General features: G+C 48.7%; 1 protein-coding gene across 1 annotated transcript; it reads right to left on the bottom strand.

The window, feature by feature from the left end:
* Positions 1 to 11,835: 11,835 nt before the first annotated feature.
* On the bottom strand, positions 11,836 to 52,993 carry LOC127225683 (ankyrin repeat and SAM domain-containing protein 6-like). Its single transcript, XM_051189196.1, is given in 19 exon segments — positions 11,836 to 11,957; positions 15,728 to 15,825; positions 20,573 to 20,664; positions 20,666 to 20,695; positions 22,556 to 22,623; positions 24,095 to 24,278; positions 27,702 to 27,812; positions 27,814 to 27,890; positions 30,210 to 30,363; positions 32,252 to 32,302; positions 32,304 to 32,456; positions 35,321 to 35,370; positions 36,098 to 36,296; positions 36,450 to 36,598; positions 39,567 to 39,673; positions 41,490 to 41,694; positions 42,667 to 42,711; positions 45,687 to 46,189; positions 52,599 to 52,993. Coding segments are annotated over 19 exon segments (2,658 nt in total). The 5' UTR covers positions 52,931 to 52,993; the 3' UTR covers positions 11,836 to 11,907.
* Positions 52,994 to 71,134: the final 18,141 nt, after the last annotated feature.

Here is a 71,134-nt window from a genome sequence, read left to right as displayed (position 1 = left end):
TCCAAGGATGTGCCACCACTCCTGGCTTCCTGAGCTTTCCATACACAGGAAGCTCCACTTGAAAATATAGTCCCCTGCTTCCCATGCACTCTAACCTGACCCAATTGGCAGGGCCTGGAATTCAATTCCCTTTTCTGTGAAGCCCTCCTTTGGTTGTCCTAACAAGATGTCACTCTTGCTTTCTGCATCCCTCCTTTCAGGGCACTGAGCATGGTCTACCAATGCTCTGGCTGTGAGATTCAGGGAATGCTCATCCCAGGTGCCTAGATGCTGTCTCCTGGTCAGTCCCAGGCTGTGCCATGGTAGGTAGGCCTCCAGGGGAGATCTACCATGTCTGAGTAATGCTTAGACCCCTCTGCTTCTCGCCTTGTTTCTGTGATGACTTAGAACCACTGAGTCCCAGTCACTACCCCCTGGGCTTCCATGCACAGTCTTACCTAACTTCTTTCCAGCCTTCTTTGGTGGAGTGCCTATTTTACTGATCTGCTGACATCACGAACCATGGCTTAGAGCCACTACCACTCTGTTTGCTTAGGACAGGCTGGGATCAGCTGGGCTGCTCTTCTGAAGGCTCCTCTCTGATCACTCACAGCTATACTCTGTTAGCAGGCCAGGGGAGACTGGACTCTGCTTGGGAGGTGTGGACAGTCAGGACTTCTGGTGGTCTCTATGCATGGACTCTTTGGCATCTTCTCTAGCAAGATAGGGTTAATGTGGCAGCCCTGGCATCAAGAGGGAAACAGAAAAAGCCTTGCTGCCTGCATTGTATTTTGTTGGAAAGTGAATCACAGATTTTATTAGTTAATTTTCTTGTTGCTAGCACAAAATAGCCTGCTTAATCAGATCAGAGAGTTTATTTTGGTCCATGGCTTGAAAGGATTCAGTCCATGATGGCAGTGAGGGCATGGCAGCCAGAATGTTGTAAGGCAGCTGTTACACTGTGTCTGTAATCAGGAAGTAGAGAATGAATGCAAGTGCTTAGCTGGATTCCTGCTTTCCCCATGTGGATGGCAGACTACACATTCAGAGAGTGGATCTCCTTGCAGTTAAACTCTCTTGCAAACACCCTCATAGACATGCCCAGAGCTGTGTCTCCTAGGTGATTTCAAATCCAGTTCATTGTCAATGCAGATTAATCATCACAAAGACCCAGACAGATTCACAGGAGAGCTTCAAACAAAAGGTGTCAATTCAGAGACGGACATTTCAGCTTTCCTGTCCTATGACCAAATACCTGACAACAGCAACTTTTTGTGTGGGGGGGGGCGGGAGGGGGAAGGGTTTCAAGACAAGGTTCCAGCCTGGCTGTCTGGAACTTTCTGTGGACCAGGCTGACTTCCAAACTCACAGAGATCTATCTGCCTCTGCCTTCTGAGTGTTAGGATTAGCCTGGTCATCTTTTACCACTGCAGCCTGGCCCCTGGTTCCTGGCCATCACTGCCCGGCCCCCTGTCATCCTTTGGAGGGTGTCCTGCACGTTTAACTCTCCATAGCAGGGGGCTTCCGGGGGTGGTTGGAGGAGGTGTTCAGTACCGTTTCTCTGCAAACTCCTTTGCTCTGTCCTTTATTTTTTTCCTCTTAAGTTACTGACTCTTCTCCCACCCTCCAACATGGCTACTCCCCTAAAGAACTTCATGCACATCCATCTCTGAGCTGGGGTATAGCTCACTTGAGAGGGGCTGGCATGAGTCCAGAACCTCATAAAAATGCTGTGATGGAACACACCTGTGGTCTCAGTATTTGAGAGGTGGGAGCTAGAGGCTCAGAAGGTGAAGGTCATTCTCAGCAGATTCAAGGCCAGCCTCTGGTACATAAGGCTCTTCTTAAAAAAAAATAATAATCATATTAGGGGCTGGAGATGGCTCATCAGGTAAGAGCACTCTTCCAGAGGACCTGGGTTCAATTCCCAGCACCTACAGAACAGGTCACACCTGTCTGTAACTCCACTCAGGGAGTCAACATCCTCACATAGATATATATAAGGGCAAGATACCAATGCCCATAAAATAAAAAATAAATAAATCAATTATAATAAAATGTTTTAAAAGTCCCTGTGCTGCCTCTAGTTTCTATGAACACAAGCATCTTTGTACTTGTGTCCTTAGGAACATACAGGGGCTCCCCTGAGTGTATTGTGGCCAGGATTGGAGCTGCTAGGCCCAAGGTATTAATCAGTCTAGCAGAAACAGTGTTTACCACAGAGGGCTGAATATAGAACACTGGGGACTGGAGGCATAGAAGGCCAAGGCTCTTCTTGAGGAAGGCAAGCCTATCCCCAGGCATCAGCAAGAGCAGACAGTGACTACTGTCCCCTCCTGGGGAGCAGAATGGACAAGAGGTCAGTTGAGAAAGCTGGGTTGATGGCTGATTTGTTGCCCAGAGTGGACTTTGGAGGTGACACCCTGATGCCCATAGAGGAGAGTCTGTTGCTCCTGTGTTCTGGTAGCTTCTCCTGTCCTACTCTTACTTCTCTTGTAGGATGGCAGTCCCAGCTGCACTCTTAAGAAAGCTCCTGGCCTTGGGCTGGAGAGGCGGCTCAGAGGTTAAGAGCACTGGATGCTGGAGTTCAATTCCCAGCAACCACATGGTGGCTCACAACCATCTGTAATGAGATCTGTACTCTCTTCTGGCAGAACACTGTATGCATAATAAATAAATTTTAAAAGAGAAAGGAAGGAAGGAAGTAAAGAAGGAAGGAAGCCAGCAGCTCTGGCCCCCCAAAAGAACTCAGTGCAGTATGTAGTATTGGTGACTTTTCCCTGCAGGAAACCTGCTGAGGCCACTGGAGCCTGGAGCCTGAGACCTTTGGGAACCAGTCCTTTGTGACACAGAGTAGAGGAGAAGAATCAAGAAACCCCTGAAAAAAAGTTTCAGCCAGCACCACAGGCGGGTCCATGGCTAAAATATGCCATCCATGTGGCTGGGAATGTAGCTCAGGCTGCCAAGTGCTTGCTGAGCGACCTACACAGAGCCCCGTGTTCAATCCCCAGCATAGCACAAGTCAGTTACAGTGGCACACAACTGTAATCCTAGCACTCGGAAGGTGAATTAAAAACACTAAGAGCTTAAAGCAGGCCTGGTGAGATGGCTTAGCTGGTAAAGTGCTCGAAACAGGCGGACCTGAACATAATCCCAAGAGTTCATATAAATGTTCCAGCTATGATAGTGTGTGCTTGGAATCCAGTGCTGAGGAGGAGGGATGTGATGATCCTTGTTAAGCACCCCGATTGACTCCTGACCTTTACACACATCTGTGTGTGTGTGCATGTATACACACACACACACAGTGGGTCACATAAGACACCCCCCCAAAACCAAAACAAACAAACGTAAACATCAGGCCTGCTGCTTTGCAGCTGTTACAAAAATCACATCTGCTTTCATTGAGCCTCCGTCTGCCTGCCTGTCCATCTTTCTGTATGAAACTGCCTTCCTGGGTGGTGAATTCTGCATCGTACGTTCACCCCCTCTCCCAAATTGGTCAGGATGTGGACAGTGCAGTCCACTCTGTGTCCTTCTTTTTCCATCTTTAATGTTCATGCCCCAGTCTGTCATTATCCCTATCCCTTTTCTCAGGCTCTTGTGATGTTTTTGGCACCTTGTCAAGGAGTCTGAGATGGCTGGCATATACCTGTAATCCCAGAATTTAGGGAGCTGGGGGCGCTGAGGCAGGAGGATTGCAGTTTGACTGGAAGGCTGGGCTATAGTATGAGAATCTTATCTCAACAAACAAACAAAAAACCAAAACAGGAGTCATCCCCCACTTGGCGGGTCTTTGTCCCCTCAGTGCCCTGGACTGTGTTCTTAAGCCACAGGGAACTGTGGGAAGGGAGTAGGAACTTGTCCTTCCAGGCTTCCTGCTCAGCCCTGTGTTGACCTCTTCCTGGGAGGTGGATGCTCTCTGCCTGTTTCCAGGCTGAGGGCTTTTCACTGAAACTTAGTTTTCTGCAGCATCAATTTCTCAGAGAACATACCAAACATTGCCATCACCAGTGACACTACAGCTGGAAATAGCAATGCTGAATAGGAGGAAAGACACGCATTATGTGTGGAGCACAGCTGGCTTCCAAAGCAGGTCCTTCCAGGGAATGCTAAAAAAAAAGTGAAGAAAGCCGAAGGTGGGCATACCCTGTCTCAAGGGAATGTGCACACCTCAAGTTCATTTTCAGTCCTGCAAGTCTGTTAAAGGTTCAGAATGTGACCCACTTCATAGCTGTAGAGGCGGTGAAATGGGGGTCAGACACAAGCCAGTGTGACAGAAAGCCCAGCGGCATCTGCACACAGCACCCCATCTGCTTAAGGCCATGTGCCCTAAGCTGCAGGCGCTCAGATGAAAGTGCAGGGAAGACCCCAGTCTTTAATGATTGTTTCATTTCCTATTGTAGCCCAGGCTGGCTGTGAACTTGTGGTCCTCCTGCCTCAGCTTTCCAATTGCCAGGGTTATAGGCATGCTCCACCATGCCCAGCGGAAGGAGACTTTTGTTCTGAGACAGAGTAAAGCTTATATAATCCAGATGGCCTCCAAATGGTGATCCTCACTGCCTCCTCTCCCGGGGAGCTAGGTTTGCCTCCTGAGGGCACCACCATGTTAGGCCTTTACAGGTTGCTAAGCACCTACTGCGTGGCATGTACGAGGGGACACGTTTCCACTTATTCCACCCTGCCCCCATCATCATTCTGCGCTTTATGGAGGCAGCTATTGAGACTTAGAGGTTCAAAAACGATATAATGTCACTATCAGGTAGGATGGGCCGTCCTTTCTCCTGGGGTTGAGCTGAATTATGGAGCCACATTTGATTTGGGGGCTTGAGGCCTCTCATTGGCCTTCTTTGTGTTCTCTCAGGCTGCTCCCCACCCTCCCCACCACTTTCTTGCCCTGGGAACCAGATGAGCAGCAGTGGCACATGGTACTTCCCAGGTTTCTCCTCCCCCATGGCTTAGACAGTGCTCAGAGCTCTGGCAGCCCCAGGGATCCCCCCCATCTGGCTGCTAGAAGCTTGCAGTCCTCAGAGAATAGTTCTATAGCTGCAAACAGGTGCAGAGGGCTGGAAAGACCTGTGGTTTCAGGGCATGACTTCCCACGACAAAGGGAGGAAGCTGTCACTATAGAAGGTGCCTTCCCTGCGCCCGGGGAATGAAGCTGCCTATGGCCCTGTGGATAAGGTAATCGGGCACTGCCTGGGTGTCAGAGAAAGTAGAGGAAACAAGCAAGGGCTCAGCCATCACCACCACTTGTGACAGGTTAGTGTAAAGGGGGCCCAGAATGGCAAGGGCATGATGAGTCTCTTTCTTGCTGCTCTTTAGTTGAGAGAGGGTATAACGGTGATTTTCCTCTAAAAACTCACTCCCCAGGAAACTTTTTAGAGCCTGGTCAGCAAGGGACTAAAGAGTCTAGGCCTGATGCCTTTAAACTCTGGTTGGTGTCACGATAAACACGGCATCGAGGCGGTTCTAGGAGCAACAGGTTCTCAAGTCAGAACACTTCAGACTGGAAGGTGCCTGGGACACTCCTCAGCACTGGCTTAAGATGTGGAAAGCAGGCTCAGAGAGGGCAAGCAAGGCTGCACAGCACAGCCAGCCACCCTGAGTCCACACTCCCCATGTGTTCTCTGGCGTATGCAGTTCCTGGAGAGTCCCTGTGATAAAAAGTCATCATCCCTACGAGCGCTCAGCCTGAGGATCTCATACAAAGAGGATGTTGCTGCCCTAGGTATGTTGAAAGCTTTAAGGACACAGCCCTGTTGTTTGAAAACTGCACCCCAGTTCATTTTAGTGTGTGACCCATGTGCTGAATTTCCCCTTGCTGGATCCCTGGGAGAGGTAGACTCGCCAGGAAACACTCTGCCTCGAGCCTGTGGGAGCCAGAGCAGTCCCAAGCCTAGTGTGTTTCCCAGGGGTAAGCTGCAAGGCTAGGGCAATAGCAAGGCGGGTTGCTGAGGGAAAAGTCACAGTGAATGCAATGAAAATGTGCCTCTGTCGTGCCATTGGCCTGCTGTGACCTTGGGCGGGGTGCCACCCCGTGTTTCCTCGGCATTGTTCCAGCTTGGGGCTAGCTAGCTGAGACCCTCGTTTCCCCACGGCTGCTGCCCCGGCACTGTTGTTCCCCCTCAGGTTTGCAAAGCCTGCGAAAGGGTTGGAGTTCAGACTGAGGCTTTCTCCCATTTCAGCTCAGGGTTACTGGTGACTTAGTCTCCGCATGTGACAGCGGGTGAATGAGAATCTCCTGAGGGGCTCTGTCTAGATCTGACCACGGACAGCAAGTGAACAACAAGCCATCTCCCTGCTCGCTCTGGGCTGACATGGCAGCCAAGGATGCTGTTAATTTTGCTGTTTACAGAAAGAAGTCCGGTATAAGCGGAGTGCATTTTTGGTGTTTAAAGCCAGATGGTATTTCCTGCCTTGATCAGCCTCAGAGCTCTGGTTCCCCATGGCAACCCTGAAGTTCCACCTACTGCAACTTCCTCATTCTCCAGCTTCTTCCTCTTCCACCATAGTGTTGGGGGCCCAGGAGAATGAAGCCATTAACGACTGTGTTGCCTTGCACTTCACAGCTGACACCACACTCCAGCGTTTATGACCTCACTTCTCACTGCAGCCTTGCCACGGAGCAAGCATCTGCTATCTCTGCTTTGTTCAGGGGAAACCCAGGCTCCAAAGATGTTTGACCTCTTCCACTTGCCCTCATTGAAGTCAGTAGGACTCCAACCAGGGCCTTGGGTGGGATAGACAGACCTAGCAACCCTCCACTGTGCTTACAATTCCTCAGTTCCTAAGCGGCCAATTTTATTTGTAAGTTGGGCTAAAATCAAGGTGTGGCATCTTTACCAAGTTAACTTCTCTGAACCTCGCTTGATCTGCAAAATGGTATTAATATGCCTCTGAAAGGGTGGGGGAGATCGCATATGTAAACATGGTATATGGTAACTGGATTTGAAGGAGACCTAAGATTGACCATAATTACCCAGTGGTGGATCATTCTGCTTGTGGAACCTGATTTGTGAAAGTCTGAGAGGTGTCCAACTTGACACTGCAGCATGATACTGTCATCTACAGACATGTTGGGTACACAGCTATGTGATACATGCAGATTCAGGCTGCAGGTTGGACATGCCTGTAACAGCATACGTGTATATTTTCATAAGAACAGTGCACAACTTCTTAAGATGCAATGGACATGCGCCTCCCTGACATTCTTGTAAGGATTTCACTTGTGAATGACCTGGGAGTAGACCCTACTTTATGTGGCAGGACTGTAGCTAAGCACTGTGCAAGTGTTCATTGTACAGAGAGGCATGGCCATATTTGTAGAAAACTCCAGAAGCGTCGGGACTCTAGGAGTGTGGGCAGAAGCTGGTGTGGAATATTCCTCCAGGTATAAGATTGTAAGAAGGGCCCCTGAGGCTGCTGCCTAGGTTCTGCACACCCCGGGACCCCATTGGGGCTTTGGCAGCAATTGTGCCTGGCCTTGGGACACTCAGTAGAGGATGGAGAGATGTCAACAGGCTATATCTTTCATGGCAAAAACATACTCACTGATAATGACAGGCCAAATCTTTTGAAACAAAATTTACTTTTTAAAAAGTCATCCTTTCTCGGGAATGCCAAAGGACACATTTAAGCTCATGACAGAAGGGGGCTGGAGTGGAACTGACAGTCAGCACCTGGTGCCGCTCTTTCTGCCAGTTTTCTTTGCTCTGTATTCTGTATGACTGTGGTTTGCAAACTGAATTATGTGCATTAGGTTAATTGCTATCCAATTAACAATTATTTTCTATTCATTCTTGCAATCAGTCTGGCTGGTACATCCCATAACCAGCTCTTTTGCCTGTCCCCAGCTCTGTGGTGGTCAATGTGGTGATGCCAAGTGGCTGATGAGTAGTTCATGGTGGCTTGGCCCCCACATGACAGAAAAAATTGACCAGGAGCTCCGGTGCCAGGGAGTGCTTTCCTTGTGATGAGTCCTCAGACTGCCAGTTAAGCTCCACCCCTGCCTCTTGAGCCCCAGGATTGTCATTATTCTAGAAGATGACAAGCAAGGCAAGGACTTGGCTTGGCTCCCGGGGGCTTCCCCTAGTTGCCTCTCTGACGATGCTCAGGCCTCAGCAGATGAGCCTGCATCCCAGCTCCCACAATCCCTAAGGACACAGTAAAAGTCAGCTTGTCCAATAGCTTCATTCACAGAGCCCCCCACCTCTGGGCCCTTACCACTGGTTCCCTATGCTGCATGATGTAGCGCCCCTTATTCTATGTGGGTTCTATGAGGCAGACTCTACCAGTGCAGAATGGCTGTTTGGTTTAGCTTTATGTCAACTTGATAAAACTATAGTCACTCGAGAAGAGGTAATCTCAATTGAAAATGCCTCCAGAAGATTGGGTTGTAAGCAGACAAGCCTATATGGCATTTTCTTAGTGACTGATGATGTCATCCCTGGGCCGGTGGTCCTTGGTACTCTAAGAAAGCAGGCTGAATAAGTCTTGAGGAGGAAGCCAGTAAGCAGCACCCCTCCATGGCCTCTGCATCAGCTCCTGCCTCCAGGTTCCTGCTCTGACTTCCTTCAGTGATTGACTACGCCCAGGAAGTGTAAGTTTCTTTGGTCGTGGTGTTTCATCACAACAATAGTGACCCTAATTAAGGCACTGGCCTCCAGCCTTTGAACGGACACTTGCAGACAGGGAAGTGGCACCGGGTGGCAAGGAGAGAAACAGAGGGGACTGAAAGGTATGTGAGGGACTATGGAGTCCCCAGGCTGGGTCTCAGCCGCTGAACAATGGCTGAGAATATCCAGAAGGTGTTGACCATGCCTGTGACTAGCTCTGAGGCCCCACCTTCATCTGCTCTACTGGACGAGCAGCAAGTGAATTGGCTGGAGAACTGGAGAAATGAGAGGGTGTAAGAAGCATGGTGACTCTGCCCCAGGGGGGCACTCCCACCTCAGGAAGGGGTCCCACTAGCCCAGTTCCGAAGCATTTGCTGTGCAGGGCTTTGGGGACACTGGGTTGGGAGTCTCAGTATACCTAGGCCCCTCTGAAAAACCGGCTGTGTATAAGGGGAGATAATACGTAGATCTGGTACAGACCCCCTCACAGAGGACAGAGCAGTGGACAAGACTGACTTGAAGGTGGGGTGGGAGGCCACTGGACAACAGGACCATGAGCGTCTCTTTCCATCTACTGCTACTAAGGCGGGAAGCAAAACTCAGCACTGTGACCAGAGGTCTAGAACACAGCAGCAGTCCCCCTGCTGCTCCCATGGCCTCTAGGGACCCTCCCTGTCAGCAATCACACTCCCCGCCCACTCCAGCCTTACCACCACCACCACCACCACCACCACCATGCTTCCTACCTCTCTGGATCTGCCACTGCAGAGACTCTGTGGTCTTCCATCCCGTTCCAGTCTCTGGTTTCTCCTGGTCAACACATTAGTTAATTGAGTGGCATTCCTTTCCACAGAAGGACCACATTCATACACTGACACACACCTGGTGTGATGGTGACTGTAGACGTGACAGCATCTACAGTAACCTGGGGGAGGGACTGCTTAGATTAGGGTGGCCCTCGGAAGACCCCACAATGAATGTGGGCACCACTGTTCCATAAGCTTGGTCTTGGAGCATGGAAAGGAGAGCTGGAGCACACGTCCTGGTTCTACTGACTAGTTGTGACCGCCTCCCTCAAGCTCCGGTCTGGCTTCCAGGACTGCCCTGCCAAGATGGCCTGTAACATGAAACAGTGAGCCAGATGAACCCTTTCCACCTCAATATGCGTTTGTCAGCAGCAACAAAAGGAACCGAGACACTAGGCACCTCCACCTCTCACCTGTTATGATAGTGAGGTCTCGTTTGAACACGAGTTCCAATCCTTTTAGAAATAGGCGGAGGAAGGCAACTTCTGGGTTAGATATACATTGCATTTATACTTCCGGGTTCTGGGCTTGATTCCCAGCCTTGCAAACCTAGAGGCAAACACTCTACCAGTGACTTTCATCCCAGCCTGGTAGGTGGACACTGTTTAACTTAACTGAAGGCTCTCTCCTGATTCCCTAGTTTTTCATGGTTATGGGGTGGGGGGGTGGGGTATAAGGCCTCAAAAGGGCCTCAGGAGTGATTTTTGAGATTTGGATTTCAGAAAGAAAACTGAAGCTATCATCACTTCCCAAAGCAGGGGGCACTTATCAGTGTCAAGACTAGTATAACTGGAGACTTGGTGTCAGGTTAGCTTGCTAATGGGCACCTATTCCTGTCACCTCCACACCCTACTGACATTGGGAATCATCTGCCAGCCCATCCTCTAGTAGTTGGAATCCCCCTCTTAGCTGAGCTCGCAGGGAACTTCTGTGCCTACCTGGGGGGTGCTCCTTCCCCTGAGTGTCCTTTCTCTATGGGAGTTGCCCTGTCCACAGGGCTCCGCAGTCCCCCCACATACCTAGACTCCACCTTCTGTTTGCCTATGCTCCAGGTGGCTGAGGCACCAGGACCAAGGCTGAGTGAGGCACAATTCTTTATAGAAACAAGGAGAACCTCCAAGCTTATTTATAGCATTTTGCACTCCCTCCCCACTGTAAAACTACAAGAAGGAATGACTAAGTGTCATTTGTTTGGTTGCTGGCTAGGTTACTCATTGCTGACAGGCAGCCAGACTTCAGGAAGATGGACTCTGAGGTGAGACCTGCATTCAAACCAGTGTCCCTCGTTAGCTGGGTTTGACCTTCATAAAGCTGGTTACTGTCAGTGTGTCACAGTCACCAAACAGGCAGGAATGAAAGGTTCCAGCTGCCTCAAAAGGGTTACTGTGGAGATGGGGTAAGGCGGTACACAAACACCCTGCAGTACACTCCAGCTGCACAGGCGGGTACCCCAGCAGCAGGCTATGCCCCGAAGAACAGGAGACAGGAGACACATCCCCATTTTTAATATATGCTGCTGGGCAAGCAAAATCTTCCCAAGAATCAAGTCTATGTGGAAATAACGTGAGTCTGGTGTGAAGAAAATGGAAACCAACTGCAGGGCTGAACCAAAATGGAACTGTCATCTCCGACCATTGGCTGCAACCTCTCTAGTGTGGCTTGGAACAAAGTCACAGCCTAGCCCAGCCACCAGGGTATCCCAATGAAGATGGCTGGGGCTGTGTCTACTGGTCTTGTGGGCGGCAGCGGGGTAGGGGGAGGCTTCTGTAGGAAACAGGGCCCTGCTCTAAGGTGGTGGCTCCACTCCAGTGGGCAGGTAGCTGGAGACAGTAAAGTGGATTTGGTGCTCTCCTGTACGGCTCTTCACCCACAGCGCCCTCCTGCACCTTCAGCTCACTGTCCATTTGTGCTCTCAGTGCTGCGACCATGGTGTGTCCAAGTCTGTTCCCGCAGAGCAGTGCCCTGAGAGCAGGGGGAGCCTGGCCACTCTTCTGGACGTGACTGGAAAGCAAGTGTGAAACTCCCAAGGGTCTTGGCACTCCTTCCCTGGCAGCCTGCAGAATTGGCACCAGCTTCACTAGGGACAGCACTGGGCTGCCTCACGTGTTGAATAGGACCCACTGGTGACTTGCCACAGTGGATGCTTCACCGCACCTTCTGCAGGGTTTCACCAGTATGTAACATCTTTCCTGGACGGGTCCCAGGCCTTGAAGGCAGCACCTACTTGGATGTAGAGGTTAGGGTTTATATCTGTAGCCATGCGACCTCCATCTTTGCCTGCGCTTTTTCAGGTCTGTCCAAAGCATCAGCAGAGAGGGAGCTTCCCCAGGCCCCTGCATGCTGCATCAGCTCTGATGGTTTGGCTTGTCAGCTGTCTTCCTGTCTACTTGCTGTGAGTCACAGTGAAGAAATAACCCAGGGGCAGACCCAATGCAAGGACAACGACTCTGTTCATCCCTCAATGCCTCAGGGCTCCGGTGCCAGCAGAACCATCAAAACTGCAGTTACCTCTTGCAAGACACTGCTTCTTCTGGCCTTACCCATCCGGCCATGGCTTATGTCATTGTTGTAGATGGACAGAAGAAACAGGGAGGAGGAGGGAAGAAATACATTTAAAAGATGCAACCATCTTCAAGATTCCTACCATCTACACAGCTCCAGGGCAAGGGGGCTGTCTGGCCTCCATCTGATTTTGGCACCTTGGGACAGCTGTTCTCTGGTAACACCAAAAGGAAAATTGAGGCTTGGGAGATGAAGCAGCATTACTCAGTGGACGGTAGCTAAACTAGAGCTGGGTCCACTCTACATGCAGTATCTTTCTAGAGCTTCCACTCACTTCAAAAGGAGGAAGTGAGGTGATAAGTGACATGGTGGACATATTCCATGGACATAACCCAGGCAGGGTACCTGCTGCCACTTTCCCCATCCCCCCACCCCCGACTGTGCCATGTCCACACCTGCCCTAAGGATCAGCTCCTGGCCTCTGAGGCCACCCAGACGGAACCTGGATCTCACTGATGACCGAGCCCTTGGCTCACCACACACTTATCATACATCCTGCCCTGGCTCCCACTGTCTGGCATGTCAAGGGCCACAGTGTCTTTCTGTGGTCTCAGAAAGAAGTGGGTCTGGTGTGGGGCAGATGATCTGTAAATGCCCCAAGAATGAAAGGATAAGAAAGGAAACTTTGTCCTTACAAATTCTGCTGGCCTTCTTGGAATGGTGTAGGTTGGAAAGAGGTAACCAGAACATTCCAGCAGGATGCTGGACAGCAATGCCTCCCACTTTGCAGTGGACAAAAAGCCTACTGACCAGGGTTCCTGCCAGCTGAGTCAGGGAACTTCCTTAACCTGATGCCCTACTGATAAGCAGGCCACTTCTGCAGGGCTAGGGAGAACACAGGTTATCCCCAAGAACTCCAGCCTCTCAGACTGAGTGTCCCTTGTAGCTTGCGGCTGTCACTGTTCCAGAGGAAGCAGGGCTTTCTTAGTGGTGTTCAAGAGACCCTGGTCTCTCCAAGAACACCTTATAAAAGCCACCATGAGAAATGGCACAAGCTCTTTGTTCCCATGAAGCAACCCTGCACAATAAAGAAACTGAGATGCCTCACTGCAAGGACTATATTCCATCTTGGCTTTGACTATTGTTTGCCAAACCTTCCTGATACAGAACCTGACCCAACTTTCACAAACCCTCCTGTCAAAACCTAACATCTCATGGGACTAGTGTTCCAAGGGGGCACATTCTGGGAATTACTGGAAGTCATAGAGCAAGGGACACACTTCTTGTGGAGGTCTAGGAACAACCATGAGCAGAGAAGTGTCCCCAGAAGAGATGGTGATGGCCCAGAAAGGATGCCGGAAGTCTTGCCAATCAACACACTGCCTGGGAGAAAAGGGTTCAGAACCATTCAAGTGTCATCCAGAGCCTGACTCGCATCAATCCTGTGGTCCAGCCCTCAGATGAGCTCCCAGACGCCTGTTCTACAGAAGCCAGCTCTAGCATAGCACCTGTCTCACAGGTGTCCTACCTGAGAGCCATGCCAATCATGTAAGTATGCAAGATGGGGCAGCACACGTGTAGCCTCAGACTCTAATGCTGGGGGTCTGAACCTCAGCCAAGGGTAACCTCTGAGGACACTGGTCATCTGCAACAGCAAGGAGACTGCTGCATCTAACAGCAGTGGTGGACAGGACAGGCAAGGCCTGCACACAGAGGCCACCTGCTCTGACTTACACTTAGCTCTGCTACGTCAGGGTGGAGTAACTGGAGGGCTGCTTTCTGCCTCCTGGCTCTACTTCCTCATGTACAGTGCGACGTTAATCAGTGTGGAGGACAAATGGCCATGCCAAGGAGCATGGGCACATTAACAGGAACTTAGCAAGCATGCCCCCTTAGGGCAGTAGTTCTCCAACCCGTGGTCCCAACTCTTTTGCCAAACCTCTGTCTCCTAAAATATTTACATTATGATTCATAACAGTAGCAAAATTACAGTTGTGAAGTAACAACATTATTAATTTTATGGTGGTGGTCACAACATGAGGGTCTATATTAAATGGTCACAGCATTAGGAAGGCTGAGAACCACCCCCTTAAAGAATAGTTTACAGGAACCTCATACAGTTTCAGTAAGCAGGGGATAGGAGGGGTAAGAGACTCACGGGACCTGCTGAGCCATTAGAAAACACAAGACTCTGACCAGTGTGGTGGCCAGATGGAGGGATAGTCAGGATGGAGGGACAGATAAGAGATGGCCCAGCACAGCTCATAGGAAAGATCTGACTTCCAAGGAATCCGCTGTCTGCTGGGCGCCTCCTGAGGGCTCAAACACCTCTCTTACCCTGGCCAGCCTGTGCGGCTGCCCCAACCCCTGGCCCCAAGTCCACAGTACGGAGCTGACTCTTTCTTGCTGTTGCGGAGGCTGAGACTACCTGCTCACAGGTTTTCCTGCCCATCACGATTCTCCAGACAAGCTCCAGCTTCCCTTTAGTGCCAAGCACCCAGCATAAAAATAGAGTGGGTCTGAAAGCCAGGCTCTCCCTTAATAGGATGCAGAAGAGAACACACAGGTCCAACTAACTCGAGGGGCACAGCATTAACAAGGTAGAGAAGAAACCCCAAAGTTTCCATTTGACAGACTTCTGAGGTCCAAAACCCTTTCTTTTCTCTTTTGGTTTTTCGAAACAGGACTTCTCTGTATAGCCCTGGCTGTTCCGAAACTTGTTCTGTAGATCAGGCTGGCCTTGAACTCTTGGAGATCTGTTTTCTCTGTCCCCCAAGTGCTGGGATTAAACCCCCAAGTCCCTATCACAACGCAGTACCTCAGTCTCCAGCTGTGTGCCAGTGCAGAGAGCTGTGTCTGACTCTGGACGGCTTCATGGAGCCCAGAGCACCATTTTCCTAGCTCTCTACTCTGCAGGTAGGGAAGGCAAAGGTCACAAAGGAGGAGGGGGGCCACACAGTGGGTTGAGAGCCTTTGCAACAGAGGAAAGCACTCTGTATGCTGACACTTGCTGCTTGTGTGCAGAGCTACTGTGGTGACATACAAGAACTGTGTGTATGAAAGGACACCAAGAAAGGCCTCGACTGGATGACCGGGGCCACCAACGAGAGAAGTCGTTCTATAACATATGGCCTCATGTATCCAAGGCTGGCCACTAATTCATTACATAGCCAATGAATACTTCCAACTTCTGATCCTCCTGCCTTACCTCCCTGACTGTTAAGATTACAGGCATGCGTCACTACATTATTTATGTGGAGCTGGGGATTGAACCTGGGCCTTTTGCATGCTAAACAAGCACTCTAACCAACTAAGCCTCATTCCCACTACAGCTGGAAGTTTTACAGCAAGAGTTAATAGGCAGGGCTTACCAAAACATTCACATCCCTATCTGTGGTTAGTGTTCCTTAAACTACTGCAGGAACTACATTTCCCAGCCTGCTTTGCAACCAGGTAGAGTCAGTCATGTGATGACATTTAGGAAGAAGCTGTGTCTGTCACTTCCATTGTGTCTTTCTGTCTACCAGAAACAAAGACGAAAAGTCCTGGGGATAGTACATCACCAGCAGTAAATAGGGGGCCCCTGAGTCACTGTGTGAACCCCGCTACCAACCAGGAGCATGCAAATGGAATGTTGAGAGACTCAGTCTCTACACACAGGCATCCTGGACAGTAACACCAGGGCTGTTCTCGTGGAGAGGACAGTGAATGGGCCAAGACATAAAGTGGCAGTTTGGGGCAGCATCATGACCCTGGCTGTGTGAAAGGGTGTTGATGCTCAGGGCATTCACACTGATGGTCACAACAAAGAGGCTCACGTACAGGGACTGTTGCCAGGGGCCCTGGTGTTGCTGGCACTGCTCTCAAAGGAAGAGTGGAAGTTGTGAATGGTTTCCTGTAGAATCTGCCTCTCACGCCCCCTGTGGACAGAACAGAAACACACAGGTCCTGTTAGATCTGTGGTTGTGGCTCAGCGCACTTGAAAACCCCGAGTGTTCTAGAGGGAAACAACTACCTAATTGCCAGAGTATCAAGTTCAGGAAAACCAGACTGAGCCAGAAGTTCCCAGTGCCCACAATGGCAGCTGCTGAAGGGAGACCCCAGGGTACAGGGGTCTTGTCTTAGCTGAGGTATGTCTGGGGGCCCTACCTGGCTCCTGGGGAGGGCTCCTCATATGCCCAACCTCAGGAATGCAATGGGATCCCTACAATAAAGTCCTTAGTCCCCAAGTTTGATGTGGGGAAAGGCAGAGGTGGCTGTTTCCCCAATCTAGGAGAGGCCCCTGCCCCAATGCTCAGGTGAGAAGCAGCAATAGACACACACGGGTTAAACATGGACTACAATCCAATAGCCCGGTTCTCCCATTTGCCTCTCTACCTCTCTGGGCCTCAGTTTCCTCATCAGTAAGTGGGTCAAGGACAGTAGCTCAGAGATAGGTTGCATCATGAGACTGCATGGCAGCAGGGAGGTCCTGACCAGGGGATATCACTGTCTGTTAGACCGTATGTTCTAAATTATGAATGGACATGGTCAAATGTAAAGCAAGTTACAAGTGCATTATCAGCTGGGCATGGTAGCTCACACCTTTAATCCCAGCACTTTCGAGACAGAGGCAGGAGGATCTCTGTAAGTCAAGGGCAACCTGGTCTACAGAGCAAGTTCCAGTATAGCCAGGGTTACATAGTAAGTCCCTGTCTAAAAAGGGGGGAGGGGCATTATCTTCAACAGATTGTTCTCTGTGAAAGTGCCCATAGATAAGGCCAGATTTCAAAGATTCTTTGCCTTCATTTCATGAACTCCCACCATCCACAAGTGTCCTTTTCCCGATCCTAGGGTGGGGACCTCCTGTGCTGACAGGATAATAAGAACTGCCCTTTATGTCAACCTCACAGATGACCTTAAAAACCGTTAGTATTAACAGGGGTGTATGGGAACCAAGCTGAGGGCTGCAGAGTATGGGCCAAGCACCAGATGTGAGCAAAGGAACCAGAAGCAAGGCTACCCGTGACAAGTGGTGGCATCCAGAGCAGGCCTCGTTCCCTGAGCAGTATCTGTAAAATGGGATAATGCAACCTGCCAAGGTGGCAGGGGACATGTGATTTTATTTTAAGCATCGTTTTAGCCTCAACTCCTTAAGCAATAGGTCAGGGACATCCAGGCCCAGAGTTCTGTCTCCTCACCTCAAGAAAACACCAGACAGCCAAACCATCATCACAGGATGGCAGTGACACACATTCCCAGAAAGAAAGCAAATGACTGGTACATGTAGGTAATGGCTCTGATTCCTCTAGTAGCTCAAGAAATGCAAATTAAAACCAAGTGCAAGTTTGGGCCTCCAAACACATGATGACTAGATACCAAACCAAAGGGACCATCGAGACGGTTCAGTGTGTTAACACACTTTCCCCCTAAGACCAAGTTCAATCCACAGGACCCACAAGGTGGAAGCTGAAATTGATTCCTACAAGTTGTCTGTGACCTCCACATGTACTCTGTAACATTAATAGACACAGAAGCATGCACACACACACACATACACACACACACACACACACACACACACACACCTTTAAAAAAAAAAAAAGCAAACCAGTAGTGCTCAATGCTGACATGGCTTCCAAGGAACTGGAACTTATAACCACAGCTAGTAGGGTGTCCATGGTCCTTTCTGGAAAGAAATTCTGGATGACATGCATGTACTGTGCGTCTGGCTCTTAGAGTTGTAGATATTTATCTTGAGGACACTGGGAAGCCTTCATACAGAGAGACCTATCTGCTGCATCCACAAGTGGGCAGCCATATAAACAAGCATGGATTTTAAAAAACAATTTTAGTAAATCTATGTATATTTATATCAGTAAGAATTCTGCAGAACATAGGGATGTATTTTCCTATCATCCTAGCACTCAGCAGGCTGAGGTTGGAGGACCCTAAGTTCAAGGCAAACTTGGATTTTATAGCAAGGCTCCATCTTAAAAAACAAAAAACAAAATTCCCAAGAGCATTCTCAGCATCCTGGGTAACTGTGGTGGGTATCCTTTTGACTGAGCTGGGTGTCAAAAGAAAAGCCTGATTGTCAAAATAAGTTCACACTCAGCCTCAGTGTGGAGCTGGGCCCTCCAAATAGAGACAGGCAGGGCCTGGCCTGAGCAGCCAGGTCCAGCACTGCAGGCCGGGATCTGAGAATTGCATCCGGCTCCAGGAGTCATGCTCCAGCTGCTATGTCTTGCTCAGAACAAGGGCGAGAACGGGAGTGCAGTAAAGACCACATTTTCATGTTAAATTTCTCCCATTATGCCTTCTTCTAGGACACTGTGGCACTGCCCCTTCCCAGTGGACTGTGCCTGTGCCATTTATCCCTGGGGCAACAGGGTCTTCCTCAGGCAGTGACTCGGGTGGGCTGCTGCCTTCCTCAGAACAGAACACAGGGCCTGTGCTAACCAGGGAGCAGGAAGCTGTCAACATTGGAGAAAACAGAAGGTTCCGTTCTGCAGTTTTGAGAAAGGCCTGTGGGGTGCTGGTTGCTATCCCATCATCAACTGTTGAGACAGTCACCTTTCTTGAGGTCGGCACACCTTTCTATTTGTCTCCCTAAGCCAAGGAGCCCATGGCTACACAGGGTAGGGGAGACCACAGGGGCATTAGCCACCTGCCATCTCAATGCCACCTCCTCAAGTGCACATTCCCTGCCTGTCCTCCCCATCCATGTTCAGAACCTTCTCTGGTTCTCTCCCTGAACTTGTCACTGACTTTCCTGTTATCCTCTTTGGCTAGGAGGAAGGTAGAAACCCCAACCTCTGCCAACACTTTGCCCCTTTTCAAGATCCTGCTCTCCTTCACGTGGGTCACCCCATCACCCCCAGCCTCTGCCTATGTCCTCTGCCCCCGCCATGAGTGTTCCCTACACATATGTTCCCCTTGGCCTAGTCCATTTCTGCCTTCAACCGCCTTATCCAGTGCCTCCCATCAGGTCTGCTCCCCATTTCCACTTCCCCAGGAAGGTCTCTCCAGACCCTGCCTGCCCAGATCACACTCTACATAAAGGACAGGGCATCTCGTGCCCACCCTCCTCCGTGTGCGCCTGTTCTTTAGTGACACTGCTGAGACATGGTCACACCAAGTTCAAGCCAGTCTCTGCCTCTTACTGTATGACCCTGCACACATTCCTCCTGCAGTGTGTGTGTGTGAGTGTATGTGAGTGTGTGTATGTGACTGTGTGTGCATGAGACGAGTTTCTCAGCATAGTGCTGGTCTTAGTGGCACATGTTGTCATGGTACCCAGGACAACACATTTTTTTTACTATGAGCAAGTCAGTGCTTCAAAGCCTTCAATGAGGGTTTGGCTACCATTAGGGACTAGCCAAGGGCTTCTGTTCCCTAGCTGACACCCTTCCTAACCATGGACACATGCCTCCAGCCTGCCTCTACCTCCTCAGTCTCCACATTTGAGAGGGTAACAGGAGTCTCGCTGGTGTCGAGGAAATCAGGGTCTGCTGCCTGCCTCTGAGCTGGACTCTATCACCTACCCATTGCCCAAGTGGGACACTTTCAGGGACACCAACAGGAAAGACGCGGACAATGCCAGCCATGCAGTGCCTGCGTGGTGCTCACTTATAAAGGGTCACCTGACACAAGCAACAACAGGCATTGGCCCAGGCCTAGTTATACAGCAGAGAGGAAGAGGGGGAGGCTAGAAGTCTTGAGTTCAGATCCTGCCTCAGATGCCCAGCACAGAGGCCACATGTAGTCCAGTCTGGGAGTCTCTACTCCCTTGCCAGACAGCTGTGCAGACTCTGGCCTCTATGAGGGCTGACTAGGTCGTGTTTGCTGATGGCTTGCAGATGATAAAGGTGGCATGAACATTTCTTTGCTGTGGGCACTGCTCATCCACTCACTGCTGTAGAGCACACTCCCCAGGGCAGAGAAGGAACTAGAAGTCTGGCCACGCTCCTGCCTCACCTCACAGTGCAGCACAGCCTGGGAAAAGCCAAACCATCAAGAAAAAGGCAGAGTCCACATTACCCTGACATACTGCTACTTCTCCACAAGTCGGAGGCCGTGAAGCAAGGAGCAAGAGAAACAGCAGATAAGCAAGCATCGTAGCTGCTGAGCCAGCACTTGATGAGAAAGAGGCAGAGGGTGGAGGCAACAGCCCGACAGCAGGCAGGGTTAGTCTCCACACGGTGTGTGCCTGGAGTGTGCACTGCTGACATTCACTTGTGAAGTGATGAGACGGGACATTAGGCATTAACGTGGGACATAGTACCGATAGTATGTGACAGCCTTGGGTGCCAGGGCTCTGCTAGGAACCTTAGCTCATGCAACAGCCCTAGTTCCCATGCTATGGACAGGACAGGGCAGAGAGGCCCAGAGAAGCAATGCCTTGCCCTGAGATTCCACCCACAAGTAGTCTGATCCCAGGGTTCTCATCCCACAGTGCTGTCAAAGGCAATACCCACCCCTTGAGATTGAAACCACCCAAGGAAGTCTGTATGTAAGCTGGAGGGGCTGCAAAGGGAAAAGGGTGCATGGGGAGGCAGTTTCTCAGTCATGAGGAGTGTGCAAGCAGGCCACCTCTGTCACCTGCCAGAGGAGACCCAGAGGGGCCATCATGAAGATCTTGGTGGTCTTCAGCGTTTGAACAAGGTGAGGACGAAGCTAAAACACAGTACCTTGCCTGCATTCAGCTCAGAGATGGCGGCCAGAATCTGCTGCCGAGAGCCATCCGTCTTAATACCCAGCTCCTGCAGGTCGCCGTCCGGTAAGTGTGAGGAAGGCTTCCATGTCCACCTGGGAAGAGAAGGGTCTGCCATTGTCTGTGGGACACTCTCCCCCACTACACGTGTGTCACAGGAGGGACCGTTATGAGAACCTGTTATGATGCACTCCTTCTAAGTCTGGCCTGATACTTAAAGATGGCTCACTGTTCACAGCCCTAGCCCTCGGCTTTCCAACAGAGGCATTGTGGGAAGATTGAGAACGAACAGAGGGACATCTTGGGGACAGGGATCTGAAGGACTCAATGTCCTGCCACTAGGAAGGGAATCCCCGCGTGACTGCGCATGGCAGTACTGGACCCTGCACAGCAAACAGGCTGCATGGGAATACTCACCGCATTCCCTCCCACAGGACAAGAGGCGTGCACACTGGGGAAAGGCAGAGTGAGGGATAAGCAGGGGCAGAGAGGAGAGAAAGGCCACAGGGAACTAAGGCAGAGGCACCAGCAGAGGTATGTGCAACTGTGCTCTTCTGTGCAGGTGACATGCTGCCAGCCCTCCCTGCCAGCCTGCCTGGGTGTTAAGAAATGGTCCTGCTCTAGGAGAAATACTGATAGGCCTCTGCCCCAGGAGAGACGTACAAAGTGAGCCTGGTAAAGACATCCCACCACCCCCGCATGCGGGACAGCAGCAGTCGGGAACCCAGGTCCCACACCCAACAAACCCAGTCCTGTGCGCCCCATCCTGCCCACAGGGTGTGGGTGTGACGGTTGGAGCTCCGGGAGATGCACAACTTTGGGGATGAGGGTTACACACCTCATGACACAGAAGCGAGGTACACTCTGAGACATTCTATGGCTACGTCAATGAAGAGCAGGCAGCAGCCAAGGGTTGGGAAGCAGTTCTTGGAAAAGAGGAAAGCTCTGTGGAAGTTTCAAAGGTCAAGGAGACAGACAGGACGTGACAGGAAGAAAATGGAGGAAGAGGGCGGCACACATCTGTCTCTAGAGCTTTTGTCGAATCGCAAGCTTGGTGGGGATCATGAGTGACAGCACTCAAGACACTTGTCACGTGCCAAGCTGTCAGCAGACTCTAAACCAGTGATCACAGCCCAGGGCTGGCGGCCTCAGGGCTTTTATTGGGCTAATACAGTGAATTGTATTAAAATTGTATTGATGTACAACCCACCTACTCTACAATTCACCAAATACAGCTGTGTTTAAAGTATGTATCTGAATGAGCACACTTGATGTCAGGGCATCCCTTCTGGAGAAAGGCTCTCTAGTATCCCAGGCTGACCTTGAACGTTGTGCATGCCTCCACTTCCTGGGTGCTGGGGTTGTCTGCACAACCACACCTGGTAGGTGCAGTGCTGGGAATTGAAGGCAGGACTTCAGGCATGCTAGGTAAACAGTCTACACCTGAACTGCATCCCAGCTGTGGGTCATTTTCATCCCCTATGAGGAAAGCCTATGCCCAATGGCAGTCACTCTGAATTCAGCCTCAGCGTCTCTAGCACCCCTAGCTCACAGGCTCTGTCTCTCTCAACCCTACCCCCAGTCCTCTGTTTTCCAGGATGACTAGGGACTTGTAGTAACCCTCCTGCCTCAGTGATGTGAGCACTGGGATGGCAGGAACGAGCCACCATGCCCAGTTGAAATGTGGTTTTTGAGTGCTTGTAGGTGACCCTGACACTGTTCCTAGACACTTTTCAAACTCAAATTCACACAGAGCTTGTGTGAAGCCCATATAACAAAACTGCTTTCAATACAGAGAAGTGCTCAGTACAGACTTCCATCACAGAGGAGAACTCAGACCCTGTGCCACTCAGGTCCCATGCCATTGAGAAGGACTTAGACTCAATGGGCCCAAGTAGATACATATAAAGCCTTTGTTTTAATGGTCTTAGCTTAGCTGACACCCAGGAACTTACCTCTTGCTCCTCGAAGATGGGCTGGTACTTCTCAAGTGACAACTTCTTGAGGATTCCAGTCAGCTCATCTTTATGAGAAAGAGATGAGGATTAAACACACACACACACACCACCACCAACAACAACAACAACAACAACAACAAACCACAGCATTTTGGAATTGGGTAACACACAGCAGGAGTGGGTCTCACACTTCTCTACGATATTAGTAAGATCCCCTAGCACAGTCCTAGCATAGACAGATACCACCTTGGCTGTATCCCTGGTCACTGAGGGTAGGTGTACTCAGCCACACTGTCCCTCACAGCAGGCTCTCAGCATTCTAGAAAGCCAAGATCAGTCTGTGAAGACCAGAATGGCCTCTGTTGATAGTCTCAGAGCTACAAGAAGCAGACTTGGGTAGTTCCAGTTACTGGGAACAAACCCTACCTGTGCAAGAGCACACACTCAATGCCATGGCTAAGGCCAGAAGTCAGCTGGTCTGAGAATGGCACCAGAGCAGTCAGGCACTGCAGACAGATGGGAGGAGGGGCACTCACATGCATGGAGCCCATGGGCCCCACAATGCACTGGTAGCAAAGCCAGAAGGACTTAGATTTGGGAACAAAGGTGGACATCAGACCAGGTGGGACAAGGGGAGGACACAGAGCAGTGTCTGGGACTAGAAGAAATGCAAGGGCATGCTCAAGAAGGCCTTGTTAGACTAGACACCTGATGAAGAACACATAGGCTGACAGCCAAGGCAGGAAGGAAGGAGAGAGCAGGGTGGATGGATGACATGGAACAAGATGTTGTTTGACAGAGGGTGGCCAAGGCAGGTATTCCTTGAGACATTTGACAATAAATAAAGTACAAGCTATGCAGATATCTGAGGACAGAGCATTAGGCAGCATCCAGGGTATGTGAACAGCACGTGCAAAGGTCCTGAGGTACTAAATAAGTTCAAAGGAGATGGTAGAAAGCAGGCTCCTTCTTCATTCACTTAGCAGTGACTATCAGTGTGGCTACGGCATGCTGAGAATCATGTGTGGGGCAGTCTGTGACCTGGACCCTGGGTTTTGCTTGGCCCCACTGAGAGCAGGACTCCTTCAGCTGGCTGGCAAAGTCAGCACAAATACGAAAGAAGCTTGAAGCTGCTTGGTAGCACCAAGGTCTGCCGAGATGACGAGAAAGCATCCCCAAAGCCCCTGGGTCCACACTCACCTGAAGCTTGCTCCAAATATCTCCATCATATGAGTCGATTAATGTGTTTTCCTTAAGGTTGTTTGAATAGAGCCCACGCCATCACTAGGAAGTGTAGATGCTAATGTAAATTCTGACTTGTGCAACTCATGGGGAGACGGAGCAATTGGGTTCGGAAGGGCCTTCTACAGGCATCTATGCATATCAGCAAAACAGCCTATGCTCAAATCCCACTTCATTGCACTTACCACCAGGGAGGGGAAGAGATGTGAGACCTTGGCTGCTACCACATGGTCCTGTGCTGCCAGGTCACCATGGTGGAGGAACAGGTATGGATTGGGACCTCTGGAGACTCACCCTCATCTGTGATGGTGCCACTGCTGGAGCCCCCACTGCTCTTAGACTGTCGATGGGATGATGAGGAAGACACTGAGGATTCTGCAGCATGGCCTTTGGGAGAGGGGGAGGGCGTGAGGGTAGGGGATGTGCTTTTAGAGGTAGCAGAAGTTCCAGATGGAGGCCGTTTGCTGGGGTCCAGTTTCTGTACAGGGCATAAACAAAAATTGAAGCCATCACCTAGTGGGTGGAGAGGATGAGAATGGATGCTGTATCTTGGAACACAGTGGTACCTACTCAACAGCACATCTAGCTGGGACTGGGATGCCTGTAACTGAGACTCAGAGATGCAGACTGGCATGAGGGTCAGGAAGGCTGAACTTGGGTGCCACTCTGTTGCTACCAGAAGGGGTGGGGTTTGTACCTAAACAACACTGAGCCTTCCATCTCCTCACAGAGTTAGCTTCTGAGATTTACCAGTGTTCCATAGTTTTCAACCTACAGATTCAACACATTTTACTAAATTTAAACACATTTCATTTTCATATAAACTTATGCAAATGATATTTATAAAATGTCAAATTAAAAATTCTAATTGTTGGGGTTAGAGAGATGGCTCAGTGGTTAAGAGCACTTGTTGCTCTTGCAGAGGACCCAGGTTCAGTTCCCAGCACCCACATGGCAGCTCAGACCTATTGGTAACACCAATTCTGGGGTGCACAACATCCTCTTCTGACTTCTGTGGGGACCTGTGAACACACATGGTACAGATACACAAATGCACACAAAAAGCTCATACCCACAATATAAAGCCAAACTTTAAAAATATTCTACTTGTTTACTATTAGTATTAAAAAATGCAACTGACCTCATATATTGGCCTTGTGTTCTCTGAGCTGCAGCCCAGCCCCTGGACTCCTACTCTGAGCTTGCCAAACTGGTTTATTAGCCCTGAGCATCTGCACAGAGTCCTTATAGTTTTCTAACCGACAGGTATACCAAAGGCAGAAGGAGTTTGGTTTCTTCCTTTCCACTCTATCACCTTTTAAACTTCCCTCACAGCACAGGTTGTAAGCGGTAAGCACCCACAGTATGATAGCATCCTAGCTCCCCATCAGGGAGAGCTTGGTCTTTACTGGCAACTGTGATGCCACTATACTCATTTTACACCAGGATGCAGGAAATCCCTTTGATAGCTGCTTTGTGTTTTAGCTTCTCTACACCACATGCATGCTAGAGCTAGAAGAGGACATGATCTCCTTGGACTGGAGTTGCAGATGGCTGAGTCACCTTGTGGTGCTGAGACTCAAATCTGGGACCTCTGAAAGAGCAGCCATCTCTCCAGCCCTGGATTCTGAGTGCTGTTAAATGCTTTTCTGCATCCTTTCTTCCTTCTGTTATCTGCTGTGTCACAGTCACGGACTTTCTAATGCTGAACCCAACTTGCATAACGAACCCCAATTAGCTGGAAGGGTTTCCTTTTGTCCACCACTGGACTTGGCTGTGTGGAAGATTTCAGAATTTATGAGGACTACTGATGCTACATTTTTCCTTACAGTGTTACCCATATTCACCTTGTCCCAATCTCAGGGGACAGAGAGACACTACATCATAATAGAGGGGTTATTAAGACACAATAATCACCAAGCATGGTGGTGCCCATCTTTAATCTCAGCACTGGGGAGGCAGAGGCAGGAGGAACTCTGAGTTTGGGGCCAGCCTGGTCCACAAAGTGAGTTCCTGCCTCAAAACAAAAATAAAACAAAACCAAAAAATAAAACAGTCCCAAATGTGTGTAGAACTTTAAAGTAAGTGAGGCAGAAAATGACAGACCTGAAAAGAGAAATAACTCACCCCTTGCTATACAATTACAGATGTTACCACTCCTCTGGGAACTGATGGAGCTGGGGAATCAAGATATAGAGCACATGGACCACACTACCAGCCAGCAGCACCAGTGACCCTGGGAAGAGTCGCCCTTCCCAGCAGCAAGAGAACACACATTTTTCTTAAGTGGCTATTGGGACTCTCACCAAAACTGATCACACTCCAGGGCATGAAACAGACCTTGACACACTTACAGCAGGGGACAGAACTACAGTGGAGACAAGCTATGCATCGGTAATAGGAGATTCCTAGAAAACCCTCAAATGACAGAAAAACAAAACAAAACCCCCAAACCTTCTAATGCTGGGACAGGAATGAAGTCCAGATTCAGTTGTGACTGGTCACCAATGCCCCAAGCACGAACCTTAGCTTTATGGTGGAGGGGGCAGCTGACACCTCCTACAGAGACACAGAGGTGGCCTCCCTGTCCCCACTCACCCTTTCAGCCTTCCCAGTGAATCAGGTTTCCATGATCAGTGAATATGCCAGAAACCAGCCCCACACATAGCTCACCATAGCAGTGAGCGTCCTGCTTTAAAACAAAGGACAAAATCCAGATCCAGAGCCTCCAGTTTTGAAGACTTATTTCTATTCTTCCTAAGGGAGCCGTTGAAAAGCACATCCTCACTTCACTTACCACTAGAGCCCGCAACAGAGAGACCATTTCTGTGTCCTTTTACTGGGGCAGTGGTTTCTAAGAGACCCTGGCGGGAACATACTGTCAGGACACAGAAACAGATTTCCCAGACCCCACCCTGAGAGTCAAGGGCAGTAGGGTAGGGTGGGGGAGTCTACTACACCATGCGTCAGGGCCTTGGAACTGGATCCTTCTGATGACTGTCCTGGAGTGCAATTCTTGACAGCTAATTTCTTTTCATCAGAGTATATGTATGTTGTATGTTGTTATAGTTGACAGATATGGCCAAGTGAGATAATAGTTAATAACTTACAGGCCTATTTCGAACACCAATGACAGAAAGCTAAATGATATTTAACATGGTTAATAAACCATCAGAATAGAAGAGAATGTTTTAGACAACAAAGGAGAAAACTATTTCAAAAGCCCTCAGCTAGTAGACTTATTTTAATGAGTAGCTGTGAGTAACCAAGTAGAAAATGTGAAAAGACAAATACACTAATTATATAACTTTTTGTATCTGATAAAGAAAATGCATCAAAATATCAGGAGGAACTTTTTTTTTTGTCTACAGCTGAACTCTAAAATAAGCTTAATTATACTGTCCTTTGCATAGATAATTCTGAACATAACAGAAATAAGTTCTTAACTAAATTATAAAAGGAATTTGAATTTAAGGTTTTGCTGTGGAAGAGCTGGGATAACAGAAAGTTGTGGAGCCAGTAACAGCTGGGCAGAAACATTCTATTTCCTACACTTCTGCTAAGAGGCAAACCTAAGAGCTGGCAGTGTAGCTCAGTGAGCCGAGGTTCTGTCAAGCAGCCTGCCCTAGCCCTGTTAGCCCTCTGCTCTCAACAGAGAACAGTGTGTGCAAGGGGGGGGACTCAATGGACACATGCAAGTGGGTCCCTTTCAGCATCCCCCACAACCCCCCCCCCGCCCCACTGATAAAGAGGAGGGTGAACACGGGCCTGCAGGGGGCAGATGCAGACCTCTGCAGGAAGCTCAGGAGTGGCTACAACTGTGTTGCTCCCCCAATGCCACACCCTGGTTCCACATATGAGTCATGGGAGAACAATCTACAGGCACCCAGAGAACAAGTACCTTGTTGCTGGAAGAGTCACCTCCACTGCCCACGAGGGAGGCTGGACGCTCAGTGGGGCTGGAGCCGGGCGCTGGCCCCACAGGACTGGAGCCCTGGCTGGAGGCGCTGGCTGGGCTTCTGCTCAGACAATCCAGCTGCTTTTTTCCTCTGAGCAGCGATCTGGGACAAGACACTGTCTACACTGCCACCTAAGGAGACAGAGACAGGAGTGAGCACTGTGGCAAGAGTCCTGTCTCAAGAATTCCACACGAGGGGTCAAGGGGCTGAGGGGGCTAAGTGTTACGGTGAGGGGGGGGTAAGGGCCAGCTTGCCTTTCCTTCTCCCAGGGCCAGCATGTATGAATCCCTAACCCCATAGAACTCCAAGGGCCCTGCTTCTAATGCATTCTAATTGTTATGTTCTCTCCAGCTTCTCTGAATGTACCATAGCCTGGAGAGGAGCTGGGACAGACACACGGACACACGTGCACGTGGACACTTCCTTCCTGGGGCTGTTCCCAGGAAGCCACTGGCAACAGTGTTCATGGAGTAATAATGTTGGTTATTCCCTGCCAGGTGGAGCTGGAAGACAGAGTGTACTGACTAGCTGGGTCTAGTGGCATGGGCCTGGAACCTAAGCTACTGGGGAGGCTTGAGGCAGGGGACTGCAATTCAAGGCCTGCCTGAGCAACTTAGTGATGGCCAACCCATAGTAAAAAGTGAAGGCAGAGTAAGGGATGTAAAAAATGGTAGAGAGCGAACTACACTAACCTTTTAAAAAGGCAAACTGATGACTCTGCCATGGAGCTTAGGCTACAGAGATCACTGAACAGGCCTCAAAGGATCACCTGGGAGCCAGCAAGATGACTCACTGGTTAGAGGCACCTGGCAAGCCTACACACCTGAGGGGAAATCCCCAGGACCCACACACAGGGTGGAAGGAGGGAACCGATTCCTATAAACTGTCCTCTGGCTTCCACTCTCATGTTGTGGCACCCCCCCCCCCACACACACACATACATACCCCACACCCCTCACACACACACACACACACACATACCCCACACCCTCACACACACACACACACACACATACCCCACACCCCTCACACACACACCCACACACACATACCCCACACCCCTCACACACACACACACACACACACACAGCCCACTCCCCCCCACATACCCACACCCCCATACACACCCCCACACACACCACACCCCCACACCCACACCCCACCACACATACATACCCCACCCCCCAACACACACACACCCACACACACATACACCCCACACCCCTCACACACACACACAGCCCACGCCCCCCACACCAACCCCCACACCCCTACCCCCATACCCCCCATACACACCCCCACCCCCAATACACACACCCCACACACACACACATACACCCCGCACCCCCACACCCCCCCACACACAAAGTCACATCACAAAATATGTTTTTCTGATTTCAGGGGGCATTGTCTGCGTGAGCAATAACATAGGACAGAGCTCGCTAGGAAGTGGCCACACCAAGCAATCTCCATGCATGGTGGACAGGACAGAAGAGTAGCAGCAGACATGTGCATGGCCACCCAAACACTGGTGGCAGGGCAGACACCCCCACTCCCACCCCCCACCCTCAGGGTTCTGCAGCAGCCACCTGGGTTCAGAGGTCACAGGAATATGACCTGAGCTGAGTCACTGAGGCCCGGCTCCTTCGCTTGTAGCATGCAGAAGACAACATAAAGGAATTGTTCAGGGACCATTTAAATGGCTCAGCATCGTGCCTGGCACAGTGTTCAACAAATCATTCTGACTATAAATATCCATAATGTGCACAAAATAAAACCCTGCAAAGTTACAGCAAAATGCTGGTGATGAGTGAGCCCCTGTGGGTGAGCTTGTGCTCCCTACCTTTCCCCCACTTTTGTCTTTTGGCTCATCTGGACTTCGAGTTTTTTTTTTTTTTTCTGCCAGATGTGTGCATGCCTTATGCAGTGGCATGCCACAGGTGTGTCCCTGTGGAAGATCTGGCTTTGGCGAGCCCTCAGGATCTTCGGGAGGACTTGGAAGCATGCTGTGGCGTAGAACTGCGGGGTCCCTGTCTTGACATTTCCTTGCTTCCAGAGTGCCGGGTAAGTCTGGACATGTCTCTTCCCCACTCAGAGCTTTGGTACCCTTGCCCATTCAATGGATGGCAGAACAGAAGTTCCCCCGGGCTTAGCCTTCAAGAAATTTGTGCGCCATGAAAACCCTTGGCGTTCTTCTCCATTTTGTATAACATTTTACAAGAAATAACAAAAACATTATGGACCTCACTTCTCCTTCTCATTTGGCTCCATCTTGGGAAAATGGAGTGAAAACAACCCTGGAGTGTTTCTTCACTGAGAATTCTCTAGCCACACCAAGGAGTAGGCTGGTGTGAAACCACTTCTGGTACTGAGTGTAGATGGAGCTCAGGGCCAGTTGATACCCTGGCCCGGGACCATCCCATCTTCTTGAGGAGCCTGTGGCTACTCACCTGAGCGGTTATGCAGCTCCCCACCCAGCCTGCTCATGCCCCCAACGCCACTGGCACCTCCTGAGGAATGAGGTGAGTGGTTGAAGCTCCCAGAGCTGGCAGGGGAGGCTGGGCTTCGTGAGATGCTGGGGAATTTCACTGGCCTGCCAGCAGTCTGCAAATGCAAGGTGGAATCACTTAGGACTGCGTCTTCCTTCCTGCCCACACACAGCACAGCAGCACAGGCTGCCCAACGGGGTCCCTCCCCCAAGGGAAAGAGCTTGCTTCCACCTGCTAACAACCCATTAACTCAGGATGAGCACAGCAGGCCACAGAGGATCAACAGTGGGTATAAGCATACCCTAACCATCCACTGTTGATCAATGGCCTCCTGGCCACTCAGACCTGCAATTCTTTCCATGGCCTGCCCTCAGTCCTGGCCTGGGCATGCGGGAATCAGTCAGAAGGAACAAAGGCTTCAGTGGTCTGGATGGTGACCCCCCAGAAGGCAGGCAATTGTCCTCTTCTCTAGAACCCATGAATATTAACTGTCAGGTGCCACCACCTCAGAGGTACCATCAAAGGCAGGCCAACAGGGACATGAGGCTGGAGAGGGGGGCTCCAAGATTAGGAGTACCGGCTGCTCTTTCAGGGAACCCACACGTTTGGTTCCTAGCACCCACATGGCGGCTCACAAACAGTCTAGCTCTCTTCTGGCCTCTGCAAACACTACACATGCAGGTAAAACACTCATTCATAAACATAAAATAGAACTAAAAGAAATCAGAATAGAGCAGAACAGAACAGGTCACCTAGATGCTCCCCCAAGTATACTCTCAGGCCTCCTTGTGATACAGGGAATTCTGACAGAAGCCGCCGGCAGGGGCAGAGACTGAAGAGATACAACCACAAGCCGGAAGAGTCCATGGAAGTGTCATGTCACTGAGGCACCCCCCACCCCACCCCTTACACCATGGGCCTCAGCAGGGCACAGCTATACCCACACATGCACATGCTACACTGGAAGAAAGCATGCAGCCTAGGGTAACAAGGGCAGTGAGGCATCACATTTACCCCTCCCCCTGCTGTGTGCTGTGTGCTCCTGGAGGCCTCCCTGGCTGCCCACCCAGCTCCCAGAACACATGCTCGTGTTTCACGGAGAAAGAGGTCAATGAATACTGAGGGGATGAAGCATCAGTGCTTACATCCAGGCCCCTGGAGTTAGTGATATTTTCCAGAAAAGGAAGCCATGGGAAGAGATCGTAGGGGATGTTCTGATTGACAGTTGTACCCCACTCCTCACACCCAACATACCAGCATCCCTGTCTCCACTAGGACCTCAGACTGCCCCGCCCTGGGACAGTCTTGTCACGCAGACACACTGGAAGTCCCAGGTGTGTATAGTCATTCAGTCACCAAAGCATCGGGCCTATCCTAAGTCCTCACCTACAATTTACCCACTTAGTGTAACCACAGTGTAGACAGTCCACACACCCAAAGACTACCTGGCCCCATGGTGGGCAGCTCACAAACAGACCAAGGGTTCCAGTTACAGACAACTGTGGCCAAAGGGGCAGAAGTCTCCTCCCACAAAATCACCAGGAGTGCACACAGTGTCCCCTAGCATGTGCTCTTGGTCACAGCCTGAGCTACATTAGAGTCCATTAGAAGCCACGAACTGATTTTTGACCCGCCCCCCACCAGGCCAGTGATAGTCACTTCCATGGCTGGGGCCTGTGTTCCTCACCAGGCAAGCTGGAGTGGATCCTCAAACTGTGCTGACAAGGGAGGAGCCAGGGTCCCAGAGAGGATAGAAGTTCCCTTCCTGTCCTCCTCACCACCACCCCCACCCCCATCCCCACCCCCACCCCCCCACCCCCGCCTCCCACAACACTTTAACTTTCCACATGCTCAGCTCTTTGGTGGGATTTACTTAGACTAAGGGACATGGCTCACTTCAAAGAACAAAGCAGCTATGATATGACCTAGTGCCTGAGGTCCCTCTGCTGCCTCACATCCGGATCTCTGTGAACAGTGTCACAGCCAGCAATGAGACGACTTACGGTGTCAGTGCTCACACAGCCCACAGGGTGGGCCCTGCTTGCTCTTGGGGGGCAGCACAGTCTTTGCGGGGTCTGCTTTCCTATTGTGACAGGTGCGAGACCTGTCAGAGCTCCACAGCTCAAAGCTGGACGGGGGCAGGAAGGGTGGGATGACGGCCTTCAGCTTGTCACTGGGGAGCCTCTGGAAGGGAGCTCCATTCCGTAGCTGAAACAGACAAGCGGGATTAGATGGGCCCAGGGAGCTTCCACACAGTTTTCGAGTATGTAGATGACGGCGTTGCTACTCACTTCTCCACAGGAAACAGGAGCCCAGATAGCTCTACAGGCTCTCCTCACAGTAACCCAGTGCACTGTGGCAAGGTGAGGGCATGGGCAGGGGACAGAGAACCAGAGAGATGAAGAGATGCTAGAGTAGGGGTCTGGGGGACCACTCTGCAGTGGCAGAGAACTGAGCCCAATGGACAGGGCAGGGAAGCTGGGGCAAAGAACGTTCTAGACACAAGATGGGAAGGATGTAGGCAAGACTACAGCCCAGGGGTACAGGAGGAGGGTGCAGAGCTACAAAGCCAGCATGTGCCATGCTGGGCTGAAGGTATAAGGCGCAGAAGCTGAGGGCTCCAAGCCCAGCCACTCCCTCCACTCCCGCCACACCCTACCCATGCTTCCATCACTGACAGGTTTTCAACCCCAACTCCGTTTTACACAGTGAATCCGCTGGGGTTGGTATAAAACCCAACAGCCCTGACTGCTGGATGTCTGCAGCAACATTCCCATCTCCACATTCATGGTAATTAAGGAAAGACTGAACAAAGTGCCAGATGGTCCTCCGTGGGGACAGACAACCCACGGCTAACTCTGCCTGGGGGTGGGCGGGGCGGCAGGCAGGCATCTTTGCACCAATGGCTGCAAATATCCACCCTGGGGCCAACAGTCATGGACCAGCACACACCACGGGCCACCAAGTGGGCACGCTGGTGCCCTCTGCTGCACACAAGCAGCAGGACAGAAGAGTGCCAGCATCCCCCAACAGCCAGGTTTCCCTCATGGGCTAAGCAGTTTCTCTGCCAGTCAATGAATGGGTGTCACCCTCTCTGGAATGGACAAGCTTCCTCTACCCGAGGGCAGCCAACCCACCACAGCCGGGCACTTCCACTCCTTGGGTAAAGTTGCTGCAACCCTTCTGGAAGCCAGTGACTTTCACATTCTTTGCCTGAGGAATAATTAGGAAGGAGATGGGAGAATACGGATGTTCAGCAGAGCTGTTAAGATTAAAAAGAGCTATAGATCGTGCCGCCCCCCCCCCCCCCCGCGGCGCAACTCCCATGAGTCTGACTTGGGTGAAGTCATTCTGTGATGGAATGTCCTGTCACACGGCTATTAAACATGATGTGGCTAAACAAGGTTTTAATGACATGGAAAAAATCATGGTAAATTGTTAATAAATCAGGTCCAACACACTATGGGGAAATTGTAATACCACTGGTCTTGTGAGGTTCTGTCTGGGAGGCTGCGTGAGGATGTATGAAGAGCTGAACACTTAGGAAGTGCTGAGGTATTTGCTGTTATTAGTATAACATGATTCCACAATCTTAAATGCTAAAAAGGATTAGGAAAACCTTCAAAGGATGGAAACCAAAAAAGTGCCACCATGACTCACTCTGAATGTGTGATCTTGGTAATCCTGAGGGCCTGTTGGTCAGGCAGAATGTGGACAAGGGCCAGGACCACTCTGCTCTGCATCTCTGACCCTGTTGCTTCACAGGCCAGTGGCTCAGGCTGACCTGTCCTTGACAATACTGCCCCCTGCCGGCCAGGGGTGCTCTAACAGGAGACTTTTTGTGCCACAGCAGAGAGGCGAGATAGCATAGTCAAGGTCACACAGTGCTTATTCTGAACCAGGCAGGAGGCTGAGCCTTCTTGGGGGGCAATCACATTCAAAAGCTACCCCCTAAGTTAGAGAACACAGCTTTTCTGTGAGGATCTACCTTCCACATCTCTTCAACAATGACATCCCTGGAGTTTAGTAGGGACTGACCACCTGGAACAGACTTCTGCAGAGTGTGCTGTGCCCATGTGACTAAACTGTAACCCCTCTGCCATGAGCAGAAGTGACACGTGGGATCCACTCCCTCTTCTGAATGGTTTTCCTGTCCCATGATATTCAGAGTCACCACAGATGGAAATCTAGAGCCACAAACCCTCAGAAATCTTTCTTTCTGTTAAGTTGCACTCAAAAGACTCTGTTTAGCAGTGGAGAGTCTAACACAGGCTGGAATGGCCAGAGCTCTGGCAGCGCTCTTAGACTGTGAGGTAGCCTTGGTAACAGATGATCGGTCATGCATGGAGAACTGAGAGTAGAGGAGTCTAGGTTCCCAACTTCACAGAGTAAGTTGTCTTATTTGTACCATCATCCCATCAGGGGCTATTTGAACTCTTAGCTTAGCCTAATTCGAAAGTGTACAGGTCAGGAAACTGAGACCTCTCCTAGACCAGAAACATCCTTTGCTCACTCTCCCACTTCATCAGAATGGCCTAATACTGGCCACCAATCTGTCTCTCTAGTCCCTACAACATGGCCAGGACTTAAGATTTGGCCACCAAGATCTGGGGGTGTGTCTCCACTGGAAGAACGTTGCCCTAGCATACACAAGGCCCAGGTACTGTGTAACCCAGCATGATGGACTGCTTCCATTAACTCCAGCAACTCACGCTTGGCTACACAGACAGCGTGGGGCTAGCTTCAGCTGTATGAGACCCCAAGTGCTCATCATAAGGCCTCCTTCACAGTTCAGGGCTGGCATCTGCTCTGACCCCTAAGAGCCAGTGTTCCATTCACCGGTGCCCATTCTGATCACCCATCTACCTGTGGAGGCCACACAGAGGCAAACGCTCTCACCCCTCCTCCTCAGCATCAACCAACCAGGGACTGGCAGTCACTGTGCCAATGTAACAGAGTGGGCAGCAGTAGCCAGCACGGGAGCCCGTGTCCCGGTTCTCCGCTCCCCACTACGGGAGCACAGACCAGGCACTGCCTCTCTTGCCTTAAATGCTTTTAGGCACCCCACTCACCATGGTTGTCAGTAACACATCTTCCTTCTCTCTTCTAGGGCTCCCAGGACCTGCAAAACAAATAGAAGCTTCCTGAAATGCCCCTCCCTGTGACCATAGCTTGCAGAATGGCGCTGGGGGCCCCACGTCCTGGAAATCCAGCTCTCCCGGGGACTTAAATATTTAATAACAATTGGTGTTCAATATACTAATAGATGGAAGGCATTTAAAGTCATCTCAGAGAGTATGTTTTCAGCCTCTCCAGAAGCCGCTGCCATGCTGGGTCAAACAGTGGCGTGCTCACTCAATGTCTGTCTCTAACAGTGGTGCCAAAGGGGTCGGTCGATCCAGGATGGAATCTGACTGCCGGAGGGATCTTATCCAACCCATTTTCCTTCCAGTGTGGACATCTCCCTCAGCAACCTGCAGAGGTTGTTCAGTCTGTTGAATGCCCCTAGTGGTGTGTAGCTCCCTACCTCACTGGAGGGGCTCACTGGATTTCAAGACACAAGCCAATCACATTGGACTGTGCAGACACCAACCATCAAAGGCAAGAGAGGCAGTGCCTGGCCTGTGCTCCCTTAGCAGGGACTCTAGAACTGGGACACGGGCTCCTGTGCTGCTTACTGCCGCCCACTTTAGTACAGTTGGCATGGTGTCTGCCTACTTCTAGTGTCTCCCAGACCAGCCACTGCTCCTGTGTCTCATCCCCACACCATCTCATGGCCAGTAGCTCGGGGGGTGGGACCTGAGCCTTGGTGCTCTGCTGGGAACTAACCCACATGCAACCCTTCTCACCGCTGTCTTTGGTTGCATGGACTACTTCAGGTGGTCCAAGGCGGCTGCTCCTGTCCTGGGGGGGTGCCCGCATGGTGGAGTCCAGTGCCAGCTCAGGATCCTCAGAGAAAGGCAAAGGCTGATTGGCAGCCAGCCCACGTGGCAGCGTCTGCATAAGTTTCAGCTTTCGGAACCTGTTGGACATCCGGCTCCACCACGACTGTGTGAGAGGGAAGAGACGGAAGTCAGCTGCAGGCATGAAAGAATAGGCCTCCCCTTCCTAGGTGCCAGGCAGGTGCTACCAATCAACCCTTAACGATCACATTGCTGGCCAACTCCTTCCCCAGCCCTCTCAAAGAGGAAGAAGGCATACCTTCAGTCCTCCCTTGTCGTCAGGCAGCATGGGGATGCTCCAGGGTTGTCTGGCCTTCGAGTGGGGCAGGGGTGGCCGGTGGCTGGGCCGGCCTCGGTCCTTATTCACCTGCATGCACACAGATGCCAGCAGTCGAACAAGTTCAGTGTCTATGGGCACAAAAGACAGCATTTGAGCTGTGAATACATCTTCCAGGGAAGGGCCCAAATCAACCCTTTTCGGACTTAGAACTCAGTCCTGCAACACCAGGGCAGGCATAACTCACGAGTCCCCAGCTCAACCTCCTCATCTCTCCGCTTGCTGTCCTCAGAGACACCCTCCCTTCCGTCGCAGAAGTCAGGAGATTGAGCACTGAAAAGCACAGGATCGCAGCCAGACTACAGCAGTCCCTATTCTATCTCTATCCTACCCTGGGTAATGGCAGGTAAATTACACAGTCCCTCTGTGTGGCTCATAAGGAGGTGGCATTAACCAGCAGCACATAAACACAACTCGGGGATTTCAAGGGAATTCCTTGGAAGCTCAAGATGCTGGAACTCAGTATGCACTAAGGAGGATTTTAAATCACATTAGTACTTCCTGCAAGCGTCTATGAAAATGGCTCACTATTCTCCTGACCCAGAAAACCCTACAAAACCCATGCAAATCAAGAGGTTCAAATCTTCATGTTCACTTTAAGGACACCTGTGGAAACTGCCCAGACCAACAGAGGTATGCATATCTAAAACATCATCAAGTATCCCAAGGTTGTCATTAAAGAATCAGTGTGTGCTATTCCAGCAGTATATTGGGAGAGTTGGCAGGAATGCCAAGCATGGGCACTGCATCAGTGGCCCCCAAAACAGTGTTCAATTTTTCTACACACACTTACAAATGCAGAGGGTGATGCTGAACTTAAGATTTAGATGCTGATTCTCCAGCCACTGAACATTTCCAGCTAAGCCAAGCACCTAAGATGCACAGTTGAACTTCAGATGCACCATCAGGGGAATGAACCCACAAAGACAGCTGACCTGAGTTCCTGGGAGCACATGGACTCGAGATCAACAGTCAGGGAGCCTGCAGGGGACCCATGTAGGCCCTCTGAAGGTGACTGACAATTGTGTAGCTTGATCTGTTTTTAAGGCTCCTAGCAGTGAGATCAGGACCTATCCTTGGCACTTAACTGGCTTTGGGGAACCTGTTTTCCATGCTGGATTACCTTGTCAGCCTTTATTCAGGGGGAGGAATGAAGGAGGAGGAAATGGATGGGAATGGGAACAGATAAGGAGGGGGCACTATGGTCCTATGGTCGGTAGTAAAATGAATGAAAAAAATGTTAATTAAACAACAACAAAAAAGATGCACCATAAAACTTAAGCTTTCGTGCCCATTTTAACCCAGAGGTGAACTCCCCTGCCTCCCTGAGACAACCTCACTGAAAAGGAACACAATGTCCCTTAAGAGGAGGCTGCACAGAAGCAAACCATATCTCGGGGGAAACTACAGAACAAAATCTTTGGCACCAGATGAAAATCAGCATAAAATAAATGCAAATAAAAAAAATTTAAATGTAGCCAGGCATTAGTGGCACACACCTTTAATCCTAGCACTTGGGAGGCAGAGGCAGGTGGATCTCTGTGAGTTCAAGGCCAGGCTGGTCTACAGCGTGAGTTCCAGGACAAGCTCCAAAGCAATACAGAGAAGCCCTGTCTCAAAAAAAAAAAAAAAACCAAACAAAAAATTTAAGTGCAATCTTGTTGGACAAGAATGTAAAGAAAGCACTCAGGGCTCCTTGGTGGGGAATGTACAGCGAGGGAAGCATCCCCCAGGTCCCCCAGGAGGAGGTCCTGTGCTGGGGATCACCTGGACTCACCTGCCACTCTTCTACCTGTCCATCCCTTTCTAATGCCCTTTAGGATGCAGCAGTAAATAAGAAAGACAAAGTACCAACCAGTCCTCTAAGCATTCGGTAACAGACAAGTGTTTGGATGAAATTTTGAACAAAATTTTCACTTAAAAACCTAGAGGCTAAAAAAATAGCTCAGCAGTTCAGAGTGTTTATTCCTCTTGCAGAGAGGACCAGGGTTTTGTTTCCAGTGCCCTCATGACAGTTCATGTGGCTGTAGCTCTAGTTCCAGAGGATCCAATGCACTCTCTGACCTTCATGGGCACTGCATATATGTGCCTCATAGACATATGTGTAAGCAAAACAATCATACATACAAAAATGTTTCTAATCATGAAAAAGTCCCCGAACACTAAGAATGGGTATGGAGCATGCCAACATGCCCAGTCAGGAGGCTGAGTTTAAGGCCAATCTGGGCTACACAATGAGACCATATCTTAGAAGGGGAAGAAACAAGGCTGAGGTGTAGAGATGGTCCAGAGGGCAACGGCATCTGCTACCAGGCCTGGCGCGTGTGTACAATCCCAAAAAACACACAGGGTGGAAAGAGAAAATTAGATTCTGCCAGTCCTCTGACCACATACACTGCGGCATGCATGAAGTAAGTGTAGTTTTTTGTTTTTTTTTTTTTTTTTTTTTTTTTTTTTTTTAAAGCCTACAGCTTGGGGTTGGGATCCCAACTTGGGCTCAAAGCCAATGGCTGGCTCTGAATTCCTCTGTTTCTAGAATGAACCTCCGGGATAATGGAGATAATAATGTGCCAGAGACTCAACTCCTATTTGGAATCCCCAGCCCTTAGAGAGGACCAGCAGGGGAATGGAGGGGAGCAGCAGGGCCATTGGCAAATATGGTGGACACACCAGAGCAGGAGCTTGGCCTGCAGCCCCTCACATGGAGCAGAATGGGGTTGGCTTGTCTAGTCAAAGGCCCTTTATGTTTCCTGCAAAGTCATTTAGCATTTCTGGCTATGACCACAGAATGGGTCTAGATCCTTAATAGCCTGCAAAGCCACATGCCCTTGTATGCCCTCTCCCCGCAGCAACTACATGGTAGCTGTTGCTGGAAGGAGGCTAATAGAGAATGTCCCAAGAGCATGGGGTATGCCCTTGACACCTGAGACTGGTTTTTCTACAGATCAGCATAGACTTCATACGGTTATGGGAGGAACTTCATATGGTTATGGGTGAGGAAGGTCACGGAGGCTGAGTACTGTCTGTAGGCTTACTCACCAGGATCGTTCAGGAGCATCACTAGGTCAAAGGCTGTGTACCCATTTTTGGCCCGAAGAGCAACATCAGCCCCTTGATTTAGCAGATACTTGACAATTTCTTTATTTCTGGGGAGCAAAGAGGCAGGCAGTTAGATTCCCTATTCTCATGTGAATATTGATAACCCTACAGCCCATATGCAAAGGACTGGTCACAGGAAGATGCTGTGAATGGATCATTAGAGGCAGGGCCATATAGAGCCTTATAGGGATCATTGTGTATATGTCCCAAAAGGGGGTTATGAACCTCTGGCTTTGTCCCCTGGATTGAGCATTTGTTTGGACACTTGCTCCCTACCTGTAGTGGTTTGAATATAATTGGCCTCCATAAGCTCATATGGAGTGGCACTACTAGGAGGTATGGTTTTGTTGGGATGAGTGTGGCCTTGCTGGAGGAAGTGTGTCACTGTGGGGATGGGCATTAAGGTCTCATATATGCTCAAGCCATGTCAAGTGTCTCAGACTACTTCCTGTTGTCTGTGGATCAAAATGCAGAATTCTCAGCTCCTTCTCCGGCACCATGTCTGCCTGTACCACCACAATGTTCCACCATGATGGTAATGGACTGAACCTCTGAACTGTAAGCCACCCCATTAAATGTTTCCCTTTATAAGAGTTGCCATGGTCAGGCCAGATGGTGATGACTCACGCCTTTAATACTAGCACTTGGGAGGCAGAGGCAGGCTCTGTGAGTTCAAAGCCAACTTGTTTTACAGAGTGAGTTCCAGGACAGTCAGGGCTACACAGAGAAACCCTGTCTCAAAAAACAAAAACAAAAAAACAATAAATAAATAAGTTGAGTTGGTGTCTCTTCACAGCAATAGAAAGCCTAACTAAGACACTGTCCATGCCATGGATACTTTCACCAGAGGTTGGAAGCCTTGGGTCTGCTCCAACTTGAATAGAAACCTCTAGAATCATGAGGCAAAGTGAATCTTCTTCATAAATTAACTGCCTTGGGCATTTTGTTAAGAGCGACACAAAATTGGCTAATCCATCAAGCGACAGGAAAAGTGTGACTATGTTCCCAGACAACAAGCCTGGCAACATTAACCAGGCACACAGCCTTTTGATGTTTAAGCAGGGCATGGGCAATCTATTATTGTCCTCGAGGCCCATCAGGTCCTATCACCTAGCAGCTCAGAAGCAAATGTGCTTTGTATCAGTCCTCATGCTCCTTCTTTAATGGCAATAAAAACCAGGGTCTCTGCCCCAAAGTGCTCAGCCACCACACCTACCCTCTGTAGCCAAGACCTGCAGAGACCTTCCAGAAGCTTCTGCAGAGTCAGAGATTTTAGGCTTATCGGATAACATAGCCAGTGCAGGAGTGTAAATGTGATGTGGCCAGTTGAACCAGGCAAGAGGAAAGGCCCTAAGGGGAACAGGACATTTAGCAGCTATATGATGTTCCCAAAGAGGCCTGCAGGAGGGTGACAGCCCACCTGGCCAGGATAATTACATTATTTTAATGGAGATCAAGATGACTATAAGTGTCTAAGGTCATGGAAAGCCCAGGCATGTGTGACCGCTGTTCACATCACAGAGGGGATGCTTAATGGAGGTGTCTGAACCACCATGTGAAAACTCCAAATGAGCCAACACACTGTTCACCTGAAAACAAACAAGAGAAATGTATCTTTCTGTCTAAGATGTGCCTGCTGCACGGGTTTCCACAGCCAGCAGGAAATTCCACTGCAGGCTAGCTAGCGAGTGCCCTGGACAGAGGCAGGAGGCTGACTGAAACGAGCCCCTACTCCTTCCATCTTTTCTGCAGGCCTCAGTGTCCTCACAGGTTGTAACTCAGGTCAGAAAACCCCATTTCCCCCAGCCAGAGCACCTGGAGGAACTTGTGGAGGGACTTGTAGAGGAAGTGGGAGACACAGACCCATGGTAGGTGGCCTGCATAAGGGCTGTCCAGCCATGCACGCTGTCTTGCTTGTCCATGTCTGCATGCTTCTCCACCAGCAGCTGTACCAGGGGCAACTGTCCTGTGACAGCTGCCAGCATCAGTGGGGTCGCCCCGTCCCCGTTGACCAGATTCACGTGGTTGGGGTCTTCATCAGCAATCTCCTTGACCAGCTGGAAGTTTCCTACAAACAGCAGGAGCCCAGGTGACCCATGGCATCACACGCTCATGTATACAGTTGTCTCCTATGATGAACATCTGCTTACTCTACCTCTGCTGTAGTCATTGGGGGAGCACTAAGGCAGGTCACAGAGAGCCCCACTCAGATCCCTCTGTCTACTGCAGATGGAAACCAGCACATGAGCAAACAAAAGTACTTCCTCTGTCTCAGGGAATAGGGAGAGTGAGGAGGGGTCACAGACCTGCAGAGGAAAAATACAGTTCTAGGTGGTGAGGGCAGATCCAGGAGGGCTGCCTGAAGGTGGTGTCTGGGGGTTTAGGATATGGACCAGTGCGTAAAAGTGCTTGCCATGCAAGCATAAGGAATTGAGTTCAAATCTCTGGCTCACACAAAAGGCAGACAGTAGAGGTATCTGTAATCTCATTGTTCCTGTAGGAAGGCAGGAAACAGGAGAGCCCCAGCAGGTTGCAGGCTGACTGGTCTGGCATATAACACAGAATAGTAAGAAAAACCCTCTCATGATGGAAAGAAGGAGGATGGGATTTGAGCAACCCCAGGAGCTGACCTCTGGTCTCTACCTGATGCCATGGCATGCATGTGATATATTCTCTCACACACATGGAAACTCTGGGATAAAGGGCCCTTCTGTCATAACAAAACTGAGGCCATAGAGAGAGAAGCCAGTACAGCTCAGCATCTAGCTGTGGGACAGTAGGAACATGGGAGTGTATTCCAGAATCTGTGTGTAGAATGCTTTAATAAATACAGGCCCCAGGACCCACACTTCCCTGGGGAGAGTGAATTATAATTTCACAAGATTAAAAACTATTGAGGGGGGAAAAAGAAACAAAGCAAAGGCCTCAAACTGCATTTCTTTAAGCAGATTCCTTGTACCCATGGATAGGTGCAGGGGTCGGGCCTGAGGGCATGGCCTCAGACTCTTCAACATCTGAAGCTGCTTTCTGAGGCACTTACCCATCTTCAGTGCATGGAAAATATCAGGTCGACTCTTCTCCTCATCTGGGCAAACAGAGATTTCAGAGTTAGCTGAGGAAAAGTGTAATAAGTTCGTAAAGCTGCCGCAGTGACAGGACAAACTGGCTTTCTAAAGGGCATGCCTTAGGAGCCATGGGGCTGGGACTAGGGGTAGTGGACTATGAGACACTCTAGGCAGCTGTCACCACTGGCTTCTGAAAACCCTGCAGAGACAGACCATCGCCCCAACTACAAGCTGAAGAAGCTATTAGATTCAGGAACTGGAAATTTTGGGGTGTATTTATCTAGGCTAATCAAAAAGTCCATTCTACAAGAACTTGAAAAGAAAACATTAAAAAAACAACACTTCTAAAATTTAACAATTAATGAACTAAGTACAAGATCAGAAGATCCTGTGACACTGGGTAGTTGAGCTTTGGAAAGTCATGACCATGGTCCCAGAAAGGACAACAGCACCTTTTTTTTTTCCTTCCCGAGCAGTAAGGACCTGAGTGGGATGCCCCTGCCCAGCCTCTAGACAGCTGTCTAGACAATCATCCAACAGACATCCTCACACCAGACTCCACCCCTTCAGGCAGTATTGAGACTCCATGCCTACCAAGAACCTACTCAAAGCAAGCTCCTCCCTCCACACACCCATACCACATCTGGCCCACCAGGGTCCCTGTAGTTTGTCCACAAACAGACATTCCTTAAAGCCAGTCAGCATGCTGGGCAACACAGGTAAGACTCCTGCCACCTTCCAGAACTCCAGGAGGGCACCTATGGTTCTGGGCCACCATCTATAGCTCTGGGCCTCTGGGAGGAGCAGTGAGTCAGAGCTCCATGTGAACTAGAATGTATACTTCTAGACAGGCTGTCCCATTATCACCAGCAGGTAGACAATGTCCATGCTACCAGGTTGTCCCAAGGGTCAGAAACTGGCATAGGAAGGAGATGCTTCACAAGCATGGAGCCTACTCAGGGTACCACTGTGCTAACTGGTCCCCAACAGCCATCTCAACCAGGTCACATAATGGAGTGACTCCATGACTCTCAATGTCAAGAGCAGCCAGGGTCACAGAACAACAAAGCTAACTTTGCCTTATGAAACATTGACACCTGACACCGCATGTTAGTTAGTTCTCAAAAGCAGCACCTTTGGTGGCTGGAGAGATGGTTCAGCAGTTAGAAGCACTGGTTATTCTCCTAGAGGACCCAGGTTTGATGCCCAACACCCACATGGTGGCTCACAAACATCTGTAACTCCAGTTGCAGGGGATCTGATGCCCTCTCCCGACCTTCTAGGCACCACAAGTATACAGACATACATGTAGGCAACACACTCATCAACATGAAATATAATTTGTGAAAATTTAAGTGCCTCTAAGTGCTTACAAACCCAGTTTGCTGGGGCCCAGGGCCTTTGCATAGCAGGACTTTTTGAGAGGCAGGAATGTCACCAATCTTAGTGTTAGCTGCTAAGCAGCCACCTGGCACAATGACTCGCTGACAGTCCAACCTGGCTCTCAAGGCTGGGGCAGCTGTGTTGCACTGATAGCCGGTGATGCTGGGCTGGGCCTTTCTTCACTCTGGACTTTAGTGGGCCCCACATAGGGACCCTGCCATGTCTCATGCAGAAGAAACCTGCCCCAATCTCCACACAGCATGAGGATAGAAGAAATGTCACAGTCACTGGACAGCTCTGCAGTGAGAAAGAGCCTCCAGAGGCCAAGGCCTTGCGGGGTGGACTTCCAGCATTTCCAGGGGACTGGGGCTAACTCAAGGACCTCTGTTACGACATCATGCAGCCTCAACTCCTGTGGTGGTCTCCCTGCAGCAGGCACTCACAGTTATCTTCCCTGGAAGACCACCCTTGCCACTTCACATAGCCCCAACTCTGCCACACTGGCTCTCTTCATCTCTTTCTTATCTGCTGTTTTTAACTCATAATACTTACCTGTCCCACGCTGTTATCATTTATTTCCTATTTATTGCCTGCCTTCCCCCACAGACGCAGCGTTGCTCCAGGGTGGGGATATGAACTATTCACTGGTGTGTGTCAGTTGTTTTGAAGGGTGCCTGAACTGAGCAAGCATCCCACAAATACTAGTAAAGGGACTGAACTTCCACTATTGGAAGCTACATACCCAGCACCGGGACAGACACGGCAATGCACAACTGTCACAAAGCCTGGCATGAGAAATGCATTGGGACTTCCTGTAACAGGACACTAGGGTCCCTGGGGAGCAAATGCCATGCCAGGGGCCACACAGCCATCTGGGCAAAGTGAAGCTCGAGCTGGGTGTGGTGGACTTTGCTGGGTGTCCGGGCTGTATATGACACTGCTGAGCAAAGTTCCAGAATGCTCTATAACTACTTCACTAAGAACAACCTTAACAATGCCAGGGAGCAAAGAAACACAACCATGTTCCAGAGAAACCCAAACTCCAAAGCGAACTACTCCACAGTAATTTTGAGTGACTTGGTCCCTGGGGATTTGATGGCCAGCGCACCATTCCTGAATAGGGGGAGTATAAACCTAGGCCTGGGACCAACCTGCCCAAAGTCTATCTCTGTACTCAGCACAAGGCCACATCCACTCATTTACTTTCTAAGTGTGGCTGCTTCCACCCTAGCAAGGGCCACTAATCATTGCATTAGCAACTAGCTAGCCCAGGGAGCCTAAGTATTCATGATCTGGCTTTTTACAGAGAAAACTTTTCTGGCTTTGTTCCGGAAGGATCAGAGGACCACCAAACCAGAGTCAACTCTTAGGGAGGAAAGGTCTCAGTCTACAAGTTCACAGGCTCTTCCCAGAGCACCTGAGAAATGTGTAAGGCCTGTGTGTCACAGGCACTCTTAGGCACTGTATAGCTCAAAGCTTACGGTTGGCCCCGTCTGCCTGTCAGTCAAGACTCCTACTTCTGCACACTTTTTTAGTTGGGCAAGCCCTGGCTCATGCCACCTGAACACTCCTCTATGAGGCTGCAGCAGGGATGGGGGTGTTCTGGCCTTACCTGTTTTTGGCCTGACAGTGGTCAGTGGGTCCAGGTAGTCAGCCAGGTCCCTGTGCTTGCGGTCAAGGGCAACTTCGAAGGCCGTCTTCTCCAGCACGCTGAGGTGGTCGGGGTTGGCTCCCTTTTCAACCAGCTGCTGCGCCACACTGAGCTTCCCAAGGAGGGCCGCCAGCATCAGCGGACTCCAGCCCACGGTCCGGGCTGTGTGGTTGGGGTCGGCACCCCATTCCACCAGCAGGCGTACCACAGCCTCATGCCCATGCTGAACGGCAGCCATCAGGGCCGTGATGCCCAGCAGTTCATCCCTGCTACCTCCCATTGCTGGTGACTCGCCAGAGGGGTTGTGATGATCCACAATGGCACCTGCCTCTAGCAGCAGCTTCACCACACCCAGGTGGCCGCCCCGAGAAGCCACAGTGAGCACACTGGCACCTAGCCGATTCTGGGCATTGACATCAGCACCATGATCCAAAAGGAGGTGTGCCACGCTGGCATGCCCACACCTGCCAGAAAGATGGGAGGGAATTAGTGACACTTAACAGAAAACACTGGCAAGTGGACAGCCCCAGTAACCTCACCACTGTCAACTACTGCAGGCACAGGGGCTGCTTAGAAAGAACCACCTGGGTCTGGTGTCAGGTACCAGGCTGGCCCTGTGCAACCATCCTCATCGACGATAGAAGCCCTGGCTAGGCTGGAATCTGGGTCTCTTTTCCAGGTGACACTGAGGAAGAATGTATTTCTCTGTGTCTTCGTTTCCTGATCTGTAAAATGGGGCTATAGTCATACCTCCATGAAGGACTGCTTGTGGTTTTCTGTGCATATATGGAGAGAGAGAGAGAGAGAGAGAGAGAGACAGAGAGAGAGAGGGAGGGAGAGATTGCGAGAGAACGCTCCTGGATGTGCTTAGCCAGAGGAAGAGGCACTCAGCATTAGCTATGATAGTGGCTGTGTCTTTCCCATTTCACAACCTACTGGTGTCACCTGCCTTGCTAAGGACCATTCTGGGATAAAATATCCAGCCCTGGCCAGCATGGTGACACACACCTTTAATTCCAGCAGAGGCAGGAGGATCTCTGAGTTTGAAGCTAACCTGCTTACATAGTAAGACCCCCAATGCCCAAAATTGAAAGAAAGAAATCCAGTCCTGTGGCTAGGGCACATACACGCAGGCAAAACACCATATACATAAGATCAAGGTGGGCTTTATATGAATACACCGGAGATTGATCTATACATCTGAGTTCTCTGTGCACTGCTTTATGGCCTGCTAAACTGTCTCTGCCAGGCTCTAATGCACTCACCTCATGGGCAAAGCCCTTGTTGTGATTCATTGCTGCCCTTCCCAGCCTCCACCAAGCCCAGCACTTGCCTGCCAGTTGTGACAGCCTTGCTGGGCTCCGTGGAGGCTTACTGGGCAAAGGGACTCTGGCACCTCCGTGGAAGCTTACTGCCACCTGCTGGCAGGAATGTGCACTGTGGGTGGCTGTGAACCTGGTTAAGCCAGATCAAAGAGGCTGCAGCTCCAGCTGCATTCAGGACCCAGAGAAGACAGATAGGCACCCACCAACTCCCTGACTCCAGGGGGAGGACAGACGCCGCTTCTCAGTGGGCAGGCATATGTTCTAAGGTGTGCCTGGCTAGCAGGAAAGAATGACAAACTCAGGGAAGTGGGTATTAGAAGGCCAGACTGTGCCATCGGACTCAGAGGCAGGTTCTGAATGGGTTGCTCAGCCCTCCTCTCTGGAAGTGGATGCTGTGTTTCAGGCCAGGGCTGAACTCTGGTCTGAGGCCCCAGCTAAATACAAAATACCTTCTGGGCTGTGAACCTTGACACAACAGGCTGCCTCCTGCAGCATGCAAATGAGGACTTGGTATGGGGGCAGAGGGGTAAGTCTGAGGAATTACACCCACATGTGGAAATTGCAAACTTTGTAAACTCTGTCCTCCTCTGTCCTGCCCCCCCTGTCTCTCACCTAAGGGTCCCTCCCAAATGCCCAGAGCCAGGAGGCCTGCCTGCCTTGCTAATACTTCCCAGTCCTTTGCCCCCCCCCCCCCTGCACTCTCAGCACAAGTCTGACTCGGGCCCTGCCAAGCAAAGTGCTCAGCCTCCGTCCTGCTCGGCACCCCTGGTCTGCCCCACCCTCCCCCCACCTCACCTGCTCTGAGCAGTTTCCTGGGCTCCCTCTCAAGGACCCACCCAAGGTTGCTACCCAAGCTTCCTTCCCTCTGCCTACACCTGAGCCCTCCTTCAAAATCCATGTCTCCCCAACCTGACTGTGGCTAAGGACAGGGCTAGGCAACTTCCCTGGCCCTAACACAGAGTTCAAAACATTCTGTCCAACGCACAAATAAATGAAAGCATTGAAAGGATAACAAGGGAAGGGAGGTGTGTGGGACAGAAAGCGGCCAGGGGCTGCTGCACTGGCCTCCACTGCAGGAGAGTTCCAAGCTCCCACAGGTTTGGGGAACACAAAATAAACTCTAGTGTAAACCCTCACCGAAGATTACAAGATACTTTTAGATTCTTATCTGAAAACTGAGAGACAAACACAGCCTCCCATTTCACAGATAAGGAGGATTAAGATTAGAGCAGAGAGCAATTAATCTCAATTTGAAAGTGACAGGACCCAAACCAGCCCCAAGAATTTCAAATCACAGCTCCTCCAGTATGCCCAGTTCCTACAGAGGAAGCAAAGGGCTGGATTTGAGCAGAAACACTGAATTTGAGGATGTTTTCTGAACTCTCAGGTCGCCCTAGAGAGCATTCAATTAGGCTGAAAATACAAAATGATCCAACGGAGCCTGAGATAATTTTGCGGATGTTCAGTTTCTAATAGGTAATTACTGGATATGAGGCTGCTGGGGGCTTCTGAGCAGGTGCTGAGATTGCCAATTAATTTCAGCAATTAACACCTGTGCTTTAAGCGCTGGCACATGATCTTGCCACTCAGAGCACCTGGCAGCCACCCACGTGCACTGGGTAAAGACAGAAGCGGATGGAAGGTAAACAGGCCAGTGTGTGACTAGAAAACCACACTCTGCTGTCCTTGGCTCAGGATCACCACCGGCACTCACAGGGGGTTGTCACCTGCTGGATTCACAGCTCTTGGGCCATCAGTCTAAGTGTAAATCTTACTCTATCACTCAACTAGCTATGTGGCCAGGGGCAAGTTACTTAACTTCTCTGCAGTTCAATTCCCTATCTGTAAAATGGGGACAATACTCCATACTTCCTAAGGTTTGGGGTGGACTGAAGGAGCGAATCCATTTAAAGCAGCAATCACAGTGCCAGACACAAAATAGGTGTTCAAGAAGGGTTAGCTGGACCTGATGATGCAGGCCTAACTGATTCAAGGAGGTCAGGCTTGCCTGGACTGCAAGGAAAGTTCAAGGACAGCCTGGGCCAGTCAGTGAGACTTTGCTTTAAAAGTGGGCTAAGGTTGTAATCAGTGGTATCATGCTTGTCTGCCAGGTGCAAAAAAGCTCCTAAACTCAAGCCCCACTACTGTGAAGGGGAAAGGGACAATCTACTATTTTGCAAATAGGAACTATTGCTTGTACTCAACTCTAAGAAATCAGTGTCTCCAAGTCCTGGCTCAAGGCCTCTATGGCTTGCCTCAGAGATGGATGTTGGGACACACAAGATGACAAACCCAAATCCACTTAGGCAGACATAGTGATTGACTGTCTGGAACACTGTCCTAGGATTCTGAGAGGAGCACAAGAATGGGCTGTCCAAGCACAGCCCCGCCCCCCACCTGAGACACCAACTCACAGACCCTCCAGAAGTCTCCCTACATTAGTCCCTGACCCTGAGCCTCCCCTCAAACGAGGCAGCAGACAGCTCAGTGTATCTGGACTCCAATGCAATAGAGTCACCAGTGAGGGACAGCACCAGGCCCTGGTGAACAGGAGATTGTGAATTCTAATCCTCTTCTTCCAGGGGTGCCCTCTACCTCGGTCTTGCAAAACAGTAAGGCGTGTATGTATCATAGTAACACTCTCAGTAAAGCATCTGTTGGGGCCAGAGACATGGCTCAGTGGTTATAAGTGCTGGCTGCTCTTGCAGGGAACCCAGGTTCAATTCCCAGCATCCACATGCCTGCTGACAACTGCCAGTAAATCTAGTTCTAAGAACTCTCATGCCCTCCTCTGGCTTTTGAGAGTACCAGGCCTGCACATGCCACACAGACAGACACACATAAAATAGTAATTAAAAAACAGCACCTGTAGCAAACTGAGGCTCGAAAAGGCAGCCCAAAGCCTCTCAGTTAGGAAATGTCAAAGTTGGAGTACTTCCACAAACCCCAGTCCTTTCCACAATACCAACTGAAGGGCTGGCTCTAACAGGCCAGGCACGACAATCATGGCGCCAACAAGTCTTACACTCCTCCCTTCCCTCTGACTTATTATACCGTTTGATCACATCCCTAAAGCTAGCCACCAAGGGCCATTCCTTTATTTGGCCATTTTCTTATGCCTGACCAAAAGAGCAAGGTCCAGCGATCCAAATCCATTATTTGGCTTCACCAACTAACAGGTCCAATCAGAACTTACCAACTCACCCTGGCATAGACGTCCTCCCTTTCTCCTTAAAAACCACTCCTGCAGAGACACCTTTGACTGATCCAGAAACAGCACCTCCCACCCCTCCAACCCCTAACCTCCACTTGTCCCCTCTAGGGTAATCAAATCTCTTTTTTGCCCACATTAAGGGTCTGAAATTAATCAGATGATGTAGACCGTCCTGCAGAAGTTGGTTAGCAGCAAAAAACAGGTGACCAGCGGTTGGTGACATTGGCATAAACCAGTGCAGCAATCCATTGCAAGCAAAGTGCTCAGCAAGTTCCCCGGGACATGCAAGGCCTCTGCTGGGTGGGGCTCAGAAATAAGGTGCATGCCCAGGGCTCTCAAATGTACAAAGTGACTCCCAGCCTCTTTCTCATGCCCCTTCCTGCCCTCCACCCATCTCCCCAGATTTCAGGCCTCCCAGTAAGTCACAACCTTTAGAGAGGTAACCCTAGGGTCCCCATCAGGAAAGACATCCCGGCGAACCTTTGGTATAGCCAGGGTTAGGTACACACAGGGAGGGGAGCTGGTTGCAAGTGGACAGGCTTTCCTGGTGTGGTGGGGTGAAATGATGTGGCCACAGCATGGAAGAGTTCCTGGAAGAAGCTAAGCTTGAGAGTGGAGGGGATTTGCTGAGGACAGAAGAGGAAAACCCCACACTGAGGGTTCTGCAGAGGGACTCCCTGCCCACACACATCCTGACTAGCTGGATGCTGGAGGCCCATTTTTGCCTTCAAAATCTCAGACTCTCTCTCACCCATGAGGTGGAGAAGATGCTCTTGATACAGAGTAAATAAATGCTCATTGTTAGCTTTTTAAAAAGTACAAAGTGATGCAGAGAAGGACTGGATGAAATCTTGGCCTGAGCTTAAGAGACCAGAAGGAAAGGATAGAACAGTCTGGCTGGCCCAGAGTGTCATCCTAAGACTAGGGGAGCCACTGTGGACAGGCACAACCAAGCAGCCATTCCAGACAGACCTGGAAGCTCTTCAAGGAGGCACAGGGCATGCTTGGAGGAAGGGAATATGGTGGGAGACCTCTACAGAGGAGTCTATGAACAAGGGTAAGGGTATTGAGAGAAGGGTGTGGATCCCAGGGCTATCTCAAACCAACAGGGGTGGGTGAACACTAGACAGATGAAGGCTCACCTGGAGAAAGAAGGGGAAAGGAAGCTAGAAGATTTTTAAGATCACCTCCGTGGCCCTGGTATTCCCCTCTGGCGTCACCTGCTAAGTGCCCAAAAGTCAAGCTCACTCTCAAGACTGTCCCTCTGGGGCTAGAGAGAGATGGCTCAGTAGTTAAGAGTACCTGCTGTTCTCAAAAAAGACCACAGGGTTGGTTCCCTCTGCCTGCATGGTACATTGTCGCTGTCTGTACCTCAAGTTCAAGGGGATCCACTGCCCTCGTCTGGCTTCCTCAGGCACCAAGCACCCATATGGTGCACATACACACAGGCACACAAACACTCATATACATAAATCTTTTTGTTGTTTAAAGATCATCTCTTGTACTTTGCAGCTCAGTACATTTGTAACCCACAGCCAGAAATCTAGAGATGGATTTTGCTGTCTCCCCCCTCTCCTGACCCCTTCACAGGGCCAAAGTCACAAGCATCTGGTCAGTCACACTTCAATCTGGTCCAGGTCAGTATCTCTCTTATCTGGGCTGCAGCTTTTCAAGCAGCCTTCCTGACTCTAGCCTATCTCTCCGCCCATTCTCACATGTGGTGAATGAGCCTATCCAAAACAAAACTCTGATCCAGTCACTCTGCCATGTTCCACACTCTCAACATCCTTCTCTGCCCCAATATCTGGTGCCTGCTTGCTTCTCTCCAATGGTGGGCTTGTCTCCCATTACTTCCAGCCCCTTCTGGGTCCCAGCATCCTCCCAGGTGTCTGACCACTTACCATCATTACATGTTTGCACTGTGTTCTTCCCCAACACCCCACACTCCCCACCCCCGTCATGGTTAATTCTTACACATTCTCGGTACTACTAAAAACTTTTACTAAAACATGTCCCCGTTTTCCCAACGGGGTTAGCTACTACAGTCAGACCTTCTTGATCAAGACTGCTACTTTATCTACTACCCCACTCATCCCTGGTGGGGACTTAGCTGGATCCCATTTATCTATCCCCCAAAGCTAGGGTTCTTAGGAGACCCTTGATGGAAAAGCGGAATGAATGAACGCCTAGAAAGAGGCACTCAGCAGCCAAAGTTTCTAACATCCTAATCTTGTGTTTCTGAAACAGCATACAGACGACCAAAAAGCAACTCTCCAAATCTGCCTTTCGCACTTTCACGAGTCCCGGACTCTCTCCCTCCCGGTTCCCGCTCACCTGGCTGCCTGCATGAGCGCGCTCCAGCCATAGTGGTTACGGCTGTTGACCGAGGCTCCGCGGCGCAGCAGAAACCGCACGAGTGGCTCGTGGCCACCGGCCGCCGCCAGCTGCAGCGCCGAGTTGCCCGCCTCATCCGAGCAGTCCACCGGTACCGGCGCTTCGGCCTCCGCCGCCCGGGCCGCCTCGGGCCCTGCCTGCTCCCCTCCCGCCTCGGGTCCCACAGCCGGCTCTGCGCCGGGCTCCAGCAGGCGCCGCGCGGTGTCGGTGTCGCCCTGCTCGCAGGCGCGGAGCAGCAGCTGCAGGCCCGGGGCCAGGGCGCCCTCACCCATCGCCGGCGCCCGCTCAGCGCCGCCGCCCGCTCCCACCCGCGTCCGCGCGCGCCCGCCGCCGTCCGCAGGCCCGCCCCTGGGGCGCGCGCCGCCAGGGCCGCGCCTGCTGGGTACGCGCGCGCAGGGCCCGCCCCCCGGGCTTGGAATGTGCGCCTGTGACTGTTTGGTCACTTCTCAGGCTTCCTGCCCTGTGCCTGTCCGACCTCTGGGCCTAGAGGACCTCGGAATCATCCCCTGAACCGCAACCCGCGGCTCCACCGATCCCAGATCACCGTGCACTTCACTAGAACTTCCTAAATGGTGGGCGACTGAATGGGGACTGGGGTTCTCTCCTGCCCTGCTCCCAACGCCTGTCCCTTGTCTTTGACATGAGGCTCACACAGCAGCAGTGACTTTCATGTTACAGATGGAGATTTTTCGAGCCACACCCCAGGCCCACTGAGTCAGAAATTCAGTGTGGGGCCAGCAACTGTTATTTAACAAGCCCTCTGGTATGAACACAAAAGTTAGGATTCACGGATTGATCTGTAGGGCAGTCCTGGCAGCCACCCTGGGGGTCCGGTAATAATTCCAATCCCCAGGAGAGCAGCTCTGGAGGCCATATATTGTATAGTCTGCACACATCTGAAGATGCTGCTGTGGGTAGGATTCGGGCCGTCTGACATCAAGTTCAGCTCCCTTTCCATGCTCAACAAGTATTTATTGGATGCTTGCTAGTGCCAGGCACAGCTCCACATGATGAAAACATTTGAAAGGCAAGATAGCATCTCTGCCTTCCAGGAGCTGACCCGCCCATTCCGGCTGTAAAGATAGGATGTGGAAATAACTTGAGTGCTGAATGGTAGTGAGTGCTGTTGGCACCGTGACCTGAACGTGAATCCAAACAAACCAGGGTAGAAGGTGCAGTATCGTTTTCCAATAGAGCCAGCAAGGGAAACACTGAAAATGTAACATATGCAAAACCCTGAAAGAAGAAAGTAAGTAAGCTGTGGTGACATTTGGGAAGACAGCCAGTCAAGCAGAGGGTCAGAAGAGGGTTCTAAGGTGCAGGCCTGCCCACAAGCAATTCACACTGACCTTGTCATTACATCATGGACACTTCCATATGAAGAGACAGCTGTTTTCCATAGATGGTTAGCAGTGATGCTAAAGCCCAGGAAGAAGCCAGGCATACAGTCAGACAGAACTGTGGCACACCAATTCCCACCAATGTATGATGGTAACACAAAACCGTTAGGGCTGGGTAAGCATGAGTCACTGGTGCAGGTCACAGAGTGGGGGCAGAGCATCAGAGCTGGAAGAAAAGGCGCTTTTTTAGGTAAAGGATGAGGATCAGAAAATGACTTGAGGGTTTCCAGTGCCCTGCTACAGACTGTGGAGTTTGTTCTGTGAGCGGGGAACCTTGAGAAGTGTTTGAGAAAGTGAGTGGAGGGGTAGAGCTAACCACTCATGTACAAATGAACATCTTGACTCATTCACATTCAACCCAGTTACCACTGGGATGGGCGTGGGAGACAACCACCTTCGGAATTTCCAAGGAAGCCATTATTTCCCTGAAGATCTGAATAACTGCACTTCTGCCTTATTTTCTCTCTTGTCTTTCCTGTGTTTTCACTAACTATTGTTTCATTATGAAAGCAATGCAAAAGTAAAAGATAAGACTAAGCTCAGGGGTATGTGCCTATTATCCCAGAACTTGGATGACCGGGAAGGAGATATGAGTACAAGGCCAGCCTGAGTTGCTTAGTGAGATCTTGTCTCCAAAAGCAAAAAACTGGGCCAAGAAACCACTCTGTTGGTAAAGTGCCTGCCTTGTAAGCACAAGGACCTGAGTTCCGATCCTCAGCACCCATGTTAGAGCTGGGAGTGGTGGCATGTGAGTGTGTGTGTGTGAGTGTGTGAGGGAGAGACAGAGAGAAGCTGTCTCAATAAATAAGGTAGAAAAAGAGATCAGGGTAGACAACTGAAGTTGACCTGTGGTTTCCATGGACACACATACAGATACCAATAAGTGCACATGCCAAACAAACACACAGAACTTTAAAATTAAAAGGTAATAGTAATAAGTAAACCATAATCAACTCCAACAGTACATAAAAGTGAAAAGCAGAAAGTAAAATGCCCTTTCCCGCTCTCCTTGATTTTCCAGGGCTATTCCTCACCAGTCACCAGTATGCACATTCATTTTATCATTCCAAAAAGATTTCATGTTGTATTGTTTTACATTACTGTGATCAACATACCTGAGAGAGATGACTCCACAGTGAGAAAGAGGTGTGGGGGATCATGGTTTCAGAGGGTCACAGTCCCTCACAGTGTGGAAGGTGTGGCTGAGCGGCACCATCCATCAAAGCAGGAGTGTGTGCTGGTGCTGTCCAATCACGGTGGACCGAGAAACAGTGTGGGTGGAGTCAGGGGTTAGCCAGTCACCTTCAAAAGCTTGCTCCCTTGGTCAAGTGCTAGCTGCTCCAACTGCAAGGACCTGAATTTGGATTCCCAGCACCCACAGAAAAAGCTGGGTGTGGCAGTGCACTCTTGGAATCCCAGGACTAGACCACAGAGAATGTGAGCAGAGAAGCTGGCTCGACAGACGGTTGATTGGTTGAGTGCCTGCTTCAGTGAGAAGGCCTGTCTCAGAAACGACGTGGAAGGGCTGCTGAGATGCTCAGGAACTAGCTATACCTGATGCCAAGTCTGATCGGTGATTCTGAGTTCAGTCTCTGGAGCCCACATAGTAGAAAGAGAGAACCAACTACTAGAAGTGTCCTCTGGCCTCCAAAGTTGTACTGTGGCACACACACACACACACACACACACACACACACACATACCAAATAAATATGTCAGGCACGGTGGTCCTTGCCTTTAATCCCAGTGCTAGGGAGGCAAAGACAGGCAAATCTCTATGAGTTTAAGGCCACCATGGTCTGTAATTTGAGCTCCAGACCAATCAAGGCAGCATGGTGAGACCCTATCTCAAAAACAACAACAAAATAATAATAGTAAATATATAGTTTAAAATAAACAGAGAGTCATGGAGGAAGACATTCAACATTGATCTCTGGCTGCCACACACCCACATATAGTATATGCCTATAATCCCAGCATATGGTACATACACCCACACACGCATACATGCATGCACACACGCATGCACAAACAAAAGAATGCCAGCCTATAGCTGGATGTGGTGGTGTTTACCTATAATTTCAGCACTGGAGTGGCAGAAGAAAGAGGTTCAGGAGTTCAAAGTCATCTTTAGCTACAGAAAGCTTGTGGGCAGCATAAAACAAACAAACAAATAAAAGAATGGAATCCCAGTGACCTACTTCCTCCAACTAGGGTTCATCTAAAGGTCCAAAGCATCCTTAAATATTGCATGCCCTGAGAAACAAATATTCAAAACACACAAGGCTGTGGGGGGCATTTCTGATTAAAACCATGAATATGTACATATGTGTAGATATTGGCCAAGAATCTTGATTTCAGGCAGCAGAAACCAACCCTGGGGTCATTGAAGCAGAAAAAGAATTCAGTACAAGATTTTTTTTCCCTAGTTCACAGTTCCTAGAAGGGCCCAAGTTTTAGACAGTTCAAACAAGGATGTCCCAATCCAGTCATGCCATAGCCATTCCCCACAAGTCACCAGTATGCACTGGAATGAAGTTTGCTCAGGTCCCTTTCGGTGTCACTGGCTTCAGGTTAACAGCCTGACATGGCAGTGTCTGACTGACCCATCCTGGATCACATGCTATGCTTGACAAAGCACAGAGGTCGGAAAGGCAAGTCTTGGGTTTTCAGCACCTAGGGAGGGAGGAGCATATGGTTTACAAGGGAGGGGCCACCCAGGATGGCAAAATGTTTCAGAGGCTTTGATGTGTAGACTAACAAATGTTCACTGCACTCTGTGCCTTTTCTATGCTTTCTCAGGGAGTTTTCCTTGACCAACTCAATCCCCCGGAGTCAGTGGTCTGGCCATGCTAATTGGCTTGACCGGGGTGCTTACTTAATCAAAGGGGGTATCCCTCTCAGAAGGTTGTTTGTGTTGTCAAACTGGAGTCACTCTGCCCGTACCTGAAGCTAGACTGCTTGCAAGCAAGGCTACCACAAAGGGTAGCAGGGCCATCAGCAGCAAACCCTGCCCCTGCCTTTCTGGTGAGGTTTATTTTGAGCAAGGCTGTCATCATAGTCAATCCAGATCTAACAAGGGTAGCATTTACTGTTTAAATACATAGGTTTGTATTTATGGGTTCCCCCCCCCCCACCACACACACTTTGTTGTCTTTGGGCATTGGCTCCAGGGCTTTGTGCATGCTAGGTAAGCATTCTCTCACTGAGCTGCATCAACTCCATGTTTATTTTTGTTAATTGGTGGCTTTGCTCAATGCAGGCTGTTCTGAATTTTGCCTGGCTTTTGTTCAGTTTTTCCATTTGGAAATGTCTTAGACACCGTTTCATGTAGGTGAATCTAGATCAGAGACAACCTTTCCAATAGTGCATATGGCACCAACAATTAGGAAATGTAATATCATTCCATCTTTTTCTTTTTCTAGACAAGGTTTCTTTGTCCTAGTTGTCCTGAAACTTGCTCTGTCTCTGCCTCAGTCTCAGGGAGCTGCCTGCCTCTGCCATTTAATGGTGAACGACCATGCCTGGCCATTTAACCTTTTATTTAAAGAGGCACAGCTGGCTTATTTCTAGTATTCTGCTAATATACATTAAATATATATTAATACATTATATTAAATATATAATTATATATAGTTATATACAGATACATAATGTATATAAACATAATTATATAATAATATAAACATTATACAATATAATATATAATTATATGTAATAGTTTAATTGTATATTGAACTTTAACTATATTAAGTATACTTTAACTATATTAAGTATATAATTATATATTATAATACATACACACATGTACTATATATAGATACACATATGTGCACACACACGCGCACGCACACACGTGTGTGCACATGTGCGCGCACGAGCGTGTATGTGTGTGTGTGTGTGTGTGTGTGTGTGTGTATTAAAGTTGGATTGTCCAGGTGTGGTGGAGTGCACCTGTAATCACTCAGGACAAGGCAGGAGAATCTTGAGTTCCAGGACCAGCTTGGGCTCTATAGTGAGACCCTTTTTGAAACACAACACCAGCAAATCTTGCACTAAGCAATGTTTATGGCTGCTGTCAGTGTCCTCAAAGGGACATAGGCCACATTTGGCCACACACAAAGCAAATAAGTAAATGAATGAATGAATAAATAAAAAATAAATGTGTTTTAAAAAGCATTGATCACATTTTAAAATGGTGCAGGATGCCACAGCCTGTAACCCTTAGAGCAATTGCCACCCGAGGCCTGAAGGAGGAGAGGTAAGGCATTTAGAAAACTCTGCAAAAGAGCAAAAGAAGGGAGCCACTTGATAGAGCTGTGGGTTGAGGCTTGAGGGTCCACAGTCCATCGCACTTCAGCAGGAGTTTCCTCCAAAAGTAACAAACACAAACTCCTTTGTCTCCCAGACTCAGGATGTACTCTTCTTCAGAACCCAGCAGGAAGCCAGAGTCTAGGCTGATGGTTTCCCCCTCTCTCCCCTAGTCTCAACAACCTCCCAACAGAGGGCTGCCTTGCTGCTCAGCATGTGGTCCATGGGGCAGAGCAGGCACCAGCTGGAAGCCTGCTAGCAGTACAACATCTTGGGCCCATGCCAGCTCTACTAAACCAGAATCTGCATGTCTACACAGTCCCCCGGTAGTTCAGACACATATTAAAGTTCAAAGGGCAAAGGCCAGCATCTCTTATGTCAGGGTATCTACAGTCTTACTATTTATTTTTTATGACCTGTCTTCCAGAACTTTTTTTTTTTCAATTGTTCCCACTGTGTTGGTTTGAGTCTTCTAAAAAGTCAAATGTCTAAATATGTATTCATTTGTTTCACTTCTGGGGGAAATGCCTCCAAAGAATAAGAAGGGAGTGGAGTAGAAAGGCAAAGAGCTGCAGATGTGGACAGAGAGACAAGGTGCTTCAGCCCTCAGCCTAGCTCTATTAGGGGGAGAGTCAGCCAGGTCTACCAGGAGTCCCAGTTAGTATTCCCACCACAGGGATGTGGATGTGGGGGGGGGGGGGGACTAGGAACACCATCAAGCCTGGGCAGGTGCAGCAGCTGAAGCTGTCAGTCTCTGCTTCCTGATAGGCTGGAGTCACACTTGACATGGATGCTGGGAACCAAACTTAAGTTCTCCCAAGAGCAGCAAGTGATCTCAACCACTGAGCAGCCTCTCCAGCCCCATTGCCTCCTTTGAGAGCTTTTGGCTTATTTTTGGTGGCTAAATTCCTAGCTGTGGACTCACAGAATCAAAAGAATAATAACACTAATGTTGAAATAAATGTTGCCTAAAAGCTGCCCAAAGCTTACACCAATCCTCCCCAGGTATGCAAGGGCATGCTTATTTACAGCCTCATCAACAATAGATACCGTAGAAACCTTTTTAAAAAATCACTGCCCTTTGACAGGTGAAAAATTAGGTGCTAAAAAGTTTAATTTGCCTGCATGTTGGGCAAAAAGATTGAGTTTCTCTTTTGTCTTTCTTAAACTCTATCCTTTGAGGGGAAGAATTGCCTATTCAAATCCTTTGACCCTTTTTATTTCTGTTTGTTCTGTGTATTTCTCTTTTGATTCACATACTGGGTAAATGTCACCTGAAGAAACCTTTTCCTGATTTGTGTTACTTTGAACCCTTATACAATATACACTTTTGTTGTTGTTGTTGTTGTTATGTCTGGTTATGGTTTTTTTTTTTTTTTTTTTTTTTTTTTTTTTTTTTTAAGACAGGGTTTCTCTGTGTAGACCTGGCTGTCCTGGAACCCTCTTTGTAAACCAGGCTGGCCTTGAACTCAGTGAGATCCACCTGCCTCTGTCTCCTAAGTGCTGGCTTTAAAGGTGTGTGCCACCATGCCTGGCCTTCTATTCTTTAAAGAGTTTTTGCATCTATTTGTTTTGTGTGGATGGATGTGTGGGCACTTATGTATCAGAGCACGTGTGTTGAAGTCAGATGACAGCATGTAGGAGGGTTCTCTCTTCCACCCATGTGGGTCTTGAGGACAGAGTTTAGATCCACAGGACTGACAGTAAGTGTGGTTACCTGCTGAGCCATTTTGCTGGCTTCTCTTCTGCTCTCAATTTCTCTTTCCCTCTCCATCTTCTCTATTTCTGCCTCGTGTCTCTATTTCTTTTCGAAACTCTTTCCCCATTCCCCTCCTCCTCCTTTCTTCCTCCCCTTCTTCTCCCATGCATTTTACCCCTAGGAGGCAGTTTCCTTTCTCTGTCTTTGCAAGGTTACCATTAGGATGAGGAAGAACAATATGAAAAGTCAAGCCCAGCCCTTTACAGCCCGCACTGAGAGCCAATAACCATCTGCTTTTTTCTATCAAGTATCTGGGCTCCAAACCTCCCCCCACAAGCCTCTGCAAAGAAGCATTTCAATTTGGCAGTCAATCCAAGCCCTTACCAATTAATCATTATCTGTTTTCTAATCTAACCGCAGATCTTAACTGTCTGGAGACTAGCCCAAAGGTGGGGCTCTTGGCTATCCTATAGCACCTTCCTGCACAGCTAAAGCCTTGGTACCTGGAGGCAGCAGGGGGCCCTGAGCACCTGTAAGTTGTCCTTTGCAGGGTTCACCTAAGCCCTACACCCTCTTTGATCCTGGGGAGACTTCCTTCTCAGGCTTTCTCCCAGAGCTTGCAAGTTGTTGGAGACCATTTTCTCACACCGTGTCTGAACCTGGACCAGTTTGGTGATTTCTGGACTTGCGATCCCCATGGAAATAGTTGATAAAGAGCTTTGGTCACAAATCAAGACACTTTCAAATACATTGGTGTGCACATCAGTTAGGTGGTTTACAGTACAGTGTGAAAACCACAGCTGTAGGCCTCAGATGATGACAGTCTTCTTATACATTCTGAAAGGATTTACCTAACATTCACAAGGATTTGAGGTCACACACAGAAATGGGCAATGCATGGATACTTAGGAGACTAAGGTAGCCCAAGATAATTAGGCTTTGGACCTGCAGCATTCCAGCTCTCTATAATCGCTGAAGTTCTTCAGTCATCTGTGTAGAAGAGCCAATGGCAGTGCAGATTCTTTCCAGGAACTTCAGTTAACAATCTTGTGACAAAGCTTTGGGAGTCTGGGAGTTAGGCAGACAGATAGGGAGAGGGACCACGACTAGGTAGTGAAGGTGGTAACTTTCCAAGGTGGCCACCTTCTTTCTCATCCTCTTGATTTGAGACAAAAGCCTGGCAGCTTAAAACAGAGGCCTTGTAGGCATTCATCTCCCACAGGCAGGGCCCCTGTTGATGTTCAGATGCAACAAGTTCAAGGACTGCTCAGGACGTGTCACATAGCAGTTCTGAGCCACTCAACCATCCTAGCTTTCTTCAAACTGACCAAAACTAAAATGGTGGAGAAAAAAAGTCTTCAGAGGCTTTCAAACCCCCAGCTCTGGAGAAGCAACTGGAGTTTTGGCTTTCAAAGTCCCTGTTCTGCTTTGCAGGGGGTCTTTTTCTATGAGTGCCTGCTGCATGTGTGTGTTTCCTCACCCCTAATAAACTCTTTTCTTCCATTGCTGATTCTGTGTGTGTGTGTGTGTGTGTGTGTGTGTGAGAGAGAGAGAGAGAGAGAGAGAGAGAGAGAACATGTGTGTGAGCAAGTGTGTGTGTGAGCATGTGGTGAGCATGTGTGTTTGTGTGTGTGTGTGTGTGTGTGTGTGTGTGTGTGTGTGTGTGTGATGATTTCTCTACTGCCACCTGTTGTTCCTGAGACTCCCCCTGCCTTTTAATTCCTTAACTGGCAGAAAATACGGACCCATGGACCCCTAGGCGGTATCAGCTTCTCCTTCTGACCTAGCTTAGGCAGGTATTAATTCCAAAGATGGGAGGAGAAAGACCACTGACCAGATCATCAAGGTCAAATTAATTAAATCAAGAAATGAGAGCAAGCTCTTTATTTGTGTAGACAGGCTGCCTCCCTTAAGCGGGGTTCAGGAGGTCAGCATTGGACACAGGGAAGATAAGAGCTTTTATAGCTCAGGAATATAGGGTTACCAGATGGGGGATTTGGTGAGCAAACTATGAGGGGTTACAGCAGCAGAGCATAAGCATAGCAAGTTAGTCCCCCCTGAAACAAAGATGATTGCAAGGTGGGCATACCAGGTAGTCACAGGTGGTCATTTTAAAACAAAGGTAGGGTTGTAAGATGGTTATGAGCAAAGTTTTTAAAGACAAAATCGCCATTCCTGGAACAGGCAGTACAGAACCATTTTTGCGAAGGTTATAGGTGGAGCATAGCCTGATCCTTGAGAAACAGAGTTTTAATCATAAACAGGAACAAACCAGTTAGTCTTCACTATCAGATGGCTCTTCAGCCTAGCATGGAGGCTGGCTGGTTCTTCAAAGCCTCTTCTGAGTGTGTTTTTCAATCCCTGTCCTCAGGGTGGAAGAGGCAGGTGGGCTGACACATTGCTCAAGCTGGCCTCAAACTCATGTTCATCTTCACTCAGCCTCCCAAGTGCTAAGGCTTCAAGGATGTACAGACACCCCACAGTGGGCATCATGTCCCCCACTGGACAACTGTTGGAAGCTGTCTTTGTGGGGCTGTAATCGGAACCAACCCAGTGTCCCCGAGTTCATACCTGAGTGTATGTGTGGGTGTGGATGAGGGAAATGCTACCTATAGACGATAAAGAAAAGACAGAGACAGGAATAAATCAGGAAGGCAGATCAGTCAATACTGAAATGCCACGAGTTTATTTTTCACCACTCTTATATACCTTAACCAAAAAGGGGAACATGGTGTCATGTATATGGAATGGACAGACTTTTCTTCCTCACTTATTCTAAAGTTCAGTAACCATGCTTAGATTCAACTTCTTGTTTCCTAGCCTTGAGGGTCAGGAGTAGCCATACCTCAGACCATTTCTGTTGTTATTTAGAATAAGACAGCCAAACACCCTACTGTAGCCACACTTTTGACCTTTAGGTCTTATGACTTGCTGAGAATAGTTTTGAACTCTCTATCCTTGTGCCAAGATTGAGTGCAGCCATCTTTATGGACGCCGACAATCAACACACTGTTCTGGGAACACTCCCTGCTTTGTCTCTTTGTCTCCTCCAAAGTTAGATGACTTAAGCCAGTACTAGGACAGTGTCCAATAGGTAATCCCCAGGCTAACCTGAGAAGCACCCTGCCAAGAATCTGCATAGAGTGCTGATGTAGTCACATGGGCCCAAGTCCCCAACAAGACTTTCTCGGTATTTACTGCAAACGTGTTCACAAGCCCGAATTCTTCCTCTGTCCGTTTGAGATGTGTATTTATCTCCTGCAACTTAGTAGAGTTTTCTCCACTAACAGAAAGCCAAATGTTCAAAATATTATCATTAAGATGGATGTGGTGGCTCATAGCTGTAATCCCAGCACTCAGGAAGCTGAGGCTGGAGGATTGTACATTCAAGGCAAACCTATGTTACATAGACACAAAATACACACACACATCCTCCCTCCCTCCCTCTCTCTCTCCCCCTCTTTCTCTTACACACACACACACACACACACACACACACACACACACACACACACCACACACAGAGAGCTGGGGGAGGGGGCAATCATGATTAGAGAGTATGGGCTCTGTCTCTGCCTCTAGGAAGATGGAAGGTTTCACCATCACATCAGCCCTTTGCAATGTGCTTCTACTGAGTCCCACCTCGCCCTATTTCATCTCCCTTTAAACACACTCTGTACAAAACAGTTAGGTCCAGTTCACACCAGCCCCTCCTGCTGCTAGGGCACACACTCTAGTGACACCTGTAGTGATATCTTGTTTATACACTAACAAATAAAGCTTGCCTGAAGCTCAGAGGGCAGAGCTAGCCACTAGTTAACCATAGAGGTCTGGAGGTCTGTACAGACAAACAGGAAGTGATACAGCTGGGTGGAGAGAGGAAGTGATAAGGCAGGAGAAGACAGGAACTCACTCTTTTTGGCTGGAACGTAGAGTAGGTAAGGTGGCTGTGGTTTTGCTCCTTCACCTCTCTGATCTCTCAGCATTTTCCCCTATATCTGACTCTGGGCTTTTATTATTAAGTTCTATTAGAACTTATGTTACATATTGGTGCCCAACTTAAAGGCATGAATTCACGCAAAAGCCCCTTGCCTGTAGCTTTGCAGCCACCAGCACAGGCTGGAACTCCATGTCACCACCCTGCCCACCAGGTTTTCTTTTTGTTTTTTTCCCCCAAGCATCTGAGTGCAATGGGGGGTTTTCTTGTTGTAGCCTCTCTAAAATAGTCTCCAGCTGCCACCCAAACTCTAGAAGCACCTGGGCTCCAAAGCCAAAGGACTTACCCCGCCCTAGACCAGCTGACTCTGCCCTCAGGCAGCTTCTTCCCCACAATTCCATGTGTGTTCATTCAGACAGCCGGCTCCCACCCAACCATGGGTTGCTGCTTTCCCTAGACCCCCTCTCCTCAGGCTGCCGCTCTCAGCTCACAGCTATGTGCTAGCAGCTGCATCTGTCCTCAGTCAGGCTGTACATGTCTGCTCTCTGTGACCAGATGTGCTATGAAGCTTTAAGCTCCACCATCTTCCTCAGCACATTTTGTGAGACAATTGGGAATCCTTTAAAAAAAGGAATTCCTTTAAAAAGAGAGAGATTTTCCCACATTAAAAAAATGAGAAACACTATTACAATGGAGGGATTAGGTTTCTGTAGGATAATACACTGGGCAGTTTGACAATGAAACAATTAAATGAGAGGATGACTAATTTATTGGGAGTTATGTAATGTCAATTGTCACTTTTTTTATTTTATTTTATTTTATTTTTGAGACAGGGTTTTTCTATGGCTTTGGAGCCTGTCCTGGAACTAACTCTGTAGACCAGGCTCGCTTTGAACTCACAGACATCTGCCTGCCTCTGCCTCCTGGTGCTGGAATTAAAGGTGTGCAACACGAAAGCCCAGCATCACTTTTTATCATTTTTGTTTGATCACTAAAAATGTTGGTTAATATGAGTGCTAGGATACGTTTTAGAAAAATTTAATAAAACAGATCATAGAGATATTCAGACCCAGACAGAGGAATTTAATGGAGAACCAATTTCAGTGTTGCATTATAAGGTTAGAGAGGAACAGTCTAAGGTTCTCAAACAACCAACTTAATTTATCCAATCATCTTACAGGAACAACTGCCAAATGACAGCTATCCCCAAGGCTGTGCAAGAGTTAAATGGACTCCTATGGAAACATTAACTTTAAGGAGATCCAATGAAGTGATAGTCTCATGTGGCATGCATTCTCCTTTTGTAAAGCAGATGTTAAACTCATGGTCAGCTTGTAATAGAATTATCTCTAGAGACCGGAGACAATTGGTTAATTCTGTTTTAGAGCCTTGCCCTCAATTACAATGTAGGACCTGGTGGAAAGGTGAGGCTAAGACCACTGAATAACAAAGTAGACCAACTTCTCCTAAGACCAACTTCTTGGAGAGTGAGTTTATGCTGATGCGCAAAGACAATCACACCCTGTATTTATGCTGCATAGTAGCTTTGAATGCTCGGGACAGAACTGGAGAAATAGAGAAGTAGAGTAATTTACTAATGTTATACCAGGACCAAAGGAAGCCTTCACAGACATCATACAAAGACAGACTTCAGCAGTAAATAACAATACCAGACTCAGGAGCTAGACAAATAATAAGTGAACCTCTGACTTGAAAATGCTAATGAACAATGCAAAAGGATAACACCCTTGGAGGAATGGGTCCAAGATAGTCAATATTGAATCTCATGTTGATGTATGGATAGGGGAGGTGATTTCCAGAGGCTTGAAGAAAAAATGAAATACCAAGTGTTTCAATTGTGACAAACATGGTCACCTAAAAAGGGATTGTAGGCAGGGCATTCCTGGAAACAATCAAACAGAATGCCCCTCCCTTATGGGTTATGCAGAAGGTGTGGCAAAGACAGGCACTGGAAAAATGAATATAGGGCAACAAGGGACAGTCAAAGTAACCATTTGCTGTCGGGAAACACCTTGAGGAGCCTCTGGCAGGGCCCCATGCCAAATTCAGTTCGGTCATTTCCTGTAATGGAGGAGGAAAATCCTTCCCAGACAATTAAAAAACTTAATGCCTATTATAAAACAACAACATACTGCTCTGGATAATAGAAAAGCTATAGAAGAGAGAAACATAAAGCAAATATTTTGGCAAACTTCTAAAATTGAATAAGGACCAAAATTGAAAATACAAATGAATGACATTGTAATTGAAGGCCTTGTAGACACAGGTGTGGATGTCACCAGAATCTTGATATCCAAATTGGGTTCTTTAGGAGATAAATGTTCAGCTTTTAGGGGTTGGAACTTTATATCAGGTAAAACAGAGTGAAAGATGGGTCAAATGTACAGGGTCAGAAGGATAGAAAGGAAAATTAAAGCCATATGTGTATAACATACCAATGAACCTTTGGGGATATGATTTGTTACATACTCAGATTAACATTCCTCCAATCTCAGAAACAAACTATAAATTAAAGTATGTCTCTGGGAAAAAATATTAGAAGGTATTAAAAAGAACAGTCACCAGCCATTCAGGCTGTATAAGAACAAGGCACAACAGGTGCTGCTCTTTAGAAGGCATTAGCAGCCCTACCTTTAAAATGGTTGATGGGCATACCTGTATGGGTTAAGCAACAACCTTTAACAACAGAGAAACTACAGGCCTTAGAACAGATGGTACAGGAGCAGCTAAATGCTCAACATACTGAAGAATCAACCAGCTCTTGGAATTCTCCTGTATTTGTCACTAAAAAGAAATCTGGAAAATGGAGAATGATAACAGATAACAGAGTTGTTAATAAGGTGATTCAACCAGTGGACTCTACAGTCTGGAATTCCTTTGCCTTCTTTATTACCTAAAGGATGGCCTCTTATGGGTATTGATTTGTGCATTTACAAGAAAAAGACAGGAAAAAATTGCCTTCACGGTTCCTACTTATAATAATTCTCAGCCTGTTAAGAGATATCAATGGAAGGTTCTCCCAACCAAAGAGACTGTTATATAGGCCCACCCTGTGCCAATATTTTGTAAGTCAGCCATTAGAAATAATATTAAGCAATTTTCTCAATCTATAGTTTATTATTATATGATCATGTTTTACTAGCTGACTTAAATGTAGATACTTTAGAAAGAATGTTTGAAGAAGTTTAGAAAAATTTGCCTCATTGGCTGTTATAAATTGTCCCTGAAAAAATACAAAGAGGATATTCTTTTAATTATTTAGGATATAAAATAGGTCTACAGAAAATTAGACTCCGAAAGGTGCAAATTAGGAGAGATCGATTGCTGACTCTTAATGACTTTCAAAGACTTCTAGGAGACATTTCCTATTTAAGGCCCACTATTAAAATAGAAGAAAAATTGAACTGAGTAAATTTTTTTCAAAACCTTAGATGGTGATGAGGACTTAAATAGTCCAGGAGAATTATCAGTTGAAGCTGAGAGAGAATTGGTATTAGTGGAAAAGAAATTACAGGATGCATATGTGGATTGTCTGGATCCAGAGCTTGAGTGCATTTTGGTTATTTTACCCTCTAAGCATTCTCCTACAGGAGTATTAATGCAGAGGGAAGATATCTTACAATGGATCTTTTTACTACATAAACCCAGTAAAAAATTAAAAACTTACGTGGAAAAGATCTCTGAGTTGATTCTAAAAGGAAAATTGAGATTTCTTCCATTAGCAGGAATAGACCCAGGAGAAATTGTAGTACTTTTTACTAATGATGACACTGAAAAATTATGGGTAGAAAGTAAACCCTGGCAAAGAGCTTGCAGTAATCTTTTGGGAGAGATTAAAAACAAATATCCTAAAAGCAAGAGAATTCAATTTATAAAGAGAACTAACTGGATCCTTCCTCACATTGTATGGAGAACACCAATATCTAGAGCCTCAAATTCTATACTGATGCAAATAAATCAGGAAAGACAGGTTACAAATTAGAAAATTTAAGAAAAGGGGTTCAAAGTCCTTATGATTCTGTTTGAAAGACAGAATTATGTGCTATTCTCATGGTGTTAATAGATTTTACAGAATCTCTCAGCATAGGTGCTGATTTGTGATATGAAGAAAGAGTTGTTTTGCATATTGAAATTTCTGAATTTATATCAGATGATACATAATTTAGTTTATTATTTATTTAGTTACAAGAAATAATCAGGAGTAGGAATCATCCATATACATAAAATACACATCTCTAGAGTGCCAGAATACCTTTCCATCTGAGCTGACACACTCCAGGGGCCACCCACACATGATACACTGATGTCAGCTCCTTCCTACATGAAGAAGTACGCAAAGCAGGATATGCTATTGTCTCAGACACCAAAGTGGTTGAGGCACAGGCCCTTCCAGCCCAAACCACAAACCAATAGACCAAATTAACAGCTCTTACTGGTGCCTTTCAGATAGTGAAGGGACAGTCCCCAAACCTTTATATAGACTCCAAGTATGCTTTTCACATTCTCTTGTCATGTGCAGCTATTACAAAGGAGCACTGGCTACTAACAACAAAAGGAGGTTCTATAACCGATTCAGATCAAATTATGGCCTTGCTAAGCCTCTCACCTTCCCACAGCTATAGGAATTGTCCACTGCCACTCATACCAAGCAAACGATTCCATTATTTTCAAGGGAAATAACCAAGCTGATGAGGCAGCTAGAGCTTTGGCTCTCAGGACCTAGGTCCCCCTCACATGCCACAAGGTACTCTCATTTTACAACCCACAATTTCATCACCATCTCCCCATATTCAACAAATTTTATCCTATCTGCACCAGATCTTTCACCCTAATAGTCAGGCCCTGTTTCATTTTATTAAAACCTATTTACACCCTACCTCTGAAGATCTATCTAAAGACTATTACTGCTTCTTGTAAAATTTGTCAAACTTCTAACCCTACGTCTGGGCATCCAAGTCTCTGTTTCCCCACTCATCAAGCCAGGGGAATCTCTCCCTGGATCAGACTGGCAGCTTGACTTTACTCACATGTGTACAGTTAGATGTTTCAGATACCTTTTGGTTCCAGTGGATACATTCTCGGGATGGATAGAAGCTTTCCCCACCACTAATAAAAGATCACAGACAGTCTCTGATCTCCTTTTTAGGGAGATCATGCCCCCTTTCAGAGTTTTAACATTCCTTCAATCAGATAATGCCTCTAAATTTACCTTTCAAATTCTGAAAACTTTAACCAGAGCCTTTAACATCCCATGGTGTTTCCATATCTCCCAGCCTTCAGGCAAAGTTGAACAAACTAATCATTCTCTCAAAAATATTCTTATCAAACTCTCCTAAGACCAGATTGGATAAAACTCCTGCCATTGGCTCTCCTGTGACTAAGAGCCCTTCCAAAGAAGCCACTCCTCATCTCCCCTTTTGAGCTCATATATGGATGGCTGATTATGCCTCCTGGACTCATGTCTCAGGCATCACCTCTCCCTGATCACCTTTTTACCCCCTTGTTACAATATCTTCACATTCTTCCTTGGAACTTCACCCACCATCATCTGCTTCAGCCCCATCCTAATCCCTTTCCCTCTCCAATCAACATAGGAGTCTTCTTAGTCCTCCTCTCTCCTCCAGGTCACAATCCCCCTCTTCTTTCTCCAAAATGGACAGGCCCTTTTAGGGTCATCCTTACCACCCCAACTGCTGCTAAGCTCAAGGGGTTCCCTCACTGGATTCATCTTTCTCATATCAAACCTTTTATATCATCAGCTCAAGATAATCCTTCTCACATTTCATCCCAACTGGACCCTGTTCTCTTAAGTTTCAGAAGATACCAGGGTGGACCAGCCTGCCTCTGGTCTCAGAAGAATGAGGCCTTACACATCTACCAAGACCCAAGGCCACCCTATTGGGTCATGCCTTTTCTTCTACTCCCCTTGCTCTCCCCCACCAGCAGTGAACTCTATATATGGAGATTTGAGGTTCAGGAAACCTATACCCAGTGGTCCAACCAGACCACTCACATAGTAGGGGCCAAGGACTGCCCACTATCTGGTTGCAAAAAGGAGGTACTTATTCCTATAACACCTAAATCCATTTCTGAAACATCTGCTCCCTATGCTTGTTTTCTCTATGATCAGACTAGAGATTACTCTCAACGCTGGCCAGAAACTTATGGAGGTTGCCCTTATTGGTCCTGTGAGAGACACAATGCATATTCAGGAACTCACTCTACTTTTTATGTAGAATGAGGAACTTTTTCTATTCTGATTAAAGACCATGGCAACAGGGGTCATTGGTAAACTTTACTATAGCAATTAGTATAGTCGCCCATCAGGCACACTCAAAATACAGAGGGTACACACGCCACTCTCTCAAACCCTAAGAATAGACATGGTAGAAGAAGTGGATCAAAGATCCTCAAAGGTTCTTTCCTAATATCACCCCTTTTTGTTGATACTGCCAGTGTTTGGTGACAAAGTGCCCAATGCCCTCTTAGCTTAAAACAACTCCCAACAGGCCAGTAAGAGCCTGTGGCTTTTCTAAAAAAAAAGGAGGAGGGTAGAAATTATATTTGAGGAGATTACCTCCCATCCTCCTCAAACTCTGAGATAGTCCCCAGGCAGAATTGTCTAATCCAGTGGTCCTCAACCTTGCTAATGCTGTGACCCTTCAATACAGTTCCTCATGTTATAGTGACCCTTAACCATAAAATTATTTTTGTTAGTTCATAACTGTATTTTTGCTACTGTTATGAATAGTAATGTAAACATCTGTGTTTTCTAATGGTCTTAGGTGACCTCTGTGAAAGGGTCACTTGACCCCTCAAAGGGGTCACAACCCACAAGTTGAGAACCACTGGTGTAATCATTGTCTTCTCAAGCCCTTGCAGGCTTTGTAGGAAACTTGCCAGGCTACTGGTGGGGCTGTGCAGGGAATCCTGCCCTCTCCCACCTCAGGATCCACCCATCAGTTCCAGCCAGGAGACTTGGTTTAGATGAAGAATATCTGCCTGGACTCTGGAACCTGTCTGGAAAGGACTCTACCCAGTCATCCTCACCACCCCAACTGCTGTCAAAGTAGCTGGTGCCATCCCTTGGGGGAAAAACATTTATGAG

Source organism: Phodopus roborovskii, unplaced genomic scaffold, assembly GCF_943737965.1.
Source record: "Phodopus roborovskii unplaced genomic scaffold, PHOROB, whole genome shotgun sequence".
Taxonomy (NCBI): domain Eukaryota; kingdom Metazoa; phylum Chordata; class Mammalia; order Rodentia; family Cricetidae; genus Phodopus; species Phodopus roborovskii.
This window is presented reverse-complemented; position numbering and strand designations above follow the sequence as displayed.